The sequence below is a fragment of the Calidris pugnax genome, unplaced genomic scaffold (genome assembly GCF_001431845.1).
Source record: "Calidris pugnax isolate Ruff unplaced genomic scaffold, ASM143184v1 scaffold181, whole genome shotgun sequence".
NCBI lineage: Eukaryota > Metazoa > Chordata > Aves > Charadriiformes > Scolopacidae > Calidris > Calidris pugnax.
In genome coordinates, this window is record NW_015090976.1 from 1,234,626 (window position 1) to 1,306,714 (window position 72,089).

Genomic DNA, 72,089 nt, shown 5'->3' on the forward strand with positions numbered 1-72,089 from the left:
GCTACTCCTTTTGGGGGCAGGGTATAGGAAAAAACACCCGTTCCTTGCTCAGAGTCACTGGCAGAAGAAACTTGAGGGGCTTTTCTGACTGCTGTGCTGGCCTTGGGGACCCTGGCCACCAAAGCACCTCTGTGCCAGCTGGCCCCAGCCCCTCTCTGGCCATGTGGGGATGGGGAGCAGTCAGGTCACGCACAGCTTTCAGCTGCTCTTCCCTATCTGTCACTGCTCCAAGGCTGGTTTTCAAAACGGTGACATGTTTCGTGAAAATGACAGTAGATTTGGGCATTTGCTTTGCTTTGACATGACAAAGACAATTAGAAACTACAACCTTGCATTTAGTCTCTGAGAAGGTAAAAAAAACCAGTACACTAAGTTAGATTCTGCAAGAGATGAATGTACAAAAAATAAAACGGCTGTACAAAAAATGAACAGGGAATTTCTATGGATTTTTTTTAGCAGGCACTAGGTATCATGTACGGGTGTCTGTTTTTTTACTTTGTTCAGTAACTAATCTATTTTGGAGACAGTATGTATAACGTGACTTCTTATTGCCTCAACATATTAATGAGATACTTTTTTTTGCAAAACTTGGCTACAAAAGATTAAAACACTAATGACTGTGATTTGCATGCTTCTTTTTTGAAGTTTGTATTTGATAATGCACCTTGGCACGAAGCAAAAATTGTCAACGTTATGCATTAATAAACATTTCACATATTTGTTTAGAAGAAATCTGAAAGTTAACAGTATTGCAATAGGTTTATGTACAGAATATGCTTTTTCATTACAATAAGCCAGTGTTTCATGATAAGATGATGAGGGGAGAGCATTTTCCTGAGTCCTACCAGTTAGGAGTGTCTTTTTTTGTTCTGCATTGTCACAAGAAAAATGACATTTTTTTTTGTCTCTTAGATAACACATACGCAAAAAAGAGTTTCATAATAATACCATACCGAGTCCATGAAAACCTGTTGTGATATGTTACCAATTATTTATGAAGGCAATCTTGGAGAAATGCCCTGACTTTTCTATACTACCTATATTTTGTTAAATAACACAATTATCTTGATTTGAAGGTAAAAATCTCCTTTTCTGCCACACAAACATATGCACACAGGTAGAGTCACCTTTTCAGTAGATAATTGAAGGCTTTTTAATCTAGCAAACAGCACAAAATAAGCCAACTCCTGGAAGCTGTGGCTCATGAAATGCAAACTTTGAGTAAGTATTTTTAGTGCTTTCAGAGAACAAAGATAAGTACTGGTGCAGTCTCCCCAGAGAAGTGCTAGATTTTCCATTGAAGATCCCAATACAAAAAAATGTAATTACAAGTGTTGGACTTTATGTAGGAATTATGGAGGAACCAGAGAGACTCTCTATTATTACAGTGTTATGCCTACGGTTATGCAAAGAGACCAGGTGACAAATTACCGTGGCCATTTCTTTTGAATTCAAATCTATTAATTTATTCTGAGTACTCAAAGTGCCACAAAATCCTTGTGTTCTTTGGTTCTGCTCTGCATTCTTCTTTTGTTTGAGCTCTCTAAAGTTGTTATTTGGGCTTTCTGAATTTTCCAAGCCTTGGTATCCCCAGCAGAGCAATTGTCAACCTGGGAAATACTGTAAGGCAGCTGTTCTTCACGTGGTGGACTATATAGTATCCCCAGCAGAGCAATTGTCAGCCTGGGAAATACTGTAAGGCAGCTGTTCTTCAGTAGCAAGTGGATCTTCTCTTTGGTTTACTGCTTAATGCTCCTGTTTTGTATTCCATAGGAATAGGTCTACTCAAAGTTGAAGAACAGCTAGCTGTTTTTCTTTAAAGCAATCGAAATGCCATTCTCTAATGTGATCAGTGGCAGTCTGAGCTTCCCTGACTTGTTGCATTAGGGATGCCCAAGCATGAGCAGCAAGGCAAGAAAGCTGGTGGTGGCTCCTTTGAGCTTGTAAAATAAATGCACGTCAGGACAAACAAGTGCTAGTTGAGCAACTGGGATATCTAATGACTGGTTTGACATCCTTCACAGCTGGAGTTGGTGGCCAAAGAAATCTCTCTGGCCAAAGCGTGTGTGTGGCTTCTGGGTACACACCTAGGAGTCCCACACCAATTTTTCTAAGGAAAAATATCTCCTTTTTTTTTTTCTGGGGAAAAAAAAAAAAAAAAACTTCTCTTTTTCTAGCAGAAAACTTAAAAGGGACATGTAACAACAAGGTGTGAAACAAACCCTAAAGACAAAAATCTGTGACCGGTTCTAATGAATGGTCTATTAGAATGGCCTATTCGTTCTCTATTTTTTCACAAGGGGTACTTCCATGTTTTAAGATGTTTTAATAGCTATTTCAATAGATTAGTTCTTCTTTGTGTGATTCCTTTTCATGCCATTGTAGACCTTCCTCAAACTCTTTTATAAATCACCAAATGTATAGATTACTGTATTGTCAGTGCCTGGGATTTTATGGGTATGGAAATATCAGATTCATAAAATGCCCTGCTAAACTTGAATTAGTAAATCAATCACAAAGGAGTTTCAATAAGCTGAGCGTTAAGGGAAGGCAAAATCTTTAGAGGATCCACAAATAAAGTAAAAATAATTGGAAAATATTTGTATGAAGCGCAATTAAAAGTCACCAGTATGTCTTCACAACAACAGATTTGTAGAAAGCTGAGAAGTCCATAATTTCTTTTTATTTTTTTAAACCTCATCTAGAAAGCATCTAGTTCCCTTTGCAAGCAGGACTCTTCATTTGCCAGAGAGAGTTGTCTGGGATACTTCGTGGGACCGAAAGAATTCAGGATGAAAGTAGCATGGTGTTACCTAGATGGACATGGCTTTTGAAGTAAAAATATTTCATTCTCCATTCGTACCACCTGCAGAGCGAAGGGTACTGCAGAGCTATAGAGAGCACAGAGACACAGAGAATCATCTATGTGATCTGACAGATCACAGATGCGTGTGTGCTTGAGGATCTGCCAACCTGCCTGTCCTCTGGGATCACCCCAGGTTAATGTTCTCTTTTTTGCCAGTTCTTGTTGTGTCTGTGGGAATGGTGGGACCTTCCTGGTGATGGTCTCTGCATGAGCCTGTGGGGCTGCAGATGAGGTGTAGCTGCTTTGTGGTACCAGAGCCTTAAGCTGCTTTTCTCAGCTCTGCTGGGGGCTTTCCCCCCGCCCGGCATACTCAAGGCATTTGGATGAGTACCAACACCTCCTCATAAGCTGGATCCTCGGGAAAGCTGTCTCAGGGGCTGCTTTGGAACTGTTCCCATGCTGATCCAGTGAAGACTGTTCAGGAGCTTCTGCTCTCAGGCTGGAGAGGGCATTACTGGAGAGAGCCAGCACAGTTATGGCCCCGTGTCTGCGGTGCCTGATCAGCTACCCTCCACGTCACTTCCACCATGCACTGAGTTTGGCTGTGTAAAGGTCTCTTTCTATCTAACATATTTAATTTAGAGTAATGCATTATGATAGTTTTTGCAGCTGTTGGTGAATGGGTAAAGCCTGATAATGTAGATTTATAGTTAAAATGACGCAAGTTGTTCATGCTGCAGGATGTACTGGGTGCCACAGCCCTGCAGTGGGAAGAGACAGACTTGCTGACCTGATGCTTTGGGTCTCCTACACCTGAGTTACATGGTTCAGTTTTATTGCATCTAGGGGGTTGGTTAGGGTCAGATTGTTATCTTGGCCGTGCCATCTACCTTCAGTTACACAAAAGTAAGCAGACCTGAGAAATTATCTCCTGATACTATTATTCTATATTTTAAGGCATTTCACGGTAAGCAGCTCTGAGTGTAGCTGTAACCCCCTTTGCTGCCTTCAAAATGAAAGGTCTCTCAAGTCATAGGGGTGTTTTTTTTAAAGAAAAAAAATACAGAGCTGAAATGAAATTCCCTAAGCACAGCCAGCGTCTCCTGTTCTCCTTCGGACTATTTTCCATTTTGGGGGCAGACTAAAAAGTGTATCTTGGCTGTGTATAATTAATGTCACGGAACTGTGATCCTGGCATGGCACGAGCTGTATCACTGGGAGCAGAAGGTAAGAAGAACTCATGATTGCTCAGCAATTTACACGGGAGGATGAAGGGGAAAGGCATTTTAAATTAATGGTTCTGAGGCCTTGATGTAGCCCTGTCACATTTCATAAATCTTTTCTGAGCCACTTAGGGAATACCGAGCAGGTACCTTTTTCAGGAGGAAACTGTTTTTACATTTTGCTTCAAGATGGACCCCACGGAAGGAAGCAGCGTTTCAGCTTAGGTCTGCTGACTGCCAAGAAGAGTTCCTTCTCCTCAGAGCCATTTATCTTAGAAGCAACACCTTTGATAAAAGGCTGAGCTCTCCCCATCACGCCTGGGTGCTGCAGCGGGGGGCTGCCTGGAGGCTGGTCCCAGGCCAGCAAGGTGGAAATGCCCCCCAAGGCCTGCGAGCTGAGACCCCGGCCCTCTGTGACACCCCAGAGCTCTGCGGCCTGGTGTACCCTGTAAAATCAGTTACTTCAGGCAAGTACCACAGCACATCTCAGCTTTTCTTTAAAACAACTGGGGAGCAGGTTTGGACACTTCTGTAGTTTTGGGAACAGAGCAGTTGTGGGAATCACAGAATCCTCATGGTTGGAAGGGACCTTTGAAGTCCAACCATACAAAAAACCCAAACAAACTAAAAAAAAAACCAACCACTGCACAAACAACACACAAACCAAACACAAAACAAAACACCCAGACACAACAATCTCGAGCGCTGGAGCAGGCCCTGAAGTACCACATTTACACGTTTCTTAAGTCCCTCCAGGGATGGTGACTCCACCACCTCCCTGGGCAGGCTGTTCCAGTGCCTGACCACCCTCTCAGGAAAGTCATTCTTCCTCAGATCTCATCTAAACCTCCCCTGCCCCAACTTCAGACCATTTCCTCTGGTCCTGTCACTATTGACTGGGAAATCCCAGTGCACATGGGATTTGCAGGACTGGTCTTGCCTTTGGAGCCTTTCAGCCGCAGCACTGTTTGGCAGCAGGAGGTGCTTCTTCCAGACATTCTCCCCCTCACGAGGCTTTCTGCATCTTTTGGCAGAGTTGGCAACACGTGTCTTACAGTATGTGTCGTGGGTAGTGGTAACCTCATAGGTTATATATGTTCCTCTCAAAGACTTCAGTGATGGAGCAAATCAGCCTTCATGTGAACTGAGTGCATTAATTGGCATTTATAACGGAGTAGTTAGTACATAGTGAGGGAAGGATAGATGACCTGCCTTAATAAATTCAGTAGCTGTTTATATTCCTTGTAGTACTTCTTCCATTGCAGAAAAAGCTTTTACCTCACATTGCCTGCTCTTGGGCACTAAAAACACTTGAGCGATAGCACAAGTGACTCCCTTATGACAGTTATTTCCCAAAAATAATTCCTTATGCTTTCCCCTCAACTGTAATTTGCTATAAAATAATTTCCACTATGAGCTGTACAAAGCCACTAATGCATTTTGTGACTAAAAGCAACCGCTGCTTAGCACTAGAATCCTAAAAAGATTGCAGAGGAAAAGCAAACAGGAAAAAAAAATTGCAGCATGTGTCCTGATGCCATGAAAGACGAAATCAGGACTCAGTAGCCGGGATGACTATTAAGCAGGTACTCTTTATTGCAGCGCTGGACGCACAGGGGATCGCTCCTCCAAATGTGCGTGCCACCTGAGACATTTCTCTTGAACTTATACAATGAAGTATTCCCTATTCATAAGGCGCCTATACATATTCATAACCTGTCCCCGAAAGGGCAGTCTTTATTATAATGAGTCTCCGCCTTTAATTCCTCCCAGCTGCTCATGCGCAGTGCTTCCTGGTGGTCGTGGGCCGGGGTCTTGGGATGAAGGCCGTATGTCTTCCTCGCTGTGTACTTTTCACCTTGGGATGAAGGCCGTATGTCTTCCTCGCTGTGTACTTTTCACCTTTTGGGATAATTGCCTTCTCAAAACAGCTGGGTTCCTTCTTTGAATCCCCTATCTCCCAGCAAGGTCGACATGACAGTTTTACTGCTTCAAAACATCCTTCCTTGTTTAAACATCCTTCCAGTAATTCATTAACATACCTTTGGGCCCCCCATAAAATAACATTGTGCTGGTGTCAGGATTACTCCCTAGATGCCTGCCTTCCTGTTTTTGTCCCTTTATCGTAGCTCTGCAGGGGCTGCAGGCCCCTGTTCGTGCAGGCCCCTGTTTGTGGTCAGTCAGGCTACATTTGCTAAGTCATACCTGTCTTTATTCTTTAATTCAGTCCCCAGGCAAGGACACGGGGAAGGGATTGGAAGTGCAGGGAGAATTTTCCCCTGGGCTGGCTGCAACTGTGCCAGGGGGCTACTGTGTGAGGGCCAGCTGCCTCTGTGCCCTGATGGTCACAGCCAGACACAGCAGCCACGGCTCCTCAAGGTCCCACGCGGGAGGAGCAACGTTCTACACAGATAGGAGATGTGCCGGGATGCTGAGAGGTTAGATTAGTGTTTTCCTAATGAGACTGGGTGGAAATGGCACATATCTGGCCCTTTTGGGCGAGCACAGCCCTACGTGTTATTCAGTGCTGCCTCCGGACGTGCCCAGCAGCTCCATCTCACATTCCCATCCCACAGGCTGGGCAACTTGCCGTGGCCACCATGGTAGCACTGCCCCGGACAGCACCTCTGGTTTGTAGAAGTGTTGTGGTAAGCTGAACTTCTCGTTTTTAATGGATTTAAAGAGAGACAACACTTTCTACAGCACACAGAGAAGGTGCTGAGTTCAACTTTTACAAAGGCACAGGTGCAGGGATTATTCAGGAAACAGCCAATTAAGCAAAATACTGGAAAAAAAAACCCTTTCTGTTTATTTCATGCAATCCTAGAGTTTATCATGTTATAAGAATATATCGTGCCATAGAGACAGAAATGTAGTCTGCTAGACATATGACAGGCTCTTTCTCTCCCAGAGAACTTGAAAACATGACTTGGGAAGAAAAATTGAAAGAATGGGGCTTTGGTCTACAAGGGAAAGGAGACATGGTAAAAGCCCTTAAACACAGCTATGGAAAAAGGTTTCATAATCAGGGCAAGGGATAATCCATTGTCCATGCTAATGGTAGACAGACAGGAACTAATGCCCGAAAATGGCACTACGACTGGGATTAAATACTAGGAAAATCCTGATAGTGGTAAAGACACAGTGGTTTTGGAGGATGGGGAGGTTGTGGGGGGTCTCCATCACTGGCAGTCTTTGGTAACATTGTCAGGCTGGACTGGAATGATCGAAGTGGGGTTGATCCTGCCTTGAGATGGGGAACAAGGTGTACAGTCTCGTTAGGTCCCTTCCAACTGTAGCACTCCAAATGTGTTTGCAGACAAAATGGAAAAATGATTAATTCTCACTTTATTTAATTGCAGATAAATAAAGTATTTGCTGATATACTCATTATGGGTGGAAGTATATTATATGTATATTATATGTACTCATTATATGTGAAGTGCATTAAAATAGAATGAACTCCCAAATAAGATTTGGGCTATGTGTAAAAAAAAAAACCTCCTTCTAAAAAATTTGGAATGAGAAGCATGATTTTTACAATCATTTTATAGCAGGGCTAATTTCAGATGACTGATTGGGAAGGCACTTATGCCAGGAGAAGAAAAAATGCAAAAACATAATGCAGGGAATCCCAGGGAACCTTTATTTTTTGCTTAAGTGCAAGGGACATTTTGAACCTATGTTGTCTCCAGTAATAACTTCAATGACAACAGCTAAAAATAAAACCTATGCAAACACAACTGAATTCACTGGTGTGAAGAGGCATTTGACTGCAGCATGGTCATTGTGATTGGGATTCTGATCTGCTACCAAAATAACTCTCCTCTGTGGTTAGAAGGGCTGTCCCATAATGTAAAAGTCAAATACATCCAGGGGGGCAGTCACTGCCTTCTCTTGAATCTTAAGAAAAATGTTCTTAGCAACAAAAGGTCTACAAGGCTGTATCGTAAGATTTTACAATCCTGCATTGAGTATGTAGGCTTTTCCATCAGTGCAGAGTTAAGATTTAAAAATAACTCTTTTTTTGAAGATTCAAAATTGAATGTGATTCGGAGATAGTAAAAATGTAGAGCAAGACACATCTTGTGGGAAATGCTGTCCAAAATCCTAAGTATCTAGCTGAGAAAAGGTGAATGTGCCAAGGCTGTCACGCACTGATGGTTTTTAACTTGTGACGGCATTTTTGCAACAGGAAATTTTTAACAGAATTGCAATGAAGAGGCAACATGGGAATTACTCCACAAGTTGCTTTTGAAGGCCAAATCTGAATGAGAGTAGAGACTTGGCCTCTCTAATTCCAGTTCCTCCTTCCCCAGTCAGCATGGGGTTTGCTGTTCTGCATCACTCTTCTGAAGCCTCTTGCAGGTATGGGAAAATGGAATCTGACACATGCACCTTATTAGTAATTAGGAGATTGGGTTAGGTCTTAGATCTATCACTGTGTTATCTAAGAAACTGGCAATGATTGATTTTTAAGAGGTTTTTCTTTTACCTTCAGTAAAATAGGAACAATAATGTTCCTCTCATTCTTAGCTGGCTTTCTTCACTGCCCCTGCAAAAGTACATTTCTTAAGTAATTACTAGTACCAGAAGAATAGAAGCCCTCAGCACTATCACTGTGATAAAATAATTTATAAAAATAATAGATCAAATGCTTCCTAACTTGCATAAAGTGAGTTAGTGTAGTCTAACATGAAAAATAATAATGCTGAAAGGCAAGTCTGCAAAAAGAACTGGCTGAATAATTCATACTTAAATTGAATCTGATAAATTTGTCTCCTTTTCTCCATTGACAGAAAGCCTATATACAGTTGCTCTTTTCTGCAGATTTGTTCTATTATTCTATGATTCATGTGGTCTACAGATCTCTTTTTGAGTATTGTCTATATCATTTAACAGTGACTGGTTGTGTGAGGCGCATGGCGTTGTTTCTCTTTCTTGCTGGTGCTAATGCTAGCAACCAGGACTCTGATACTAATGCTTATGGAAAACAGACATAATATTCACTTGCTGTAAATATTTGAGCATAAAAACTTAGTACTTGTTTTACATGAATATTGATAATAGTAAAATATGGTGTCACAGGTTTTCCAAACGTTCATGGAAAGTCAAACAAGGTCAAAGGCACACTGTTGGAAAATGTGACTGAATATTCCTGCTGTTTTTTCATGGTTTCCAAGCTCTGACACAATTTGAAGTCATGCAGTTGCTAACGGGATCCTTTTCTTCTTTCCTCATCCTAATTTACGTGTCTTATATGTGAATCCCGACATGGCTTTACAAATGGAAGGCTCCACCTATTAGCACTGATTGTGTAAAGTGTGAGCTGAGGGCATCCAGGACACTACAGCATTAGTTTAGATCCGTAGATTTTATGGAGCTACGTGTGGTCCCTGATGGCAGCCTTGCTGGCACGCAGACTCCCAGCACGAGCCTGCTGGCAGGTCAGCTGGGAGGACACAACCCCACAACCTTATTCATTTTTTAACATAACCACTCAAACAGCTCTAGTGAGTCACTGGGAAGCACATTTTGTCTGAGTTCACTCTGTCTGTCAGAGTGCCAGGAAGCACAGCTAAGCTGTTTTTAAAATGCCACCATAGAACCAGATTTTTCTGTAGTCCCCAAATAGCAAAGCAATTTCAGGAATACAGCAAGATAAACAAGGAAAAAAAATATGAAAGCGTAAGAGTAAATGCAGGCTGGGTATTCTCTTGAAACATCAAGTGTTAATCACAGACTGCAGCAAAGAAAAGGAAACATGGGAAAACTACTGCCTAGTGACATCATTGCAAATGGTACGGTGAGTACCAATAATCTTCATCATACTCAAAAACTTTAGAGACACGGTCTGTGAGTGATGCTGGAGAAAACAAGAAAAAACTCTCTTGTCCAAGAGAGTTCTTCTCCCTCTTGGTACTCAGCTTCTGCATGAATAGGCTGATGGAGCAGAGGATGTCTTTTGTGATTGTATTTTAGCTGATATCATGGAGCAACGTGGTCCAGCTGGCAGCTCACAGGCTGAATCTCATGTGGGGGAATCTTTTTGCAAGTCTTGTCATCAGTGCACCCATGGACCATGGTTTTGTCGATGCTTTAACAACTGCCCCCACCACTTGTGCCCTCACCCGCAAAGAGATGGCGCTTAGAGCCTGAGCTGGTGCCTCTGTGGCTCTGTGTGTGTGTGTGTGTGGTACAAAGGACAGAGGAGTTTGAGGCACACATGTTCACACATATCTACCTGGCATCACAAGGGGAACCACCGGCCCTGCATGGGTCTGGCCTGCCTGGCTCCCAAAATTGGAGTGCAGTTCCTCTAGATGCCAAATTTAGAGCACGTGTCTTCACAAGCACTATTTCCCTGTAGAGACTTTTCTTAAGGAGAAAAAAAGTTGTCTCTAAGTACTTTTAAAAAAAAAAATAAAATTAAGCTCGTGCTTTATTTTTTGACCTATGGATCAGTGGGTTTTTTGAGAGGTTGTTTGTGGAAACAAGTAGAAAGTGGAGGAGCTGACATTTCAAGGATGTCTTCTGTACGCAAAGAAATTGAGTATAAATATATTTTGGATTCATGAATTTGTATGTTTGTACTGAGATATCTTTCTGATTGAAATACGAGGACTGTTTTTTGACTCAGTGGGTTTTTTGAGAGGTTGTTTGTGGAAACAAGTAGAAAGTGGAGGAGCTGACATTTCAAGGATGTCTTCTGTACGCAAAGAAATTGAGTATAAATATATTTTGGATTCATGAATTTGTATGTTTGTACTGAGATATCTTTCTGATTGAAATACGAGGACTGCAGCTAGACGGATTCTATGCTGAAACTCAAGATACACTTTCTGAAGAGCAGGTGCTTTTTCCTGGCAAAACACCTACAGCTTTAGTACGTGTAGAATTATTGCTCATATTCTGCTCTTAGGTTCCCGTGCAAAAGTAGTATGTATTTAAATTCCCTGTTAATAGTGTCAGGGTTATGAGCTCCCTTCTCTAGTTATAGAAATTCTTCCACATTCGAGCTAGGAGCTTTCCTCGTTGATATTAATACATCAATCTAATTATAACAGCCTTAGATTAATGGGCGAAACAAATGGATTTCATTCTGCCCTGCCTCACAGTCACATGAACATTTCAGTTCACACAGCTTTGCATTGCAGGTCATATATCTCATAAACTTTCAGAATAAAACCTGCTTATTACTAATTACATTTGCTCTCTGCGGTACCATCAAATTCATTTTGCACTATTACAAATATTCCATTTTGTTGCTAGCACTGGATATCCTTATGAAGTCTTTGTCAACTTGTTATTACAGTAACGTGGCTTATAACAAGATATTCTTTTATATTCATTTTAACATGTTTAAATATCAAGTTGCCTTTACTTTGCTCTATGTGATAAACTACTAAATGTGCAACAGAAGATTAATGTAATAGCCAAAATAAATCAATTTCAAGTTTCAACTAGTAGCCTTAATAGTTAGGCAAATCTCATCAAAGTTTTCTGTTTGAGGATAATTTGACAGTGAGCCTAACATCAAGAAACAATTACTGGCTTTAAAGTGGTTCTTATCTTTATCTCCCATTTTAAGACACATCAAATGAAAATGAGAAGACGCATGGGAGATCAAATGTTATAGTTAACATTAAAGTCCAGGGCATATGAGTTAAGGTCATTTTACTTGCATAGCTTGAAAGGTCAATGAAATGCAAGGGCGAGGACCTCTTTGCATTGTATTTTATAATTACGGCTTATGAGAATTCATGTGATTGTTTAGAGCAAGGATGCTGTTTGGTGTCTACGTGAGTGAGTTTCTTCGTACTTGTTCTGATGTTTTTCACTAAAGCCATAGCTGCCAGTTGTGTGTTCCTAGCTGGAGACACAAAGCAAGCAGCTTGTCTAAAGCAAGAAACAATCATATCACACTTCTGGCTCCATCAATAAGTTTGCTGGTGGTTGATGCTTCTTGCTGATGAGCATGATCACATGCTGGGCTTCAGTCCATGGATGCAGAGAAGATGAATTCAGAAATGAGCAGGATGCATGTGTAAGAGGTATTGATTTTACCCTGAGACCTGTGTCTCTTCAGACCAAGTCAGGTGAAGGTTCCGGGTCTTAGTGTTATGTATCCTCACTTTAATGGCTTTCCAACTTAGCATTAATTTTCTGCTAAAACAGGTTTTAGAAGTTGAATAATGCATAAACAGAAACATACACAGAGCTATTTCAGGATCCTCAAACTGGCATGCCTTCACTCAAATGATAAGTATCTAGCTGTGTCTGTGAAGCTAGGCACATCAAAATGTCCTTGTGCTGTAGTAATTTCATAACTTCAAACTAAGAGAATTCAAATATTTTATTCAAAAATTCAAAGACTGGCCTCAGTTTATGGACTACTTGTGTGCTGTATCATATCACTTGCCACACTCTGTGTAGGCAGCAAATACATCTACTTGCTGCAGATTTCAAAAAAGCATGTACCAATAGATTGGAACTTTCTTTGAATCCCAATATTTAGATTAATAGTCCATACAGGACTGTTCACAGAACATACGCATTTTCTGGCACCAATGAAGAATGTGATGTTATTGCAATAAATTTAACTTGACATATACAAAGTATTGAAATCTTTTACTTCTGGACAATGTCATGGCACATTATTTAACTTGAAGTGTTCCATAACTGATATGATGAGCCACTGACATTCTTTGGGAGATTTTGCAAAACATTTCATTCTTACCATCATAACCTGATTTGCCATCATAATAGCCTTACAATCTAAGTCCAAACTAGAGAGATACTAATTAAGACCCTAGAAAAAGCTGGAGGGATACAAATTAAAACGGGAATGCAACTGTTCGTCTTAAAAGCACAGAAAGATATAACATACCAAGTAGAAGAATCAAAATGAAAATTAGAATAATATAAGACAGATCAAAGCTGACTCGGAACCAGTAATATTCTGGTGACAAGCATAATCGGGTTTCTGTTGCTGTTGGTAAGTATTTCCTGCAGCAGGGAAGTGTTATTTACAGTTCCCATAGGAAAAGAACAGCATCAGGTACCACTGCCCATTTCTTTGGCCACCTTCTCTGGCATGGGTTAAGCACCAGATCACACTGGATGATGAACATAACACCTTTCTGGCCTTAAAATCTGCTGAAGGTCAAGAAAATACAGTTAGAAAAATAAAATTGAAGAAATATGAGTGGAATGATATTAATTCACAGTTTTAGCGATTGCTATCCAGTTCTGCATATATTTCTTCAATTTAATTTTTAATGGTCTCTATTTCACCTGCCTAACTGTCCCTCTAGGAGCATGAATCCAACATTTAGATAATTAAAATTCCCATCACTAAACCTTACAAGTGCCTAAAATGTGTAGTAGTCTATAGCCTAGTACCTCTACAGGACACACTGCAGAGAGATTGGTATGGAAGTTGCGTTGCACCTGAACTAATGCCGCAGGAGCTCTGGGGTTGGCGTTGTCAGTCCTGGCTCAAGGATTTCTGCACTATCTCTGCCACAGGTACTCGTGAAATAGGATTTACTTATTGCTGATTTGGCCATGCAGGTGTGTGTGACTAAATCAGAAAAAGTTTAAAAGCGAGTGAGAATATAGGTAGTTCCTATTTTTTTTTCTTTCAGCTATTGCTTGTGTTTTGTTTATTATCTGTATTCATGATGTACATCATCAAGGCCCATTTGTAAACTCTCAGCTTTAATTCTTACATCAAGTTTTCAAAAGAAGGACTTGAGAAATGAAAACATAAAAAATATTACACCAACAAAACCTGCTTTTTCCATTCAGCACATCTCAACAGTTGAGAACTATTAGAAATATGTTTATATATTCACATATTTTCTGGTTTTGGATAAACAGAGAAATCTGGCGCATATTTACAATAAGTTTGAAAGTTCAGTAATTATCACCAGAAGTCATCATTAAGCCTCCAGATAAACGATGGAATGTCATTTGGTTTGACAATGCAATAGGAATAATTTCTACTAATTATTCCTGTGATGAATTTGGCTCATTAGCTTTCAGTAGAGGAAAAGAAAACTGAAAAATCAATATTTCAGTTCACTTTTTTCCTGTCATCTGGGAATGCTGCTTATATATTTTGCACAGTAATAAAGGGAACCAGAGAGCAGTCAATGAGACAAAAAAATATTAAATTTAGAAACAATAGAGATTAACAATAGATGCAGATGTTATCAGAATGCAAAGAAATGTTGATTCAGACAAAAGTTCTGCCCTTTACAATCTTTCTTTATAGACTCAGCTTTTTTTGTTTTCCTTCAAACAATCATATTGATGGCTCTTTTGTAAAAATTATCTAGATTAATTTCTGTGTTGATTCAGCGTCACCTTTTTCTTCCTTTGCTCATATAATGTCTAACCATAACTCTTGTTTTTTTCCCATTTTTGCTTACTACGATGTTGTTTGCTACCCCTTTAGCTTTGCATTTAGTTTTGTCTTTTTTACTGTCTTCCCTCAATCCCACCGAAGCTGACCTTTCCTTACCTTTGCTTTCTGAACACAGCTGGAAAATGAATGGTCAAAGCTTTTTAAACCCAGGTATTTCAAGCTGGGGGATTGTTTTGGTTGGGAGCATTGGTCAGCCAGGCTTCCAGTTCATACTGCAATTTGATTAACTGTGATGCCAGAGATGCCAGGATGGTGGTGGGCCAGGAAAAAGCCACCAGCTTGTTTGCAATCTTTCTGGGATCTATAAGGCTCAATCAAAACATCTACTCAATCTAGGATGCATTGTATGCTGGCCACAACAATGGAAAATAGAATAGGTGTTGTTGAAGACTAGAACTGATCAGAAACTTTCCGACCAAAGGTTTTGTCCTTTGAAGATTCTATTCTGTCAGAGAGAAATGTTCCTATGGCGTGTGGCACCTGTGGGAAGCCCAGCTTGCTCTCCAACTCTGCACCTATCCTTGTCTCTACCACCTTAGCGCTGCCCAGAATCCCAACTTCCTGCACCTGAGGCTCTGAAACTTTGACAAAGAGAACCTCAGGAGTGATTAGAGAAAGTAAAGAATAGAATTGAACTTAAAGTATTTTGGTTGTTTAAAGAAAGATGACCACATCTAGGTTAAGTACAGCACTGTCTGTAGTCATTGCAGAAACTGAGTAAATCAGAGAATGTTCTCTTTTAAGGTGCTTCACTTCAGCTGAAAGGGATAATCCTCTGGGAATGCCTGCTTCCTTTCATTGGTCAGAAAGCCTAAATTCAATTTCTATGTAAAACTTTTAGACAGGAAAGCTGGGACAGAAGAATCCTTCACAAAATGACATGTAAACTCATATATTTGTTTCTAGTTACAGTTTATGTATATATATATCATAGAATCACAGAATCATAGAAAGGTTAGAGTTAGAAGGGACCTTAAAAGATCATAAAGTTTCAACACCTCCCACTAGACCAGTTTGCTCAAAGCACCATCCAGCCTGGTGGGGCATCCACAGCTTCTCTGGGTAACCTGTTCAAGCATCTCACCACTCACAGTAAAAAATTTCTTCCTAGTTCCTAGTCTGTCTCCCCTCTTCCAATTTAAAATCATTACCCCTTGTCCTATTGCTCCACTTATTCATAAGGAGTCCCTCCCCATCTCTCCTGTAGGCCCCCGTTGGGTACTGGAAGGCTGTTTATAAGGAGCTCTCCCTGGAGCCTTCTCTGCTCCAGGCTGAGCAATCCCAATTCTCTCAGCTTATCTTCATAGCAGAGGTGCTCCAGCCCTCCTTATCTTCACAGCAGAGGTGCTCCAGCCCTCTAATCATTTTCGTGGTCCTCCACTGGACCCGTTCCAACAGGTCCATGTCCTTCCTATTCTGAAGAATCCAGAGCTGGACACAGAGCTCCGGTTGGGGTCTCACCAGAGCAGAGCAGAGGGTTAGAATCACCTCCCATGACCTGCTGGCCACGCTTCTTTTGATGCAGCCAAGGATGTGGTTGGCTTTCTGGGCTGCCAGTGCACATTGCCACCTCAAGTTGAGCTTCTCATCCATGAGCACTCTCAAGTCCTTCTCCTCAGGGCTGCTCTCCAGCCATTCTCCACCCATCCTGTATTTTTGCCTGGGGTTGCCATGTCCCAGGTGCAGGACCTGGCACTTGGCTTGGTTGAAGTTGACGTTCACACAGCCCCACCTCTCAAGCCAGTCCAGGTCCCTCTGGATGGCATCCCTTCCCTCCAGTGTGTTGACTGCGCCACTGAGCTTGATGTCGTTGGCAAAGTTGCTGAGGCTGCACTCTATCCCACTGTCCACATCTCTGACAACAATGTTGAACAGCACTGGTCCCAGTACTGACCCCTGAGGAACACCACTTGTCACTGGCTTCCACTTGGACATTGAGCCATTGACCACAACCCTTTGAGTGCAGCCATCCAGCCAGTTTCTGATGGACCAAGACCATCCATCAAATCCATGTCTTTCCAATTTAGAGACCAGGATGTCATTGGGACAGTGCCAAATGCTTTGCAGAATCCAGGTAGATGACGCCTGTTGCTCTCCCCTTGTCTACCAATGCTGTGGCAGTATCATAAATAGCCACCAAATTTGTCAGGCATGACTTGCCCTTGGTGAAGCCATGTTGGCTGTCACCAATCACCTCCTTATTTTCCAGGTGCATTACCAGAGGTTCCAGGAGGATCTGCTCCCTGCCAGGCACAGAGGTGAGACTGACCAGCCAGTACTCCCCCACATCTTCCTTTTTTCCCTTTTTGAAAATGGGGTTGATGTTTCCCATTTTCCAATCAGTGGGAACTTCACCAGACTGCTATGACTTCTCAACTATAATGTAATGGACAGCGGCTTAGCAACTTACATATAAACATATATACAGATACATATAGATTAATTCAATTTTCACAAAAAAATTCAGTCATTTATTTTCCTTTTTTTAAAGGATATACTTTTGAAATCTAGGAATTTCTTAAGAAAGGCAGCTCGGGTTTTCATAGAATTCTGTGTATAATAAATATCTTGCTCTGTCATTTTTGTAGATGATGAAATCTGAAGTCTGCTAACCACAGATGCGAATGATGTAGCATTCTAGCAAAGTCTCAGAGAAAAAAGAGTATGAAATTCTGAGTATTCCTGCAGTTCTGATAGGAAAACAAAACCATTTTTTTCAATGTTGAAAAAGAATTTCTTTCAGGAATCAGATTTAGCTGGGTATATTCAAATACTTTTCATCAAAGGAGTGCACACACATAGAATAAAATGACCTAAATACAAGACGTATTTTTTAGTCTCTCAATATGGTTATCATATTATGAAAAGAGGTACGCTAATTTACCATTGCTCATTGAGCTGTTTCAGCATGGCAATGAGTAATTGGCCAATAGGTTCTGAAACAGATGTAAAGTGGCAGTGCAATATTTCCAGTGGGGTTATTACAAAACACTTGCTTTCTTTATTTCCAGTATAGAGTGCTTTGGGCCATATAATCCATCAAAGAAATTGGTAAGTAAATGAAATCCTTGCTCTATCTAGAAATAAAAATCCATTTATGGTATTTAGAGGGCCTTTTTACTGTGTTATCTGAACACCTCACAAGCCTTACAGTAGCTTCACTTATATATAAGTAGGAAACATAGACCTCCTGATTGACTTGTCCAAACGCATCAGAAAGGTCTGTGACAGAGTGGTGTTGGGCACTCAAGTCTCCCTACCTTCACGCTAACGGTTTAACCATCAGTTCCTTTGCCTTTTATCTCAGTGGAAAAAGTATAGCTGCATGAAACCTAATATTGTAAAGGGATTTGATATAGAAAACTGTAGGAGAGATGAAAGAATCGGTAAATTTAAAAATTGAGGTTATGCCTGGGCCGAACATCTTTTTGACTACAGAGAAAATAACTAGCTGCAAGTGGCTGAAGGGCGTTCAGCAGTTTTGGGGTATGTATGCTGCTCCCACTCCCATTCCCAAGGTTGTTTATTATTATGGCACCATGGCTTGTGATATCAAGTCATCTCATATAATGCTACTGACATTTCGGTGCATGTCAGATATGTTTTAGTGCTGCATGAAATCATGAGATTTGTAAAGAATGTATGTCACAGTGTATTCCATTGCATTTCAAACATCCAGCAAGAGCAGCATTGGAAATCTGTCTGATATTTTTTAAGAAACAGAAGGCTGAACTCCATGGTTACACCCCAGCATCTGAAGAGTTTTCTCTGCAACTTTGAGCAAAACTGGGAACAGAACATTTTAAACTATTTCTCCATAGCTGGACTATTGTAGGTGTTCGGTCTTGTTATTGCAGCATAAAGAATCTTTAACATCTGTGACTGACTTTGAATGCAAGCTATGTCTATTTCTGTGATTATGAGCATGGTGAAAAATATGGCTGAGTAGAAAAAAAGCATGTATATGGCTGGTGTTATTAGTTTTGTGCTTTTGTTGATTGCTTATTCACCCAGTTAGAATTTATGCAATACATAACAACAGAATGTGTATGAATGGCCCATAACTTCTTTAGATTATGATGATCAAGCAAATTAAGTTCTATTTTCAGTTACTCTCCCAGAATGTCTGAAGTAAAAATCTAGGTAAAAAAGATTATTTTGCTTTACCTCAAAACTGATATTTAAAGTGCTGAGAACAAAAAATATCTTCTTTTGTTGTAGTGGTGATGGAAAATCTCTTTGTTTTCAATTGTCTGAATTACATCCAGCATCAGCACTCACGAAAATGTACAGAATGCAAACCACTATTAGATTCCAAAGAGCATGTGGTACATATTTTATTTCAGAACGTCAGTTACGCTACTGAAGTAGGATACTGAAGTTACCAGCTTATTAGACAATTATGCATAATTCAAAATTTCTGGAGACTCGAGTCTCAGGCTTTCTAGTTAGTTGTTTAGTGACTAAATTTTTAGATCAATGCCCTGAGTTTGGTGCCTCATTTTGGTACAGTACTTCAGGAGACATAACTGTCTAATAATGACATTTGCAAACTGTGCTGAGCTGCTTAAGCTAGCCAGTAGGAACTGTTATGAACAGAGGTGGTCTTAAGCTGTCCTCCAGTACTTACAGCTTTACCCCCAGTGGGACTTGCAACACTGAAGCTCTACTGTGTAAGATGCTATTATTCATTTCTCACAAAATGTGTCTGGAGAAGCCAGTGACGATCCTTCCCTAACCTTTTATCCAATAACTCATGATTAAATTGCTCACCCAGGTTGCAGGAAAGGCAGATTCAATTGTCTCCTCTACTTAATGGGATTCAACCCACCCCCCAAGTCCCAGAAGAGCATCATAATGGCCAGACTATTGGCTATTCTGAGTAAAGGCTTTCTCAGTCCCATGAAAGCTGTCTGAAATAATTGAAACTACTAGTAGTGCTCTTGTAGCTCTAATGGTCTACGGATAATAAGAGAAGAAAAGCTTGGTGGGAAAAGGTAATGTCTCATATAAGAGCATCCGACATAGTTGAAAGAAAAGGACAAGCTCAGGGTCATCCCAGACATTCCCCAGATCTGCAGTAGAAATTTAATTTCACAATAATACATTGAATGTAAAAGATGTAGGGCCAAAAGAGAATTATTATGATACTTGGGAATACAGACTTTATCCCTACTCAGATGAGTACTTAAAATACATTACTTGATCTTGAGGTGAGGACATTTAGGTAGCTGTTAGATGGCTCTAGCTCCATTGTTGTTTTATCCATTCACCATGGATAAAAATGGTAAAAATGGATAAAACAGGAAATGCAGCTGGAGGTTGTAAAATTTCTTCTTCTTTTTTTTTTTTTTTAGCGCAATTTTTAAATACCATTCATCCACATCAGTACACATAGCTTTATGTCCTGGTACCTTAGGAAAGATATTCACATCAAAGGCAATATCTCAGTGAATTCAGTGTGTTATTTCAGTGAGTTATTTCAGACCATCCCACCTCCGCTTTATGTGGAACATGGTCTCTTCCATGAAATTCTTTACACCAAGTGTGTGCTTCCCACAGAAAATACATTTTTTTCATCAGACCTGCTTCAAAACAGGTTTCCATTCTGGTCTGGGTGCTCTGAGATCTGCCAGCTGGTCCCCTCCATGGTCGACACCTGCAGGGGTGTGCACAGAGAAACGTGCAGGCTGGGCACACACGGGGTCTCCACCAGTGTGCCTGCAAGGACAAGGAGTGATGCTCGTGGCCCTGTCTCCCAGCTTGGTTGGTTGAACTTCAGCTCAAAGTGACAGCCCTTACCTTCATCTTATCCTTTTTCTCCGTTGCTCATTTTCACAGAAACATTATACAAACTGTACTGTAAAGTCAGAGGCCATATATGTTCTCCATAAGAGAATAAGTCAGGAGGGATTAGCTGCAGTTTGGAGAATACATTGTTATTGCTTTTCACAAATGAAAAACAATGCCAGTTAAACAATGTCCAGCCAGGATAACATCCCAGAGGTGCAAGAGTACAGCTGTACTATTTTCTGGACCACAAATCCCTCATTTACTGTTACAATCTTGTCAACATTGCTAAAAAAATAACATTTTCTTCTCATTTATCTTGCACGATTGAGTACTGGCAGCTGTAGCCCTTAAGTGTTAGGATAATACATAAAAACAGAGAGCGAATTAATTACTTTAAAAAAAATATATTTTCTCTAGCATTCTTTTATATTTCAGCCTCACTTTTAGGTTGAGAATTTGAGTTACATTTGAATTATACTCTTCCTTCCTGACCTGTCCCCTTTTGTCTGTCATAAATAGGATCAGCTATACTATAGGAAAGATATAGGGTAGAGGGAATAAAATAGGATTAGGGTAAAAATTATATATGCTAATTGAGATTCTTTGGTTAATCAGGTACAAATGTTCAGTTAAAGAATTAAGTCACATAGGGAGTCTCTTGCGATGTATTTCACATTGTAGACCTTTAATAATACATAGAAAGTACACATTGTAGACCTTTAATAATACATAGAAAGCACAAAATTCAATCGTATCAAGGTTTAAATCTAATCTGAAGAGTCAGCCTTGGAGGTCTCAATTTTCTTGTTATTTGTGCACAAACATTTGTCATTAATAGTAAAGATTAAACTCCATGCATTGGTCAAAAGGTCAGGTAAGATATGTTTATGTAAAGTCCAAAGAAGCAAAGAATGCATTTCTTCTTGGCATTGCAATGTCATGAAGAAGGTCAAAATTTTGCACAGAGCCCTCTCACTGCTGCTACAGGAGTAACTCCTGCTGTAAAGGAGGAACTTGTTGATCTGCACTTAGCATTTTCTAAAGTTGGAAACACTTTTAGACCATTGGAAGTCTTGTACTACTCACTTCTCAAAATAACGATGTTTCATATGCAGAGTGTGATTTCCTGCTTACAGGGATGGCAGATGCAAAAGTATTGCAACAGCTTGTGGAAGCAGTTAGAGCTGAAACATGCACCAAATGGAGTTTTACTGAGGCAGTATCATTCCCCGAAGACTGGGTGGGAAGATGGCACAACAGCTGCAATCTACGCAACAAAGAGGCTTAATATGAGCTATAACCGAAACCTTTAGAAGAGAAACGGGGAAATTTTGTGCTAAAAAATACGGTCTTGTTTGAGTTTTCTTGATTTTGATAAAATTTTCAAACAAGTGTTGAAACTAATGCTCTCTTCAGACTGTGTAGTAGTGAAAAACTCATTTTGCTGTGACATGATTCTTTCAGTTAATTTGGTTTTATCCTAGTTGCTGCATCAGGAATACTACTCACATGGAGCTGTTTTCACATTGTCAGGCTGTAATGTTGATCTCTAAAATAAAATATTATTTTAATATTTTGTATCTTTCCAGTGCTATTGAAATGCCTTTAACTTTCTGAGACAACACATTTTTGACATTAGCAAAGTGTGACAATTCAACATTATCAAAAAATTCATACAGTTCTGAAACAGGCATTCTGGGGAGTTGGGGTAAATCATCCACTAGAGGTGACTGCTCCACTGTGCTGACTGGGAAATGTGTTTAGGCAACTAGTTTAAAGTTTGACAAAAAAATTAGACGCCTGAAGTGGGACAGGAGCCCTATCCAAAACAGACCCAAATTCAGAGATGATTTACCAATTAACGCTGCAAGTATGGGACTCTAAGTAGTTACAACTAATGCACCACCCATGACATAAGTTTAGATTTGAGTACCTTAACAGTTTCCAGGTAGGGTTTCTTTTTTTTTTGTTTCCTTGCTGTACTCTTTCTGTTGCAGTACTTTTGCAGGCTTGGAGCTTGTAAAATCTAAAAACACTGGTTCCCCTGAATCTGTGTTTGCATTGCTTCTGAATTTGGCCTAATGTCTTTAGCCACATGAGTAAACTAATTACTTCAATCCAATCAATTGCCTGACCTGCTGCAGACACAGAGTAAAGAATCCTGATTAGCAGCTGGCAGGGATGCTAGCTTTCCTTCTTGCAGGACTCTGTCTAAGAGTGGATTATGTTTTAAAGAGTAAACAAAGTCATAGGGAGACTAAGCTTTAGAAAAACACTCTTTCTGATCTGTTTCTCTCTTCCCAGGAGCCACATGCGATAGATACCATTTGCCTTGAGCTGTAAAACCTACAAATCAACAAAATACCCTCAGCTTTGTTCTGTGATTTCCTCTCTGACTCCATTCAGAAAACTGCTCTCTGAGTGTAATTGGGACCCCTGATGCCATGTTATACTCCAAAGAATTACAGCAAAAAGGAAACTTGAGATTTGTACTGTTCTACATACAGACTGCATTATGCAGTGCTATGGTCAGAATAAGAGCAAACTTGGGGTTTTTAGCAATTATTTCCTTTCCCTATTGAGACTCTTGAGTGATCTAAACTCTGCTGAATTAAATAAAAGCTTCCTGCTGGTGCCGGCCACTCGGTCTACGGAGAACAGTCCCTCCTGCCTTTTTGACATGAGCAAAACTTCACAGCTCCTCACAGAACTTTGAATGCTTACTTCAGGATGCCACTAAAATATTCTCCTTGACTCAGGCATGCTATCAGCAGTCTATGCTTCAGAAGCAGACTACATCCAAGATTTCATGTATTTCACCTCAGAACACCCAGGGAAAGCAGGAAACTTCTTTTATCTGTATTTTCACCAGTGTAAACTGAAACACAGAAAAGCTAAAGCTTCTCTATATAGTGAAAACAAACACACAGCCACCTTGCACCAAACCCAGTCCTGAGCCAGGTGCAGTGCCAAAGCCATACAGCTGCATTCAGGGAGGTGGGATCCATGTAGTAGGGCCCAGCTGAGAGGAGGACATATAACTGGGTGGTTTCCTGGCTTGCCAGACTGCAGCTGTGTCACGGTGCCCAGGGACAAAATAACGACAGAGAGAGGCCTTGGATGCCTGACCTTGTGTCAGCAGCATGTCACAGAATCACAGAATCACATGGGGTTGGAAGGGACCTCTGGAGATCACCTGGTCCAACCCCCTGCCAGAGCAGGTTGCACAGGAACGTGTCCAGGTGGGGTTTGAATGTCTCCAGAGAAGAAGACTCCACCACCTCCCTGGGCAGCCTCTGCCAGGGCTCTGCCACCCTCACAGGGAAGAAGTTCCTCCTCATGTTTAGGTGGAACTTCTTATATTCAAGTTTGTGCCCATTTCCTCTTGTCCTGTCCCTGGGCATCACTGAAAAAAGACCGGCCCCATCTCACCCTCCCTTTAAGTATTTATAGTGTTGATCAGATCCCCCCCTCAGCCTTCTCTTCTCCAGACTAAAAAGACCCAAGTCCAAGTGCCCCAGCCTTTCCTCGTAAGTGTGATGTCCATCTGGGATTTCCCAATCACCTTGGCAGTCTGCAGAGGGTTTGAGACTTGAGCAAGCCCTGTGTTTTGGAAGGTAGTAGTATGGCCATATATGTTTGCTGAAAGTCTAGGGAATGCGTTTTTATTAAATTAATTTTAAAAAGCGCTCAGCAACTGCTCAAGCTCTGTGAGTTATTTCAGCATTTATTTCTGAAAGATGTCCTATAAAATAGATATTCTGTAAGTGCCCTGATTCATTATGTAAAGCTATGAAGAGCCAGTAACGCCAGACATGAGTCAAAGCTTGTAACCATTATATAGTCTGTTAAAGAAAGGCTGAGGTTATCACGTGAACTAGGGTTATCACATGAACTATGCAGTACATGAGAAGTTCCATGTGAATTAGTGAAACTAAATTGGACTATTTAGTACTCCTCATCAGTGCAATCATCTGGTATAAAAAAGGCAATTGTGGGGTTTCTTCCTCAGTTTGTTTGCTTTTTTACCATTCCTGTAATAGTTTGCAAAATTTTTGCTTAAGCAACCAGTTTGCTTATTTTGTTTCTCAAGGTGTGTTTCTAAAATTGAGGATGTACCTGCAGAACTCTTGATTTCCTCCTGTGGAGAGCACAAGTTTCCCTGTGGTACTGGGTGCCTTGTTGGTTTGAAGAGCTGCAGTGGTTTGCCTTTTCTGGGTTTTGCATCAGAGACTCGCGTTACATGGGATTATAACTGAGCTTTTCATTGCAGTAGATTATAGGACTACTGTGTTGTGATGGGGTGTGTATAACCATGGCTACTACCATTTTTCAGTCCATTTTTCCTTGTATGTAGCTGCAGTCGTACTTTTGGGTTTACATTATTTGCATCTCAGTTTTGAACAGGACCCTTTGAATTGCAAGTCCTCTCTGGTACAGAGTTGTCCAATGTCTCCAGTCTTCCTGACTTTGTGAAAAGAGGGTAGAGTGAGATAGTTCAACTTAGACTTTGCAATTTGACCGAACCTGTTAAAAGCTGATCACTTCCAGGCAAGTCTGCGAGCTCATGCTTGCTGTTGTCAGGGAGAGCTGGTGTCCGTGATGCCCTTCAGGGAAAGCATCTTTCCTTGAGATAAAGCCCAGCAACTGCATACCTTTCATCACAGTGCACAGCGGGAGTAGGTCCAGAGCTAAAGGCTGGTGACATCAGTTGAATCTTTTCATTTACTTCAGTTTTATTGTTCAGACTCTAAAGTGAATCTTTTCCACTGCTAAGCAGCAAGCCGGAGGATCTGAGCTGTACTAATACAGGAGTGTGGGGACATAGCGCAGTGCTGTGAGCTCTGTCAGTATATTCAGAGGGGATGTCACTTGGGAGACCTTATCTGTAGAATGGGTCCTTTAAAACCTGTTTTTCTGCCTGAGATGTAAAAGATGCTGTCACTTATCTTCACCAAAAAAAAAAAAAATGAGGAATTTAAGCAAAAATAGATTTTGCAACTCAGCCAAGCAGCAAAACTCTCTGACCTCTGACAGAAAAATATTGAAAGCACTAAAGAAAACTCTGCTGGTATGATAACTGCCACCGTTGCCTTTAGATCATTTCAATCAGAAAGAGACCATGTAAACACCAGAGCAAAGCAGTATAAGCCCACAAAAACCAGTAGAGCTCTTCCAACTGTGAATCTGGCCTCAAAGGCACACTTTGAAACAAAGTGATAGCTAATTTTTTTCAGGGTGACTATTAAGAACAATCCATGGCAATAATGGCTAATGCAAACAGCCACCTCCAAAATGTGGAGCTAATGCATTATCTTCAAAAAAACCAGGGTTAATCAGTTATTGCCACTAGCTGCTCTGCTTAGGCACAGCTTCTGCTGGAATATGCTGTGTGTTTGGATTCATGGAGTGTATCCTGTAGACCAGAGCGCTAAGCAGATTTTAGCAATGGTTTTCATCCTGCTTTTGGAGGGGGTTACTTTTTAATTTTTATATACATATGTATATTTTATTGGTCCTTCCTTTAAACAGGAGAGGTGTCAGTCAGGATCTGACTGTTAAAAGAAAACATTACAATATTAGATTAGTACATGAGGAGAGGTGATAATGTAGCTTATATTGCCTAGCTCTTATACCAGCTTCCTGGCCAGGGAGTTGCAAGGATTTTTTGAAGACTAATAATTCTAAATTTGCCATACTCATGAGTGCAATTAACTGAGAAGAGACTTCAGGGAATAAGGAGTCTGCTGCTGCTGGCTAAGAAGTGATTAGTAAGTGGTGTAAAACTTCACTATTTGGGTAAATACAAAAATGAGACATTAAATATGCCAGAACCATCTAAGCTCTCCTTATCGCTGCTTAGGACTACTGACAACAGGCATGTTTGTGATATGACATGAAGCCAGAATTAACTTTACATATAGAATTTTCTATTCTGCTCACACTCTGTGGAGACAGCATTGCTGTCTGAGCGACTGGTTACGAGTGCAGCTTTTTCCTTTGCTGCGCTCTTCTCAAGTCACATTTGCTTTTCACACAGTCTGCTTTATCACAGCTCATGCCACTCTCATTAGTATTTTAATCAATGCTCAAAAAAAAGTGTGGAGGAAACTGCTGGTTAGCTAAAGCTAACATTCAATAGTGATTTTGCTTCTGCTGTCTCTTGAGACCTGCTCTGAGACCTGATTCCCCAACGGTACGGACCCCTCAGACAGCAGCCCAGCTGCCTGGTCCCACTGGGCAATGCCCCAGTGTGGCCAGTACACACTGCACACCTAGGCTAGGTCTCCCCGTGCCTTACCGCACCACATCTCCAGAGGCTGTTGGGGATGAAGGTGAAAGAGCACACTGTGCCCTCTCATAGCTCCAGACTACTTTTTAGCAATTCTGTGGACATAGCCAAGAAATCTTGCAACCTATGGGTCTGCGCCTCTCACTCCTCTCAGCCAAAACAATCCTTCGTTCCTCAACATGAGCCAGCAGTGTGCACTGGCAGCCCAGGAAACCAACCACAGCCTGGGCTGCATCAAAAGAAACATGGCCAGCAGGTCCAGGGAGGTGATTCTGCCCCTCTACTCCACTCTGGTGAGACCCCACCTGGAGCACTGTGTCCAGCTCTGGAGTCTTCAGAGTAGGAAGGACATGGACCTGTTGGAACAGATCCAGAGGAGGGCCACGAAAATGATCAGAGGGATGGAGCACCTCTCCTATGAGGACAGGCTGAGAGAGCTGGGGTTGTTCAGCCTGGAGAAGAGCAAGCTTGGGGGAGACCTTATAGCAGCCTTCCAGTACCCAACGGGGGCCTACAGGAGAGATCGGGAGGGACTCTTGATCAGGGAGCGGAGCAATAAGATGAGGTGTAATGGCTTTAAACTGAAAGAGGGGAGATTTAGATTAGACGTTAGGAAGAAATTGTTTCCTGTGAGGTGGTGAGACCAGGGTTAGTTTGCCAGGGTTAGTTGTGGATGTCCCATCCCTGGAAGTGTTCAAGACCAGGCTGGATGGGGTTTTGAGCAACCTGGTCTGGTGGGAGGTGTCCCTGCCCAGGGCAGGGGGGTTGGAACTCAATGACCTTTGAAGTCCCTTCCAACTCTAACCGTTCTTTTGCTTTGGAGACAATGTGTGATGTTTTTCTCCCAAAACTTTCTCCCCATTTGAGTCTGGCTTGATTTTGTAATCCAAGGAAAGAATGTTAAATGTTATAATATCAGGGAGTGGATTGTAGTCTAAATTTTGAGAAAGCTGTCTCTTCCAAGCCTAATCTGAGTGGACAAGAAAGTAAACACATTTGTGAATAAGCACAAAACTGCTGAAGTGCAACTGCAAAATGTTTCTGGCCGAGAATATGGAGAATATGCTTAAAGTTCTAACTGCCAAAGTTAGTTCATGGCATGATAAATTGCCATTTATGATAATGCAGGGAGAATAAGGTAGAAAAGTGGGGAGTTTAGGCAAGTGTAAGATCAGCCCACCATTACAAAGTGCAGCCAGCCTTTTGAATGTGACACTCTGCTTGCTTATACCATGTAAAAAGTTATGGATGATCCTAGCTAACTAATGTGGCCCTGCTGATCTTGAACTTGTGCCAAGTGCTTCCTTGCCATGGATTTGTAATTCAGCTTCTGACACTCCTCCTGACCCCTCCATCCCTGCTACCACACACACGTTTTATAACTAGAAAGTAGCCAGGTAGGGCTTGCAGTATTGAATGGGAGTGTTGAAAGAACCCATGCTTAAAGTTCTAACTGCCAAAGTTAGTTCATGGCATGATAAATTGCCATTTATGATAATGCAGGGAGAATAAGGTAGAAAAGTGGGGAGTTTAGGCAAGTGTAAGATCAGCCCACCATTACAAAGTGCAGCCAGCCTTTTGAATGTGACTCTCTGCTTGCTTATACCGTGTAAAAAGTTATGGATGATCCTAGCTAACTAATGTGGCCCTGCTGATCTTGAACTTGTGCCAAGTGCTTCCTTGCCATGGATTTGTAATTCAGCTTCTGACACTCCTCCTGACCCCTCCATCCCTGCTACCACACACACGTTTTATAACTAGAAAGTAGCCAGGTAGGGCTTGCAGTATTGAATGGGAGATTCATTTAGAGCATGACTAGTCTATGGATCTATGCAAAAGCTTTGGTGAGAAGCATAACTCATTCAGAGTCCTGGTGGGTTTAGATACTTGCCAGCTGCATAAATAAATCTGTGCCCATATGATTTAAGAGCATATCCCCTTCCCAGTCTCTTCCCCTGCCACCCTTATTCCCAGGCACAGCAAAGAAGTGATTTCCTAAGCTGCCAGGCTAAGTGCTGATTCAAAATATTTATTCAGGTCAAGCTGCCCCTCGACCTCAGACAAGTTCCACTTGCTGTATAGAAAATTTTCAGGAGGCTATCACTTCCTTTGGTAAACCAAGAGGGGGGGTCAGGCCCTAAGCTTTAATGGTAGTGGCAGCTCGGAAGACTTAGTCTGCCATTCACACCAGAGCATGTCCAGGGTGAGGCTGGGAAAGCAAGAAGAAGGTGGTCAGGGGATGGGGAGCTGTGCTAGGTCCTGCCCCCATGGGAGGTGGTGGCAGCTCAGAGGGAAAAAAGGTTCTGCAATGAAATAGCCTGGTGAACATCAGGCTCAGAGAGGGACAGTCCCACCCGTACAAACCAGAGCAAGCACTCCTGAAAAGTCTGTTGGCAGACTGCCCAGGCTTCAGGTATTTATCAGTGGCAAACATCTTTTTCTTTCCTAGTTTATTAATTATTTTGATGTTCTGTAGTTTGCTTAAAAAATCACTGGTTTCAAAACACTACAATTACATATGTCTTAAATATCAGTCAATGTCATTTAATCTCACATATTCATGGAAGTTGGAGAGCTAAAGATTTGAAATATTACAGTTCTTTCCCTAGAAGTCAACAGCTCTGTATTATTGTGAATCTATTAATTGCATTACTATCTTATTAATGGAATCCAAATATTTTTTTCTAATCTTCCACGCTTTTTAAAGGAAAAGGTCCACAGAAGATCAAAATCATTGGAGTTCCACTGAAATTAATAGAGCTGTACAAGCCATGGCCAGGGACAGAACTGCCTGCTCCTTTCAGTTCTACAGTATGTCATCAAATTTTAAACCTGTTGGGAATACCTGCAGGATGACAAAATGCTTTTATATAGGAAGACACAAAGTATGTACAAAGATATTTTCACACATAAGTCCAGCTGAAATCTCTGGGAGATGGGTGTCAAAGTCTTTTGTGGATCTTGGGTGTAGGCTCAGATCCTGAAATTGTTCCTGAGCTGTTTTCCTCTTATCTTAAGGTGCCTTATTTTCCCTGAGTAGAGCCTAAATAAGAGAAAAGAAAAAAGTTATAAATATTTGTACAAACTGGTGCATTGTTTTCATAACTCTTAAATTCAATTTAATTCTTACTTACTTTACGGGAGATTTGATAGGAAGGGATCTCTGTATTAAACCCTAACAAATATGTCTTTAGGTTTAGATATGTGGTAATTTTTGCTCTGCTGCACAGGTAAAAAACCTACCGAATTCTTCTGAATTTTAACTTTGTGTAACAAGTCACAATTTGGCAAGTAAATTTTAATAGTTGGTTTTCTTGAAGAAAACCCTAATTACTCATGGGAAAAAATTAAATGTGGAAATACACAAATTTTTCAAGTTAGTGTTTAAGTAGTTTGTTTTTTTTTATTAGGGTTTTTGGTTAATAGTCGTTCAAAAATGGACTAACAACACCTAAAGAAATTCAGGGTCTGACTCATATGATTGGAAGTGAGGGATTTTGTGCTATTTCTGCTTTTCCACATCAAGAATTACAGGAGAACAAACCGTTTCCATATCTGAAGGCTACTGCTGGACGATGCACGTACCACTGATGACCCACTCCTGTCATGTGCCTGCAAATCACCTCACGTGTGTTTATTCACTCAGCTGGTTAGTAGCAGAGTGATTTACCTTTCTTAAGGCCTAGGCACATATTCATTTAACAAACAGCCAGAGATTTTGAAGTTGGAGTGTTTATCAGTATATTGGTTTTGGCTAGGATACAGATACATTTCTTTGTAGTAGCTCGTATGGGGCTGTGGTTTGGATTTCTGCTGAAAACAGTGCTGACAATGCAGAGATGTTTTAGTTACAGCCAGATTTTCCTGCTTCTCACCCCACCCCACCAGTGAGTTAGCTGGGGGTGCACAAGAAGTTGGGAGGGGACACAACTGACCCCAACTGACCAAAGGGATATTCCCTACCATATGACATTGTGCTCAACAAGAAAAGCTGGGGGAAGAAGGAGGAAGGGGGGACGTTTGGAGGGATGGCATTTGTCTTCACAAGTAACCATTATGCACGATGGAGCCCTGCTTTCCTGGACATGGCTGAACACCCACCTCCTGATGGGAAGCAGTGAATGAATTCTTTGTTTTGTTTTCATTGTGCATGTGGGTTTTGCTTTACCTATTAAACTGTTTTCATCTAAACCAGTCAGTTTTTGCCCTTTTACCCTTTAGATTCTCTGTCCGATCTCACAGTGGAGGGAGTGAGCAGGCGGCTGAGGCCTTAAACCACCACAATCGGTTTCAGCACAAAGTTCCAGGCCTTGATTTCATCTGCTTTCAGGGAAGAGGTTTGCCCAAGGCCATACAATTTTGGAGCATTGTGGCTGGAGAGCAGTCAAGGGAAGAGGTTTGCCCAAGGCCATGCAATTTTGGAGCATTGTGGCTGGAGAGCAGTCAATACCTGTAAAGAGCTGGATGACTGGGGAGGAGATTCTTAGAAGTAAATGAGTTTAGCTCACCAACAGAAAATGCTGTTGAGAGAGACATGATTTGTGTCCTATCCTCTAGGGAGGCAGGGCTGTATCTGAGTGATATTATGGGGATATAATGACACCTTCCTCCATCTGTCCTCTTCCTTGTGTTAGGTGCCTAAGTAATTTCTTTTTAACGGAAACATACGGAAGCAAAGGAATTATTCCCATTTAACATGGTGATTGGTACCTTTCCTTAAGCAGGATACTTAGGACCAGGTCCTCACTCAGTGTGATTTAGAGAATGGTTTGACCCCAGGTGTCTCGTTTCCCATTGAGCGCTCTTCCCCATCTGCTGTCTTTTCCTCTATTATTTGAAGACAGATCTTCCCCGTTGTACGTCGTAAATGCACAGTTAAAACATGCAGGAATTGTTTGCACAGTCTCTGAGGCCTGTGTACCTCTTACTGGCTTGTGTAAATATTTCCCAGCTCCATGGATGTCCTGCTTAGAGTGTAAAGTGGGAGCAAAGTCTTTAATTTAGGACTAGTGAATTTTCTAATTAAGTTCATTTGTGAATCCAAGAGTCAGTCCTTGGCTCTAACAGGCTCAGAGTGCCTGTTTTTACATTCAGACCTCATATTAGTGAGAAACATACAATTAAACAACACTGAATTTGGTCTAACTATGCAAATGTCAATAAAGAAACCCTGCTTGTGGCTGGATCTGAACCTTCAGTTTCTGCCTTCACAAAAATTGGTCTTGAGTTCTCCTTGATTTTTTCTGCCTTTCAGACAGCTCAGAAGCAGTCCATTCTGTGAGCAGATTTTGAAGAAGGCTAAACTTAGTTCCTGCTAAAGATCTGAAACCTGATTTAGAAATAAATAAATAAAAGCTAACTGCCACTGTGTGCAAATTTATTCAATTTAGGAGATGATAATAGATATGGTCACAATAAGGAAATTGTGTCCTCCTATATTTTTAAATAAGAAACTTTTTGCTGTCTAGCACTTATGTTCCTTTTGCATGTGAAAACAAAGACAGCTTCTCCTTGCCATTTTTTTGACCACTAGCTGTTTTCTAAAGTATGGCACAGCATGCAAAGCAGCATCAAGTACTGTACAGTAGTTCTCCAGTTAATCCTCTATCATAAAAGGAATTCATCATTTCCTTCTCGCCAGTCTGTACTAATGTCAGATGGTTCTGAAGCACATGTTTCAGGTTCTGACGTGCAGACTACTAGGTCTAAGGAATATTTTGAATATTTTGAATAAGGAATAATCTGAATATTCTGCGGAGGACATGAAAAAGAAACAAACCTATTATTATCAGTTTTGTATTCTCTACTCATCAGTCTGTTTCTTTAATAGTCTTGGAAATGCATATAAAAAAAAATTTACAGGCCAGAATCCAATCACTTTATCTATGTGTACCTTCAAATCCAAAATACCTTATACCCATTTGCACAGGATCCCTGAGAAATATAAATCAGACACTTTGGCTGTGTTTATATCTGTACAGCAAATGGTGTCAGGAAACACCCACAGATGCTGGATCACAATCATCTCTGCTATTAAATGTTAGAATGATTCCTGGCACACATTTGGGCCCAGGCCAGATTTCATTTTCCTGTACAGTTCCTGAACAAGTTTGGAGAGTGATTTGAAGGAGGAGACTAGGTTGTCTTTATCTTGGAGAATAAGATAGCTAATAGTATGGGCAGGAGCTGTTTCAGGGCAGTTGGATTCAGTGCCAGAGAATGTTCCTACCACATTGAATGTAATATACGTAGGTAGTCCTTGTGCAGATGTCTTGCTTTACTCCAGTTTGAGTAAAGTGTCCAGTTCCCATCCTAACTTGTTTATGAGTGTTTACCTATGATTGAACACCTGCCTTGGTTTTGCCCAGACATGGCTCTGTCCAAAAGGTGGCAGAGATTACAGTTAGGAAACAGATGTAAATATCATTGATGTTTTTCGATTTCCATCTCCTTCAGCAAAAAGGTCTTGCTTACTTCAGTTTTCCTTATGTGTCGGTCAAATCTGAAATTTACATTGTACATGATATTTTGATTCAGGTTTTTGTTTTTTTTAGAGGACACTATTTTTCCCCATTCTTTCAGGAGTGAGTAATAAACAAATCTCAATCAACATCCCAATACATATGAGACTCTTTCATTTCAGCTTTTTGATAAGATTTTTCTCAATAGAAGATAACACGCAATATATTGCATGCGTTATGTTTTAGATGTTTGCGAGCAGTTTTGGGGTAGATAAAATGCAAATATGTTCATGCCCAAACCAAAACACAGTAGAATGCAGCTTGTGTGACTGAAGTTGTTACGGTTGGTGCCACAGAAAAGAGAGACATTAACTTTCATTTGAACAAGAAATAAAATTAATGTTATGAGTTAATAAAATTAATTTGGTGTGAAATTCAGCCCATGTGAAGGAGCTAAAATAAATCTTCCTTTAGTAGTGTGCAAGCAGTACTTGGAAATCCTGTAGAGAGCAATCTTCATGCCTTTGCAGAAGTCAAAGGACTTCATAAAGGTCAACATTATTCATTTTTATTGGTGTTACAAAGGGTGCTGAAATATGTAAGGACATTGTTGTGACAGATCTAAGAGAACCAACCAAAGAAACACCACTATGTGCCATCAGTAGCAAACCCTGTTGGTAAACAGTGAACATGCAGCTCAGAAAATGTTTGGACGAACTGCATTGTAGAATTTAATGTAATGAAAACATTTATAAAATCAGACCTGTTAAGTGTTCACAAATAATGCACACAAAAAAGAATTTTCTAAAATTGTTTAAAATTGATACTTTGCCTGAATTTATCAAAGAGAGTTTCCTCTGCAGCATTATAAACATGCCAGTGATCAATTCTTATGTTTTTAACTCTTCAGGGATGCACAATAGCTGTAAGGTATAAGATAGCAAAACTTTGTGTAGTGATTTTTAAAACACCTATTTTTGTATCCAAAAGGACAAGAAATATGTAGGTCCACAGAAAATAAACTCCAGGTGTACTTGCAGGCCATTCTTTGTATTTTGAATTTTTGATCAGTTTGTCTAGGAAAATGCAGTCTCCATCTAGAGAGTTTATTGCACACAGTTTAGATCTCTTTTAGTTCAAAGGTCTTCCTGGTTATATATCTGCATAGTGTTTCTGAAAGGAACATCTCATCTCCTCTTTTTTGTGCTGGGGAAATCTCCATTCTACAAACCCCTGGTTAAGAAGCGGTAAACCAGGTCCTCCTTGGCCTAGAAATTTCTTTAACATGTTTTTAGTTGTTCAAAGTGAAATCCTTAAATGCTGTCCATCTTTCTAGACTAGTGGGTAAATACAATTATTGACTGCAGAAGGAGATACAGAGAGATATTTCATGATACAGTCATTTTCAGAGCAGTAACTGCAGATTCCCCAAATTTTTAAAGCATAGATGTAAAAGTTTGCTAGCTACAAGAATAACTCGGTATCTTCTGTTTATATAGAAAAAAGAGTGCAACTTCTGTAAACACCTCAGCAGATAAGGTGACTTTGTTCTTCTGCTGCAGTACATGAAAAAACTTTGTTAAGTTTTGCGGGGAATTAATTTCATCTACAGCAGAAGAGACTTAGGACTTTCGGGTTTTGGTTCCCAAGTGCATATATGAAATGATCACTGCATTCCTCCTGTCCCCTTACGTAAAGAGTTCTGTGTGGAAAATCCGTGTTATGTGCCACACAAACAACAGTTGTATCTTTGTATTAGCAGAACTGGTTTAGCTGTGACAGTCTCAGGACATAAAGAAAAAGGCAAGTTTTGCAGGAAATGTTAGTCTTTTTTAAATATAAAGTTGGAAAAAACAGATTAGCTTTTGGATGCATGAGCCCTTCTTCCGGTATCCTCTGTGTTTCTACAGAGAATATATTAAGTCAACTTTTATGAAAGAGGGCACGTTATTCCACTTGTATTAGTAAAGCTTTTCTTGTCTTACACAAGTGCACACAATATGTGATGATTGATAACAATGTACTCTGTCATAAATTGTTATTATTAATTATTTCCATAGTGCCATAGGTGTGTGGGGAATGCAGAAGGCAAAGCTTACATGATTGTGAGAGATGCATTTCATTAGATACTTACCCTGTTTGTTCCTTTTTTAGTTTGCTCTCATTAAAATGAGTGTATGAGACACAGGAAAATGAACGGCAGCACGTTTAAGCCATTTGTGTTGGATTTGGAGGAAGAGACATGAGATGGTCTTCCCGGTAAAAAAGAGCAGATAACTTCTGTCCTATGTGTTCTGAGCTGCTCAGTGGACTGTTGTGTTCTGCATGTGTTTGCAACACCACCTCCACAAGGTTTCTTTTGCTTAAAAGCTGAGTTGCTCTGGTGCTAAGGGACAGGGATAGACCATGCACACCCAAGAACAATCAAGCAGAAACTCCAGCAAAGTTGCAGGGAGCCTGAAGATTCAAATAAGGAGTTCCTGACTAAACTGAAACATAAAAAGTCATACAAAGGTGGCAGTAGGATCAGATCATTCAGAAGAAAGATAGAGATGCTGTCCAACCATGCAGGAATGGGGTTAGGGAAGACAAAGCCCACATAGAGCTGAGTGTCAGCAAGAGATGTCAGAGGCAACAAGAAGATCTTCTTCAGTTATTGTAAGCAAAAGGAAGTTTAGTGAAAATATGGGCCTTCTGCTGAGTGGAAATCATGTTCTAGTAACAAAGGACATGGAAAAGCTGAGGTTCTCCATACCATGGATTCCTTCACTTTAGTCTTTACTGGTAAGACCAGCTCTAAGGAATCTGAGGCCCCTGAGGGCGATGGAAAAGCCTGGAACAACGAGGATTTGAAGGAGGGGGAGAACCAGGTTAGGGAACATTAAAACAAATTGAACATGCACAAGTCATCAACCTCATTAGGTTCAACAAAGGAAATTGCAAGGCCAACAAGCTGACTATGAGGCAGCAATATCCCCTTGTGGCCAAGAAGGTCAATGGTCTCCTGGGGAGCATTACCCCCTCTGTGCTGGTGAGGCCGCATCTGAAGTACTGTGTCCAGATTTGGGTCCCCCAGGTAAAGGACAGGGAGAGAGTCCAGCAGAGGACTACAAAGATGGAGCACCTCTCTTATGAGAAAAGGCTGAGAGACCTGGGTCTGTTTAGCCTGGAGTAGACTGAGAGGGGATCTTACCAATGCTTGTAAGTATCTAAAGGGTGGATGTCAAGATGATGGGGCCAGACTCTTTTCAGTGGTACCTGGCGACAAAACAAGGGGCAACAGGCGCAAGCTGGAACACAGGAATTTCCATTTCAACATGAGGAAAAAATTTGTTACTTTGAGGGTAACAGAGCACTAGAACAGGCTGCCCAGGGAGGTGGTGGAGCCTCCTTCTCTGGAGATATTCAAAACCCGCCTGGATGAGTTCCTGTCCAGCCTGCTCTAGGTGGACCTCCTTTGGCAGGGGGGTTGGACCAGATGATCGCCAAAGGTCCTTTCCAGCCCCTACAGTTCCTTGATTCGGTGATTCCGTGCAGTCTTGCATCATGGGAGGAACAGCCCCAGGCACCAATATATATACCAGAGGCCACTCAGCTGGAAAGCATCTTTGCAGAAAAAGACTTCTCCTTCCCCTCTACTCCGCACTGGTGAAGCCAAACTTGGAGTACTGTGCGCAGTTCTGGGCTCCCCAGTACAAAAGAGACATGGACATATGTCTCTTTTCTGACTCACAAAAGAGAGTCAAGGAAAGGGACATCAAGATGATTAAGGGACTGGAGCATCTCTTCTGTGAGGAAAGGCTAAGAGAGCTGGGGCTCTTCAGCCTGGAGAAAAGAAGGTTCGGGGGGATCTTATCAGTGTTTATAAATACCTGAAGGGAGGGTACGAAGAAGACAGAGCCGTGCTGTGGGGCTCTGTGACAGGACAAGAGGCAATGGGCACAAACTGAAACACAAGAGGTTCTGTCTGAACATTAGGAAACACTTTTTTTTACTGTGAGGGTAACTGAGTACTGGCACAGGATGCTCAGAGAAGTTGTGGAGCAGAGTCTCAAACTGGATGGTCTCCAGTGGAGTCTCCTGGTATCAGCGGTTCACTGATACACCAGGCCATTGCAAGGCAAACCCTGGCAGCTGTGCTGGGTTACTCTTTGCATCAAGTTGTTCACAAGCTGGGTTTCAGTGGCTTCTTCATTTTCATGTAGGAAAAATCACAGAGTTTTATTTTACATCGCTTTGGGAAAATACACACGTGTGAAGAAAAAACCCACAGCATAAGTATGATTACTGTTGTAATTATCCATAGAGATAAGATATTATATTATTTGCATAATTAATTTTATGTACAGATGCATCAACTGCAATTTAGTACGAAACATTTTATTAGGCTCAGTCAATAGCAATGAAGAGAGTTTTATTTCACTTCACTGTAGTTCAAAAATACTCCTAAGGGTACTGTTTCTAATTTCCTGTTTGGGAAGCCAGTTGTGCTATTAACAAAATAAAATCCTCCATTATTTTTAGCAGCAACATTCAGTTTTTGTAATGATTAGTTCTTGGGAGATATTTGCAGACATTGAAATGGAAGAGATAAGTCAAGTGACATATAAATCTTTAGAATTAAATCCTGAAAGCATGTTCAATGTGATGTTTACTGTGGCACATATTTTATTGGTGTTCCTAACCTTGTGACACCCTTTTAGTTACATTTATAATTAACTATGATTTCAGCCATATTTCTAGCAGTATTTTTTTAGAAAGTATCCAATGAAAATAGTACATTCTTGGAAAATCTAACCGCTCTTCTATCAAAATAGAGTAATACTGATATATAATATAATATAAATGTAATTATTTTTGTTAATTAAATGCTAAGCTTAAGAACGAGAATGACTTAAGACATTCTCAAGATTACTGTAGTTGCCTGGACCACAAAAGAATGGAATTGAATCAAACATTTCATCAAAGTGGAAAATTGTTTCATCTGTATATTTTCTACTGTGTAGATTAAATGAGTGTACTACAATAGCACATTAACATTTGTATGCAAGGTAAACAGGGTATATATGATATGTATGATGTAGTCAATTTAGCAGTGCAGATATCTATCTGATTAAATATTTAAATAATATTTGTTTTTATTTCTGATACAGTTCTTCTTGAGAGCTAAGTGCAGTCAATTGAGGTTTATTTGCTGCTTGAGTCTTTCTAAACAGAATAATTTCTTTGTGAGTGCCTTTGAGCTACCCATGCACAAAGGAAACATTAGTCAGTGTCAGAAAATATTACGTGGCAGAGTGTTATTTGTCTAACGACTATGTTGGTGTTTATCATGACTGTGTTGTTTGTATTTAGTTTATGTTTTGTGTCCTTGGTTTGCTTTATAATCTGCTAACACAAGAATCTTTCAATGACCTGTACAAAAGCTACCAGTTTAGTACAATACCGTTTCATTCATAAGAATTTCTTATTCTACACTGTCACTTGAGTATCTTCTAAAAGTTGCTGAATTTTTTACTGACCTCATGATTATACAAGCTATATATCCATTTGATTTTGTCCTAGTAGCTTTAGAAATTGCCCTTTTAAGTGGAGAAGAAATGAAGAGTAAATTCTCTCTCCTGCCTCTTGCCTCCTTTTTTTGTTCTTCTGCTCTGACTCTTCAGGACAGCAATGAAGCACATATTTAAGCATGAATATATTACAGGATCCTGTGGAATCCATGAGTTGTGTATGTGTCTGGGTGCTTGTCTAATTAAGCACAATTAATGCAAGTCAGGTCAAAAATAACCACCCAAAGATGATCTTACCAAAAAACACCCCTAAATATGATTGATAAATGGTCAACAATTGCAGCTATTCAAATACATGTCCTACCAACAGAATCATGGGCTTGATGTTCATAGCTGGCTAGCTGATCTGATCTAATGCTGCTGAACCATCTCAGAAAGATATCTCACTTTTGGAGGTTCTGTTTTTCCAAAGTCCTAATAGAACTAAGTAGAATTCCATAATACTTTGCACAAACGTGCTGACAATAACTTTTCTCCTTGCAGTGCTAATATTTCTCATTTGGGGATCATTTTTTCCCAAGGGAAAGTTACTTGAAAAAATGATTCTGCTTTGTGTTTCTGAAGATTTATGAGATCATGAAAGACATGACTGCAAAAAGTGAAAGTGTTTCAAGTTTCTTTCTCTTTTGTTATATTACACATCATATATTGCTGGCAGAGTGATTAACTTCACTCATAAGAGAGAAGTAGTTAAATATTTATATAAAACAGTGGTTTAAAAAAGTTTATAGTGAATACAACTGTGTTTTAGCAAGATTTGATGGCAAGGTACACTTGGTTATTTACTGCAGAGAGGACAGGGTGAGAGAAGCTGTCAGGGAGTCAGGAGGTTCAGAAAGGACCCCTTGGCTTCCTAAACCCCTTCTCAGAGAGGAGTCTGGGTGCGGCTGGATCCAGTCCAAGTCCCAGACTTGGCCAGCGGTTTCTGTCTAAAGGATCATATATGCACAATCCATCCTTTGTGTCACTTAGCTAAGATTTGGAAGTTCAGCATGCTACTAACCACTTACTGAGAATCTGTTGTGGCAAGGAATCTCTAAACCTCAAGGAGTAACGTCACCTTAAGCGAGTGTCCCTACTCCAGGGGAGATCCTGGCGTGCAGCCACAGAATATTCATGGTTGGAAGGGACCTTCGAGATCATTGAGCTGCTGCCATGCAGGAGAGCTCAAAGGGCTCTTGGGCTGTCCACTGTTCATAGAGTAAGATAATTGACCTATAGTCATATTCTCATGGGAACAAAATATCTAGGTCCCCACTACAGGCTGTTTGGCTGCGTTGCCAGCCGTCCCCCAAAGGTGCAGCTCATCACAGCTCCCACTGAGGGTTATGGCTGGAGCAGGAGCCACTGAGGGGCCCCGGGGGGAAACAGGAGAGCACACTGCCACACCGTGTATTAAAAAATGTGGTTGTGTGCATATGAAATTGTTTAGGACTACCACAGGAACCATCTCTTTTAGCACAATCTTCAGTCCCTGGGAAGAAAAGATAAAAAAGAAATTAAGTAAGATGTCAGGAGTATTCCCTGCCTACTCTGCCAAACAAAGATGGAGAGTAAGGAATTCTCTCTCACAAGACATACAGTGTTCAAAGGTCTAGTTTAACAGATGTGGAAGATTCCTAATGACAGCAGATAAAACCAGTTTCAAGGGGGCAATGACAAGCCTAAAGACCAAAGTAAAGAGTCAGAGCAAGAAACAATAATCTTGGGGTAAATATCTTACGGCAGGACCCGGAGGATGCTTATAGTAATAGAGACAGTCTAGACAGATCCTCAGCTGATGGATGTTGAAAGGGTCTTGCCTGTTGGGAAAACTCAGAGAAACAACCAAAATGAATTTCTCTGTTTCATATTCTGAAGTTGGAATTCACAGATCCTAACTCCCAGTCTTACAGTCTCCAAAGTCTCACATTATTTTTTAGTCCTGAGTCACACCGGCACAAGAACATAGGAGAAAAAAGTAGTAGAAATTGGAGTAATTGAGCAAAAGAGATGTGATCTCTCTCAGCTCATTTAGAGAAACAAATTATTTTAATTGCAAGTCTGACATGTCTTTATAGAGTGTATGAAAATATAGGCCTGGAGATTTTTTTTTAAGGTTGGCCTACAGGGGTTCATTCAAATCTTTACTGAACAGCTCACTGAAGCTCTAATTGAAACATTTAATTTGGTACTCCATAAAAATACCTCGAAATGCATTTTACCAGAGTAACAGAAAATATTAAATGTTACTTATTACGAAGAGGGAAAAATGATCTTGTGAAAAATTGATTTTTGCTTCAGAGGTGCCAGAAGGAACCTAATTAACCAAATGCACACTGATTACATGAAGTAAGTCAGTTTTGATTATACTGTGAGATTTTCAGTGGGAAAGGACAGTCTATTTTTTCATTGTTTTTTAATTCTCTTCCTAATTAGCATGTGGGAGGATCTGTACATATCTACGTGTACATAATATTGTACACTTTTCACATAGCAGGTATTCATTTAAAACACAAACAAAGGAATCAAGGACAACTGTATTGTAGATCAAGGACAGATTGAAGAAAACTGAAGCTATATAATTTTTTTTTCTTTTTGCATATGTCTAATAAGATGGCTTTTGAGGAAATTCTCAGTTATGTCTGACATTTTTAATGATGAATGCTGGTGTTCACTGGGGCATACTAATAGGGAAAACAAGGAACAATTGAGTGTCTTAAAGTAAAATGAGGGTCACTTTGAAGATATGCATAGAGGAGTCTTAGCCACTAATAAATGCAGCCTGTGTAATCCAAGGTTGATAAGAAGGTGGAGTGCCGTATGTCTATGAAAGAACCCACAGAAGTTAAATCCTTCTCCTGCATGAACATCTCTGGCTACTTTTCCTCTCTCATAAAATTGCCACAAGAAGTCAGGTAGTGTTCTTCTTTCTCAAACTGCTCTGCAGTTTGCTATGAGACTGAGAGAGAAATTCAAATAAGGCATGAGTCCTGAAAGGCAGTGGGAGTGTGGATCACTGTAAGTACATGGGTTACCACTTAAAGGTGGTACACAGGAAAGCCACCATCAAAGCTGTCAGGAATATATCTTGGAGATAGATCAGGAGGAATCAGCTCACTCAGCAGCTTACTCTATCAAACCACTTTATTGGCAGTGTTGCCTCGTGACACAGTGGTGGCTCAGTAACTCTTGAGGAATTCTTTTTTCATGATAGCAAATTATTAGTAGTCCTTTTTTAGAATCAAGAAGTAATTAATGGCGTAGAGATATTTTCATTCTGCTGTTGTATTTACAAATATTACTTAATCAAGCTTGAATTAACTATGGGGTTTAGCCAATTAAAAGAATAAATAACATTTGACCAATTGATTCAAGAAAAACAAGAATGGAATGTCATCCTGAATTGTTTGCTAAAAGTCGTCAACTTAAGCAGAAGGAAGCTGCAATCATATATTCTATCAGTATTACAAAACTGCTTGGTTTAAAATACAGCTAGCCAATCTGTTCAAAAGGTGAGTGTAAAAAAAATAAATAATCTATTCCAAATTGAAAATAACAAGCAAAATTTCAATTTTTCAGAAAATATTGACTTGGAACTATAGATTATTTTTGTGTAAATTGTTACGTAACTTTGATATGGTCAGGAATACTCCTAAGTCTTCAAAATTCATAATCTTAATATTATTATGCTAGAATTTATCTCAAGTTTTTCCAGTCAGAGCAATGTTTATTCTCTGCTTTAATATAAGAAATAAAATGAAGCCATAGAGGTGATTGTGATCAAAAGGCACATAATTAATTTATGCATTAAAACTTAAACATTAAGAATGGCAGAATTTTTTGTTATTTTTTATTAGTTTCTTTTAGTCAGCACCAAAGAAGTGACCATTAATCAGGCAAATTACTGGAGAAAGTACAGAAGGAAGGCCATTAGTTAAGTAAAGCTGTTCTGTGGGCAGGAGAATCATGGAAGTAAATATAGCCAAAGGTAGGTAGACAGACAGAGAGATAGATAAAGAGGGCCGAGACAAATAAAATCTGGGTGTTACATTATTTGTTCAATATGAAACTGAAATATCTCTTACACTGTTGTAAGTAATCCAGTCTTGAAAAAGTTGAAATAGATGCTAAAATTCAAACAGTAAAAGGAACCAGTAACACCACAGTAGCACAAGGCAGGGAAAGAAGTAGAAATTGTCAGGCATCTACAATATGAAGGATGGGGCTATTTTTAACAAAATAAAAGATCATCTAGTCTTTGAGAAGTTGCAGAGAGAAAGAAAAGAAGTACAACTGCCCGACCCTGGTCAGATTAAAGCCTGACCCTGGTCAGATGATACCATCTATTCTTTTGTGCCCAGCTCACGTCAAAATAATAGATCGAGATCAAGGCCCTTGAGGTTTTAAGACTGCCTTTTTAGAAGTCCTTTGACCTTTGAAGGTCTCCAGTATTAAAAGCCATTTCTATTTATACTGATGAAAATCTTTTACTGTACTCTAGAATTAGAAAGTTCCTAAAAGTGTAAATCAAAATGATGGAAAGAAGTCTCCACTGTAAATGGAAATATTTACAATTATTTTTTCAGTCAATCTCAAGATCACAGAGTGAGTCTATTTTCATAGGGAAACATTAACCTACAAAAAAATCCATTTCTAAGTACATTAAATGAGCAAATTTTAAATGACAAATTTTTAAATGACCTCAGATTTTCCTTTTAAGTTTGGTAAGAAAAAGATGTGCAGAGGACACTACAGAGAACCAGAGTCCACACAAAGTAAAAATGTGTGCCTCAGTAAGTTAATATAACAACTCAGAAAGAAATAATAAGTCCAGATTGATTAAAGGTTTCCTGAAAAAGGAAATCTCATGTTGGTAATGTTCAAATATAGAATCATAGAAACGACCATAGAATCACAGGATCATTTAGGTTGGAAAAGACCCTTAAGATCATCAAGTCCAACCATTAACCTAACACTGCCAAGTCCACCACTAAACCATGTCCCTAAGCACCACATCTACACATCTTTGGACTCCCGGGATGGTGACTCAACCACTTCTCTGGGCAGCCTGTTCCAATGCTTAACAAACCTTTCTGTGAAGAAATTTTTCCTAATATCCAATCTAAACCTCCCCTGGTGCAACTTTAGGCTGTTTCCTTGCTACTTGGGAGAAGAGACAGACACATACCTCATGGAGAAGATGAATAGACTACCTGGAGTTTAACAAAGCATTTGACACTGTCCTGCATGACATCCTTGTCTCTAAATTGGAGAGACATGGGTTTGGCTGATGGACGACTCAGTGGATAAGGAACTGCTTGGATGGCCACACTCAAAGTGTTGTTGTCAACAACTCGATGTCCAAGTGGTGAGCAGCAATGATTGGTGTTCCTTAGGGGTCAGTACTGGGACCAGTACTATTTAACATCTTTGTTGGTGAAGCCTTAGCAAGTTTGCCAACGACACCAAGCTGTGTGGAGCAGTCGACACGCTGGAGGGAAGGGACCTGGTCAGGCTTGAGAGGTGGCCCGTGCAAATCTCATGAAATTCAACCAAGCCAACTGCAGGGTCATGTGTGTGGGTCAGGCCAATCCCATACACAAATACAGATTATGCAGAGAAAGGATTGAGAGCAGCCCTGAGGAGAAGGACTTGGGGGCGTTGGTGGATGAGAAGCTCAAATTGAGCTAGTAATGTGATCTTGCAGCCCAGAAAACCAACCACATCCTGGGCTGCATCAAAAGAAGCATGGCCAGCAGGTTGAGGGTGGTTATTCTCCCCCTCTACTCCACTCTGGTGAGACCCCACCTGGAGTACTGTGTCCAGCTCTGGAGCCCCCAACTTAAGAAGAACATGGACCTGTTGGAGCACCATGTGGCAGAGGAGGCCCAAGAAAATGATCAGAGGGCTGAAGCACGTCTCCTATGAGGACAGGCTGAGAGAGCTGGGCTTGTTAAGCCTGGAGAAGAGAAGGCTCTGGGGACACCTTATAGCAGCCTCCCAGTATCTGAAGGGGGCCTAAAAGAAAGCTGGAGACAGACTTTTTACAAGGGCATGTAGTGATAAGATGAGGGCTAATGGCTTAAAACTGGAAGAGGATTGATTTAGATCAGATATTAGGAAGAATTTTTAACTATGGGGGTGGTGAGACCAGAGTTAGTTTGCCAGGGTTAGTTGTGGATGTCCCATCCTTGGAAGTGTTCAAGGCCAGGCTGGATGGGGCTTTGAGCAAGTGGGAGGTGTCCCTGGCTATGGCAGGAGGGTTGGAACCAGATGATCTTTAAGGTCCCTTCCAACCTAAACCATTCTGTGATTCTCAATTCTTTATGCTGTTCTGGTCCACATCTTACAGCTTCTTGATGGGACATCTAATATATTCCAAACTTCCAGGGTAATTTAACTATACTAATGACCCCTTTCATGAAAGGCATAATTTCTTCAACAATGTTACTCCGATTTTATTTTTCACATGTATTTCTTTTAACACTGATGCCAACTGATTTGAGAGTTCTTAAAACTTCTAAGGCAGCCAGCATGTAAAAACATTGTGTTTTGGTATTATTTTCTATTATGTCAATTTTTATGTTAGACGACTTAAAATCTGGGGGAAACAGTAGAACATTTATAACATTCCAAAGAGCTTCTAATGTTTGTTTTAAAAACATAGATAGAAACTTCAAGGTATGAAAATATTGTTGTACTAGCATTCAGTTGCATGGATACCATACATCATCTTATTTCTTAGAGATTCATAGATTCAAAAGCTGAACAATCACCCATCTGTTCATTTTTTTTAAAGGCAGTATATTTCTTTGTGGAAAATGCACATAGGTGTTTCCTCTTATCTAAAAATTGGCAAGTGAAGGTACTTCTGCCCAACTTAACTGTTCCAACATAATACTTTTAAGTGTTTCTTAAAGAAGGATACAGTTTCAATTTTCTCACTTCAAATTCCAGTTTTTGAACCTCATTGTTTTTGGGGTGGGGTTAATATCTCCTAACTCAGCCTTCCTAAAAGATATGTGTTTGGTGTTTATGATTTGTGTAGTTTCCCTCTGCCGTCAGTGAGAAAGAGAACCGTAGAGACCAATTCAGCCCACCTGAAGTTACGTGCCTAGAACAGACAGAATGAATTGATATTTGGAATAAAGAAGGAGTCTAAATGAGTGGCTTAGGTTTGATACGGAGTTTTAGATGTCCAAAGGAAAGAGAGATACATCCTTCCTTTAATTTCTTCCTGTAATTAGAAATGTTGAAGTGCCTAACATATTCGGCTTGTTTTCTAGACCATGGACTTTTGGTAAATTGTTGTACCACATTCAGTATCTTCACACTCTGAAGTTCGGATAATGCACTGTTGCTACTTGGGAGAAGAGACAGACACATACCTCATGGAGAAGATGAATAGACTACCTGGAGTTTAACAAAGCATTTGACACTGTCCTGCATGACATCCTTGTCTCTAAATTGGAGAGACATGGGTTTGGCTGATGGACGACTCAGTGGATAAGGAACTGCTTGGATGGCCACACTCAAAGTGTTGTTGTCAACAACTCGATGTCCAAGTGGTGAGCAGCAATGATTGGTGTTCCTTAGGGGTCAGTACTGGGACCAGTACTATTTAACATCTTTGTTGGTGAAGCCTTAGCAAGTTTGCCAACGACACCAAGCTGTGTGGAGCAGTCGACACGCTGGAGGGAAGGGACCTGGTCAGGCTTGAGAGGTGGCCCGTGCAAATCTCATGAAATTCAACCAAGCCAACTGCAGGGTCATGTGTGTGGGTCAGGCCAATCCCATACACAAATACAGATTATGCAGAGAAAGGATTGAGAGCAGCCCTGAGGAGAAGGACTTGGGGGCGTTGGTGGATGAGAAGCTCAAATTGAGCTAGTAATGTGATCTTGCAGCCCAGAAAACCAACCACATCCTGGGCTGCATCAAAAGAAGCATGGCCAGCAGGTCGAGGGTGGTTATTCTCCCCCTCTACTCCGCTCTGGTGAGACCCCACCTGGATTACTGTGTCCAGCTCTGGAGCCTCCAACTTAAGAAGAACATGGACCTGTTGGAGCACCATGTGGCAGAGGAGGCCCAAGAAGATGATCAGAGGGCTGAAGCATGTCTCCTATGAGGACAGGCTGAGAGAGCTGGGCTTGTTAAGCCTGGAGAAGAGAAGGCTCTGGGGACACCTTATAGCAGCCTCCCAGTATCTGAAGGGGGCCTAAAAGAAAGCTGGAGACAGACTTTTTACAAGGGCATGTAGTGATAAGATGAGGGCTAATGGCTTAAAACTGGAAGAGGATTGATTTAGATCAGATATTAGGAAGAATTTTTAACTATGGGGGTGGTGAGACCAGAGTTAGTTTGCCAGGGTTAGTTGTGGATGTCCCATCCTTGGAAGTGTTCAAGGCCAGGCTGGATGGGGCTTTGAGCAAGTGGGAGGTGTCCCTGGCTATGGCAGGAGGGTTGGAACCAGATGATCTTTAAGGTCCCTTCCAACCTAAACCATTCTGTGATTCTCAATTCTTTATGCTGTTCTGGTCCACATCTTACAGCTTCTTGATGGGACATCTAATATATTCCAAACTTCCAGGGTAATTTAACTATACTAATGACCCCTTTCATGAAAGGCATAATTTCTTCAACAATGTTACTCCGATTTTATTTTTCACATGTATTTCTTTTAACACTGATGCCAACTGATTTGAGAGTTCTTAAAACTTCTAAGGCAGCCAGCATGTAAAAACATTGTGTTTTGGTATTATTTTCTATTATGTCAATTTTTATGTTAGACGACTTAAAATCTGGGGGAAACAGTAGAACATTTATAACATTCCAAAGAGCTTCTAATGTTTGTTTTAAAAACATAGATAGAAACTTCAAGGTATGAAAATATTGTTGTACTAGCATTCAGTTGCATGGATACCATACATCATCTTATTTCTTAGAGATTCATAGATTCAAAAGCTGAACAATCACCCATCTGTTCATTTTTTTTAAAGGCAGTATATTTCTTTGTGGAAAATGCACATAGGTGTTTCCTCTTATCTAAAAATTGGCAAGTGAAGGTACTTCTGCCCAACTTAACTGTTCCAACATAATACTTTTAAGTGTTTCTTAAAGAAGGATACAGTTTCAATTTTCTCACTTCAAATTCCAGTTTTTGAACCTCATTGTTTTTGGGGTGGGGTTAATATCTCCTAACTCAGCCTTCCTAAAAGATATGTGTTTGGTGTTTATGATTTGTGTAGTTTCCCTCTGCCGTCAGTGAGAAAGAGAACCGTAGAGACCAATTCAGCCCACCTGAAGTTACGTGCCTAGAACAGACAGAATGAATTGATATTTGGAATAAAGAAGGAGTCTAAATGAGTGGCTTAGGTTTGATACGGAGTTTTAGATGTCCAAAGGAAAGAGAGATACATCCTTCCTTTAATTTCTTCCTGTAATTAGAAATGTTGAAGTGCCTAACATATTCGGCTTGTTTTCTAGACCATGGACTTTTGGTAAATTGTTGTACCACATTCAGTATCTTCACACTCTGAAGTTCGGATAATGCACTGTGCTTGGGGGGCCTTAACAGCGCTGTAGAAGAGATTTCTTATTCCTTCTTCTTATTGCCCTGTGGCAACAAAGGGCACGGACTCTGCCAAGTGGTGGAACGAAGAAGAAGACCTTTAATGTTTCATTTTTACAGCATATATAGTTTCTATCCTTTGATCATGACCCATGCTCTCAACAGAGATAGGTTGTGGGTGAATGTCCACGCACCGTTGTGAGCAATACAATTGAATACATACAAGTGTTTACGCTCCTAGGCTAACCAGTCATTACTATCTACTTCAATATACTGTTACCTGCTTTTCTGCCTTGTTATCTGTTTTCACACTGCCTTGCTAGATTTCATACCACACAAATAATACCATATAAAGACATTCTTTTACTGTTCCCAAGGCTTCCTTCCCATCAGTGCAGGAACACCTGCCGAGCTCTTGCTCAGCAACGCGTCTCCAACTTCCTCATTCTCCACATTGCCTTGTTTCATATATCTGAGAGTTGTACAAAATCTTTTCACATCAGCATTGCTCTCGTAACTCCTGAAGAGGTGATCATGCACAGCAGCCCTGTGTCACAGGATGGTGTAGAACTGGATGGACCTTCTCAAACACTGTCTTCTCACTGAAATGCTTTGTTCTCCCAGAGCCTGCGTCAATGTTGTGTAACCTAGCCCATAAACCCCTCCAATTTAAGAAAGAGTTGAGTTTTGTTCTCCCACTGCTGTTAGTTGATTGCTCCATCATTTTTTCTATTCTAAACTACGGTTTCTTAGCATCAGTATATAATGTTTTTTTTTTCTACAACCAGTTCATACCCACTTAATAGTCTTCTAGCATTGTCCTTCAGTTAAAATAGTTCTTGCTTTCCTTGGTGATATAGAGAGAAGTCATAATGACTCTCAGCTATCACTTTGGAATGCAGTGCTAACTACCTTCTGAGAACTGAAGTTTAATTCTGTCCTTCCAGCAAGATGCCTCGAGGCCAGCAGTGCCTAGCTTCAGGTCTGGGTGGACTCACCAGTGTGCAGTGACACAAGACTTGACTAGGTCAGCTGAAAATTGTTGCCCGGTCCCTTTTTTGAATCCTATCCAAACTGGTGACTCAAACAAAATTTCTGACTATTATTAAACTCAGGCCTTTGTCTTTCCCAAGCTGTTATGGTTTTTTCCACCCCGTTTCCAGTCCTCCCATCCTCAGGATGTTCCAACTGTACCATTCTGATATATTTTGCATATTACATACGTATAAGTTTGTACCCATTACATATGAATAATAGTCTTCCAAATTTCCTTAGCACGTTGCTGCCATTTGTGCCAAATGTCTAAGAAGATCAGCTATTCAACTGGTCCTACCTGTCCAGGCCCTGAGGTCACCAATAGCCCTGATGTCCCAGCTGGGCCTGCCCCCACCTGCCATGGCCATAGACTCCATTTCAGACCCCTGAGGCCATCAGTCCCTGCCCCAGTAGCACCACAGGGTCTGAAGCTCCCCACAGCCCTGTCCTGGCTCCTGCACCCATGGGTCCACATGGCAGCACATCCCCAAATTTGCCCCATCCCCTGCTCGGTGCCTGATGCCTGGGGGATACCCTGCTGCCCTCCAGCCGCCCTGCTCCTGTCCCGGGGCGGTGGGACAGGCACAGTCTGTGAGGGCCTGCTCTGCCCCATGGGGAGTCCCCAGCCTGTGTGGCACCTTGACACTCCCTGATGCCCGCTTTGTAGTCATGTTATTGTTTCCAGGACAACCATCATGGCCAATTTCCCACTCGCTCATCTCTCTTTCAGCTAATAATTTCTGTAAGCATCTGCAAAGGTATGATTTTCATAATGCAGTTTGGTTTGAAGTTCACTTTGGTATAAAATGGTGTTCTACAAATTTATTGTCCCCGGAGAATTAATGCTACCAGCCTGTTTTACCCTGGCTAGCTACTAGCTACAGAGAAGAAGCTGCTGCAAATGAACTTTCAGGAAGACATCACGACTGAAGCTTTTTGTGCCAAAGAGCTGCCAGAATCATTTCTGTCAACAAAACAATAAGACAACATCATGTTAGTCAAAAATATGCTCTTGATGTATTTAACTCCTGAGTCTCTCTGTAAGTGCAGTTCAAAATTGCTGATGAGATTGGCATTTGACAGACCATTGCTGATCTTTTTGTTATTTCTTGCCACCCTTCTTTTCTGGATTGTACTACGGAGGCTGGCGGGAGCTGAGGGAACTGAGTTCTTTGCTGTGAAATAACATTTGATATCAGATATCCAGCAAGAATATTCAGGGTTTGTGCATTTCAGGGACTTGCCAGCAGTTCTGTGTGTGCAGTTGAAAAAATGCAAGAAGAGACATAAAAGTCAGTGTTGGAGTATTCACATGTAACAGTGGCTGTTCCAGTTTTAAAAGTTCACTGTTTTTAAAACAGTTCACTGTTTTAAAAGTTGATAAAATTGTTACTAGAAAGTTCAGAGAGACAGTTCAATAAGCACTGTCAAGCTAAGTAAAAAAGTGACCTGTGAAAGGCCAGCAAAATGGAGTTGGAATAGCAGGAACATGCTTCCTGCCAGCTTAAAAATTACTTACTTTTCCCAATACGTTCTCTTATCAGTACACCTAAAGTAATTCATGGGCCATGAGAAAATGTGTGGCAGCACAATTTTATTGATAACATTCAAATGTGAGGTGAAAGTCCTTCCAGTGCAAGGTCTATGTCTCGAGATGTTCATGCACTCATTTATAGGAGGATATTTAATCTGGCTTTAGCCATCTAAAAGTTTTCCTTAAGCGTCTCATCTACCATAACTATATTTAATGGTGAGAGAGCACTCAAGGGAGTCTTCTTACCAATCATATTAAAAATCTGGCTTAGCACTCAAATCAGTGTTTTTTGATAACTGTAATGGAGACCAAACGAATAATAGCTTGGGTATCTCCACCTTTGTGGGGCAAAATTAGGTAAAAAAAGCCATGCACCTTACCAAATACGAAGATGTTTCTTGTTGCCTGTTCTGTGCTGACCCTTTCACCACTATCACGGTTTGTCTAAGACTATGGTGGTGACAGTAGTGTAACTGTGGTTGATGGAAAGGAACATAAAGAATGTCTAAATTACACAAAATCTATAAATGAAGATATGCAGACCTTTAATAATCCATGACAGAACTGAAATGGGGTGCAAAACATTTCATTTTCTTGAGCATGACTCATCTTTCCAAAAAATTGCATCGTAAGAGAGAAAAATCACAACCCCAAAGGATATATTGCAAAGCTTTAGCTTTTACAGAATGTTATGGACCATATATATGATGAACACATCACTATGTTTGGAACCTCAGTCACCTCAGCCTCAACAGACTTCTACAATACCAGGGCTATAGTTCAGCAAGGAACTTGGATGAACTGAAGCATTTTTCTCTTAAAAGTTTTGTGCTAAAATTAAATGTATATTTTGCTACATGTTGCATCGAGGCTTTTAGGCAGACAGTATTTCAGACTTTCAGGGCAAACTAGAATAGTTCATTTTGTCTGTGCCTGTGAGTTTGTTCCTGTCTTGTGTTTGGGATATGGGGGCTGCATTTCAACATTATCTTGAAGTGTTTTCAAGTAAAGTCATAAACACCATGGGAATAGTAATATTAAAGAATGGAAAAGGAAGTGCAGGTGACAATTCAGTTTCTGCAAGAATAAATTCTCTCTCACAGGCTGTTCTTGTTTTATGTGAAGGTTAAGACATTTATAAATATTATGGGCATGCTTCAGTCACCTAGCTAGATATGGGATAGGTATGCAGCCTTTAAAGATATTTGCTTCTCTGTCAGCGATGTGTGGAACTTGGACACTTACTTTAGGAGATGTGATTCATTAACAATAAAGGAAAGCGTATGCTGTCATGACTAATTCAGGCAGAGTACATTAGCCTGAGTTCTTTTTGAGCTTGTTTCGTCTTTTTTCCTATGCCCAACACTCCCACAATTTTCTCCTGAAAAGTTCATTAAAAAGATTCATTTTAAAAGAAAATAAATGCATTGTTCCTAGGGCTTGACTGCTTTGCATTAAAAGTCTGATTCACTTTCTATTGCGTAGGTTAACAGGGAGCTGAGATACACTGGTGAGCAGGAAAGCCAGGTTATACCAGTTATAGGAGGTGAACCATGTGGCTGAGTTACGGAGGCAACCTGGCCACTGGGGCATAGAGAGCACAGCACAGAGAAAATGGCATGGCTCCACAAGAATCAAATCAGGCACAGCAGAGCAGCACTGAGCCACAGTTGGCAAGCTTTGCTCCACTTCAGTGCAATACATACCTGATGTCTTCGGTGTCTCTGTAAATGGGCTCCCTACCATTTTCTGTACAGAAAAGTGCACTAAATTGAAATAGCACCACCTCAGTGCACACCCTATGCCACAGAAAATTGGACTTACTCTTTCTGGGATAAAGCTGGACCTTGATGAAATATAGCCAAGTTTTTGCAATACTGCACCTGAACAGTGCATGATCTTGCACATCAAATGTATGTAGAGCTAGCTCCAATGTCCTTCTGTAATATAAACAATAACATTTCACTAGTATTCCTCTCACATTTACATAGCTGCCCACTGCTAAGAAATTTGCCTTGCTCATTATTCTAACAATGCAGCCATACAAATTCCACCATACAAACAATTCCCACCCTAGAGAGCTAACAAACAAGTAGAGAAGCTATTTGAAAGACACCAAAGACATATCATCCTCTCCAAAAAAACTTTAGATTCACAAGTGACCATTATTTCACTGATGAATGTTTTTAAAATGTTTTGCCTAATTTGTTTCTAATTTGTTTTGGAACTGTGGTGAAGCACCAGAAAAAAAATAATAAATCACTTTTCAAGAAAAATTGGACAATTCCAGAATTTGTGAAAAACAGATATAAGGTTTCACTTTCTTGTCTTGTGAGCAGAAAAAATGACACCTCAGAAGAAAAGGGTCTGAGCTGTGAATGAAAATTAGCATTGTGTCAGATTATTTGGCAGAAGGCAGTAACGGTGCTCCAAGTGAAGGATCCCATTCCGACATCCGTGCAGTCCAGTCATCCACCGTCAGCTTCATCTGTGTGATGAAGTGCTGCCTGCAGGGTCCTCATTACTTGGAAGGGAACAGATTCTGAGGCATCTAGTAAACTTGTCTAGTTTGTTGAAATCACATAATAGCCTGACTTCTGCCTGTGAGCTTAGACAATGTCCCCATCTCCTTTCTGAATGGCAGGTAACTGAAGGTGGGTAAGAGAGAAGTCCCAGTTCAGAGAAGTCCTCCTTTATAATGCAAAATGTTTCTTGCATGCATATACCTATAGACCAGGTACAATCTGATTCTTCTTTGTTTGAGATAAACCCACTTCAACAATTTATATCCAGATTATTCTGTAGATTGCCTTGCTGATCAGAATAAAATGGTTCATCTTTGTATTTAAAATATATTGGAATCGCTGAAGCAAGATAATTTCTCTTTTCATTTTATTTTGCAAATCTATAAGGAATGGACAATCACAATGGGATAAATAAGTATTGAACCAGATTTTCAGTCTAAATTTAAACCTTTGTTTAGATTTACAAACAATCAGGTAAATGCTGAGCTTTCTTCCACATCATTGCATGCCCTCAGTTTTTCCTGTTATAGACAGGGAAAATGTGCTGAAGTACATCAAGAAAGGCCACCCACTAAATATAATGTGACAGTGCATGCAGACATTTTGTGTTGCATTGGCCCAAATGTGTCCTTAAGAGCCCAGGTTTCTCACAAAGTTCAGTTAGGATTGACTAAGCATCTGACCTACTGAATGGCACCCAACCGGTAAGAAAAAGCACAATCTAAAAAAGCCCCTGTACAAATAGAATCTTTAATCCTTTTGAGGTAAAACAAAGACAGGGAGCAAATTGTCTGTCAAAAAAACAGCTGGCATGATAAATCTAAAAAGATCTCTCACTGACACTAGTCAAATCTTTGTAGGGGAAATAATGCCATGCATCTCTGTATCAAAACAACGAAGTACATTTTGGTGCATGAAAACTGACGTGACAGGAGCTCTAGAAATCCATCTATACTGGGCGATGGTTATTGATAGCATTCCAAAGAAACAAAATCAAAAACAAAGACAATGGAAAAAAATAAAAATACAAAAATACCCAGGACTTTTCCAGACACGTCCACATCATTGAACCCTTCCCTGTCCCATTTGCAGTCATTCCCAATTCTTCAGGGAAGACGAAGTTTGTTCAGCAAAGTCTGGTGTGTCACCAACAGCTGTGATACTTACCATATGTCTATCACTAATACAACTATGGTTGGCTTCTCTTTGAGGAGCACAACATGCCACTATGCTCTGGTAAGGCTTTCTTCCTGAGGGTTGACCCTGCAACCCTGTCTGAAACAGGTGAGGAATATCGCCTCCTGGAATGCCCCTCCTCTCTACAGGCTGTAGATAAAACTCAAAAGACTTTGTGCAGCTAAAATTTCATGAGGTGAATGCTACCCTACATGCAAAGTAAAGCAGCATTACCATTTATGTTCTTAAAGGCAAGCACGTCCTGAACTGCTTTACTTATAGGCAACTGCTCCCACTAGGAATGCAAGTCATTAGGACTGGTTCAGCTGGGGCTCATCAGGAGGGCTCCAGTATGCCATTAAAACACATTAAACAATGGCAGCATAATAAGGCTCACCATTAAAATACATTAAACAATGGCAGCATAATAAGGCTCATGTTTTAGCATGGAAATCAAAATCACCATGACCACAGAAAATAATGTGAAGATATAGCCTTATCTTGCTGTCAACGTAATCACAGAAAACAATTCACAACTATGGCTTGATTTTGTGGATTTTTGATTGAGATTGTGGCAAAAGACCCAATAACTTCCCATACTGATAGACTGGAATGGTAAATCCTCTTTGGTCTCAGCTCTTAGATATTCCTCTTGTGCAGATTCAGTTTCCTATGATTTCTATTGAATATATCACTGTTAAAGTCATAAGTATGATCAGACATCATTTGAAAAGAGCTTAAAGACTTGAGATGTTTTAAAATGAACTTCTGAAGCACGGTATTGCTTAAAACTTCATTTCCTGTTCATAAATATTATTTTCAGTTCAGTATTATATTTTCAGTTTTATACACTTACAGCTTTTTAATTGTTTAAAGATCATAAAACATAAGAATGTCTATTATAAAAAAGGAGGCAGCAGCTCTTTTATAACATTACTTAACAACACAACATAATATAATTTTACTGTTGGTGTTATTAACTTAAAAGGACATATTAAAACATTTTTTAAAACTGTTACAATCTTCCATGACAGTAACCAATTTTATATTCCTTTAGTTTTCTGTTCTCTGCATCTCTTTTATTATATCATCTATACTTTTAACTTAAACGACTTCCCCCTTTGACAAGAGGAAAAATCCTATCCATTTCATTTTTTGAATTAAATCTTCATTTACTCTCATGAAGGAACTTTGTCATGTGCCAAAGTGTTAATGTGTGAGTAGGAAGTTAGATTATTTTTACGTATATAATATTTTTTCATAATTTCAGGCTAAAACATCCTAGAAATGTTACTCACAGTTCAAGTAAATTATCTTAATTCATTGGTTTTCCCCCTTTGACAGGAGGAAAAATCCTATCCATTTCATTTTTTGAATTAAATCTTCATATACTCTCATGAAGGAACTTTGTCATGTGCCAAAGTGTTAATGTGTGAGTAGGAAGTTAGATTATTTTTACGTATATAATATTTTTTCATAATTTCAGGCTAAAACATCCTAGAAATGTTACTCACAGTTCAAGTAAATTATCTTAATTCATTGGTTTGAGAAAAAGATGTTCCAGCATGTGGAATAGTAAGGGATTTGAGTAAGAAGGAGAAAGGGTCAATATCTCCTTTTTGGAGCAGAGAGAAGTAGCTATCACTTACAGTACTAAGCGGTGGAATACAAGACAATTGCAGTATGCCAAAAGACCGGTGTTGCTTACTGATTCCATGACATCGAATATTCAGAGGAATTGTGTACTTAAATTACCAAGTATGTCTTACGAGGATATTTTATAGGCTCTCTTTTAGAATTAGGAATGAGAAATTGCAGATGGAGTAGTGTAAAATGTTTTGATATGAATAGCTTTGTAACTGGTTAGCAAAGCCATGGCTAAAAAAATGAAAGGTAATAATAAATATTATATATAAATATTTTGCAGGAATTATGCATAGCTAAATTTTGCTGACATCCACATTATTCACTTTCCCACCTTATATCAGACAGTTTTATCACTGATAGAGAACAGCTTATCCTTGCCATTGTTTTGAAAGAAAGTGGGAGATGCTAGGGAAAGTTGACATATGTCGATATAAACTACAAAGACTTTTCATTCTACAAAAGTATCTCCAGAAGCTACTGAAACACGCATCTTTGATACTGTCCTATCTACTTGTTCTATGAAGTGTATGTAAAAATTCTGTAATGTTTGTCTGTTAAACATCACGTCCCTCAGCTGAGGGATGTGTTTCTTGCCAGAACTGTGCTGGCTGAGTTTGTCTCCAGAGATTTGAATGCTGATGAACAAGGTCCTCTGGGCAGTCTGAAAAGATATGAACAGACTTTAGTAAAGCAGCTGTGGGAATAGACTCAAAGGGAAAATAAAAAAAAACAAACCTGTCCAAAAGTCATGGCATTATACAGTGGAATCAGTGAGCCACAGAAAATAACTCCTACCCAAGAACAGAGCAAGCAGAACATTTTGAATGACTCTGGGAATGGAGAATTTGGGAGATAATGCATAGGAAAACATTTAAAAGTTTAACATTGCTACTGATAGTATCAGACACAGATGATGTGATTAAAGTGACAATAAAAGACAGAATTCCCTCAGGAATCTTTCTTGAATATACATCATTCCTTCATTCCCTTCGCTCCTTAGGTGAAGCGGGAGAAAATAATTCATAGAAATGCCAGATACTATTTTTTTTTGGTTGCTGGGAGACTGTAAGGATCAAAACAGCTTTTTTGTTCTTATGATATTATAGAAAGCATTTTATTAAGTCTTTTAGCAAAAATAAATTTATTATTTGTAGTATCTTGCAGATTCTTTTTCTAAAATGCTCGGCTGACAAATCCCCACCCTGCATTTAAATACAATGTAAAGAAGCGGGATCCTGTCACTTGTTTCAATGCAATAAACAGTTCTTTCCATTAGTTCCTTAAATATAAATATACTGGGAGTTGTTTACATTATAGAAATACAGGGCAGGTGGACCATTTTAACTATTGATATACCTAAAATTTAATGTTGTGAACAACTGACAAACTGCAACATATTCATAGGATTGAGTTAGAAGCTATTAGGTTCTTGTCTGTACTGGGTCTCAGAAACATAGGTTTTTGCACAAGAAAAATACAGTATTACTTAGACAGTGCTGTTTGACAAAAAATCCCTGGATGGTGTAAACGGCTTTGCTATCTTCCTTTTAGTAAGCTAATTTGCACCAAATGTAAATATTTGCTCTTTTAGATGTCTCTCACAGTGGTAACTATCAATCTTGCGATTGATGTGATTATGCATAATTTTGAACGCAGTCTATCAGACCTTGAGAAAATTATGCTGTTTGTCTTTTCCAGGGGTAAATCCAAATTAGTTAATGCTTTCCAAATGAAAATATTTCTGCCTATTATTTTACTGATATATGCAAATTTTTGCATTAAAAGTAATTATTTAATTTGCAAGGGTGGACTAAAGACCACTGTAGATTCTAAGGTGTCTTGCAATAATATTAGTTCAAGAAGAATGAACATTTCTCATTTATTTAAAAAAGATCATGCATCCTTACCAATTTCTTAACAGATGTTTTTATGGGATAGTTTTACTTTGGTAGCTATTTATGTACCTTATAGTTTACTTTTACACAGGTGGTTAATAAGAAACACATTCACAGCAAGTGTGGAAAGAGATAAACAATTCTTGCGGTATGCAAACAACTTTGCAGTGATCATTTTAAGTCTGTCAACTAACCCTTCAGCTAACTTCTTACAAATGCTGATGTAGGATTGGTTTGATATTTTTTACCTTTGCCTCAGATTTAGAACAATATATAATACTTTGTGTCTTGACTACATTAGATATACTCTTGATTTGTAATAATATTTTATATATTGGAATCTTTCTCTACATTCTCAGGATTTTTTGAAAGATCTCTCCAAATCCAGCAATCTATCACAATTTATTCTTCTCAAGACCTTTGTTCATCTCTTGCAGTAAATATGGAATTTTGACAGTTTGATATATTTTAACCTACTTGTTCTTGGGCTTTATTTTCATGATGTATGCATCTGGTTGCTAATGAGCTGTTGGGCTGTATACATACTGCTTCATATCCCTAAGGACTAGACTTTGATTTTACAAAGCTCTGTATCTCATGGATTTGTGGTGGCAAAGACTAAGGGGCAGTTATGAAAATTTGTGTTATGGTTGTTTCTGTCACTCTCTGCTGATTAAATTCTGCATGAGAATGTAACCCAAACTTTTAGAATGCTATAATTAACAATTATGAATTCTCTCAGCTATGATATTCACCACACAATAATACTAAAATAGCATAGAGTTTCATAAGATGTATCACTTGACATCATGATTTAGTTGGTTAGCTTATGTTTTGGTCATAGATTCTGATAAAAGCATATATTTATTGATTTTTTAGAAGGATGAGCTTGTTTCCATAGAAGAGTTTCTCAAAAATAAGAGGTACTAATGCCTTCAAAATGTTATTCATGTATCTCACAATGGAACACAGAAATCTGTCAAATTTCAGTATTTTCATGCCAGATCTGTTGGCTGTCTGAAAGAACCTAAAAAAACCCAACTTTGTAAAGCACTTAAAGATAGAATTTTTTCTTCTATCCTAGAGTCTGGCTAAGGGTACTGACCTGTGGAACTGCCTGATGTATTATCCCATTCATCATAAAGGACTTGTGGAAGTTTCTAGGTACATCTGGAGAATTCTCATTTGCTTATGAACCTGTTGGGCCGAAAGATCCTTTCCTGGTCATGTTAAACAGCAAAACAGCAATACTTGATAGTGAACTATTGGCCTTATTGTGATCAGGGAAATATTTAACAAGTGAAAGTTGACTGTCTGCTTTGTCAAAGAAACTGGCAACACACACACTCACTAACAGAACACTCCAGTCTTTCTTGAATTTCTTTCTATATTTATACCTTTGATGGCCCATCCATCTTTTCCACACTTTCAAATATCTCGTAAATGAATACATTCTCTACCTGAGAGTGTAGAGATATTTTTTTTAACATGCAAGGCCAGATTAAGTTCTAGTTGGGCTTTGGCCTTTTTAGTCTTCCCTGCATAGCCTTACAACACCTTTGTAATCTTCCTGAGTGGCCTGCTCCTTTTTCCAAATGCCATAAACTCTCCTTTTTTCCAAGTTGTGACCATACCTCTTTGTTCAGTCTTTTCCCCCGACAGCTTGCTTTACAGCGCGCAGGGACAGCCTGCTCCTGTGCTTTTAAGACAAGTTGTTACCATACCTCTTTGTTCAGCCAGGCTGGTCTTTTTCCCCATTGGCTTGCTTTACAGTGCACAGGGACAGCCTGCTCCTGTGCTTTTAAGACTTCCTCCTTGACTTCCAGCCTTCCTGGACTCCTTTTCCCTTCTGGGCTGCCTCCCAAGGGACTCTGTCAAGCAGACTCTTGAAAAGACCGAAGTCTGCCCTCTGGAAGTCCATGGTGGCAGTCCTGTTGGCTCCCCTCCTTGCTTCCCTGAGAATTCCCCCTCAATTAGTTCTTGACATTCATAAACCTCCCTAACATACAGGGATGATAAGTACTGGGAGAACAAAGTGTCCTGACATTTATTAAGATAGCACAGATGTGGATTTGGGTGATGTTTTGCTTGTGATTACTCTTGTTTTATCCAGGTAAGTAGAAATGGATGCATTTGACATGTTATTGCATCTGAATTTTGACTCTTAGTCTGTGCAGAATAGTACAGACTATTTTCCTTGTTTCAGAAATGCAGCATTAGTAGAAGTTTAAGCATCTCAGCTGTTCATCTAATTACAGGTGTGGTGCTGTAATGTTAGCTGGTTTCTAATGTTAGACACAAGTTAAAGGCATTGATTAATACTCTGGCAATTTGTAATTATTTTCTCCAGTAAGACTGTTTGAAGAGCAATAATAGCACAAAACACTGGTTAATTGTGTGCGTTACGCCTTCTAAAGTTTTGTACATGATTTATTTAGGTGTCTTGCAACGTACTTGCACAAGCCAAATAAATTAAAAATAAAGGCCTCTTACTAATAATTTTTTGACACTTGTCATAGTCTTTTGTGTTGCATGAAAAAATAAACACACAGCTGTTAATTGACAAGGTAAGCAATAATCCTTTGATTACAGTAGCTAAAGGCTGTCCTTTAATGGATTTTAGTTGTCACTTTTAATTTTTTTTAATCTTTGCCTGCATTTCATTAGAACAGCTTTATCATTCTGATGGCCCTCCTGTCTTTATTTTGATTGAGGTAATGGGTTGTCATCACACAGCTCCAGTAAAAAATATAATAGTGTTATATTTATAGTCTTCAGGGACATTTCTAAGATGATTGCTTTGCCAATCAGCTTTTCTGGTTTTACATAATAAATTATTGTAAATGGAGTGCTGTATTTTGCTTTCTCTTGCCTGGCTTCTGTCTTAATCTTCCACGACTTAATCTACCTAGAAAATTCAACAGCCAGTTGGTGAGGGAGCCAGAAAAATGTCTGTTATACCTTTCTGTCCTGCTCTTCAGCTGTGATTTTTACTTTCTGTTTAAAGGCTACATGCCTGCACCGCAGTTTTCCTAACAGATGATACAGGTACTTGAATATGATTCAAAACCTTACCTGAGATCTCATAATTCAGCTCTTAAAGTGGATTTGATACTGTCTTGTGCTCTCAACTACAGCTGTACAGCTGAAGGATGCTTAATATTTAGGTCTTTATGCTTCATTTATTTATTTTTGGAAAAAAAGGTGTTCAAGGTACTGTTATTTTTCTACATGTTATTGAGAAGTCCAATAAATTGCTAATAATTTTAAAGATAATACCATTTAACTGAAGGAAACATTGCTAAATAATTGTTGAACGTGTGTGGGGTGGATCCTAATTACTTTTTCAATGATATTCTTTAAAAATTATGCTGGTTGCACATAAAAAAAATGCTTGAGTGGACAAGAATACTTGTCTTTCTATGTTGAAGCAATATACTATACAATAAATTATTATTGAGAATCCTTTAACACAGTATTGATGATTTTATCTGTGATTCAAGTCCACCTGTGACACCAAACCATGCTGTTGTATTGAACTAGATAATACTCTACTGCAGAATACATGTCATAATGACAACAGGCAACCTGTTATGATGTGTTCTCAGAAAGTTTTCTAAAGGATCACTTACCTAACAATGAGTTAACCTTTCCTATTAGCTAGAAATTAGGAAGGTATGTGGAAAATAGCTACCTAAAATAACACATTTCTATTTTAAAAATCATTTCCGTTTCATTTAAAATCATTTCATTTCTTGCTTTTCTGTAGAGATTTGCTAAAATGGGGTGCAGTTTGCAGAGAACATTAGTACTTACCTTTATTGTCTAAAAATTGTTGATGAAGAAGTAGACATATGCTGATAATGTATTATGTCAGTAGGTAAGGTTTTCAGGACTGTAAATGGAAATGCAGGGGATTTTAAAATATATTTTTCTATAACTAAAAGTATCTGTAATATTTGGGGTAGTCTGAGTTGGTAGTGTTGAACAACATTTTCACAAAGAGGGCTAGTTATATACCTTGTGTTACTTAAATCTTTTATGACGTTAAGTAGTGCAGAAGACAGATGCTGTGCCTGTCACACAATATATACATATAAATATATATATTTATGCGTACATGAGCTTATGCTCACTGTTCTTGCAATTAATTATTTAATTGACCAAGGGGGAATTAAATATTTGTCTTATTTTAGTCAATGAAACTTTTCTTTGAGACACACTGTCATATGCTACATTATTAGCAGACTTTAAGCGTGAAACAGATCCCTGAGTATGACCTTTGTTCTTACCAGTTCCACTGTATTAAATCACAGAAGTTAGAGCCTGGTGAACCGTGTCCTGTTGCTGCTGCAGCAGAATAGTAAAAGAAATTCTGCTGCAAAAGAATAGTGTTTTGTTGCATCTATGTTTAAGTGTTCTAATCGGAGATAGAGGCTTCAGAATAATAACCTCTGATTTTCCCCTGGAACCACCAGAGAACATCCTTTGGGCTGTCTAGCTTTTATATAACTACTACTATTATTATTATTATTATTATTATTATTATTATTATTATTATTTGCATTCTTATACTGCCCAGGAACCCCAGCTGTTAATGAATTCCACCCAAGTCCTCCTATACTGTTTCTGCATAAGGACAATCCAGTATGAACAGTACAAACCCAGCTCACTTTACAAATTCTGTCCCATGCAAATCATTGAGTCCAAGGTTTTTTTGATATTAGCAACCTGTCCACTTATTGAGAACCTTTCAAATATGAATATTTTCCAAACACTCTACTTAGTGCCCAAACTCTTGTCATCTGCTTTCCCTTTTTGGGTAGCTACAGGAAAATGGCTCACATCAGCACTAGTAGATTGCACAGAAGTCCATATAGCAGCACTCTGAGCAATGGAGAGATTTAACTGTAATTTTTAATGATTTCTAATACTGTACCTACCATCTAAGCTGTTTTGCAATTCCAATATGTCAGCAGTTATATAGATTACTGCTTGACTTGGATGGAAGTTTCTATGCTTACTTAGTTCAGCATAATTGTCTTGATAGCTTGCTTTAAGATTGGTGAATAGGTCTGTATTGATTCATGTTTCTTTCTCTCCTTTGTGAATTTGGATTTGTGGATGTTGCCAAACAAATTCAGCAAATTTATCATGACATTTTTCTTGCCTGAGTTAAAGATTAGGCAAGAGCAGATGATAGTTTCATGTGGGACCTATTAAAATACAGTGGTCATAGAACTGTAAATATTTACCAGAAACCTATGAGGAAATAAAATGGCTCCTAGAAATGTTTTAGTGTAGATTTACTCCACTGAGCTGAAACAGCAGAGAAAAATTTATAAATTTAGAAGTGTGTTATGAAGGAATCATTCACTCTCAAGAGATCTGCTGGACTACCCTTATTCTATACCAATAAATGAGCTGGTTGACAGAGGTAAACTAGTGGCAAAGTACAAAAGAGACAGGAAAGACAGAATGGACATTTAAAAAACAATGGGTAGAGAAATGGAGGCAAAAAATGATAGAAAGAAGGGAGGCAGGAGAAAAAAGTAGACAGAGGCTAAACCAAAAGAACTTAGAAGCAGTAATAAGAGAGAATATATGCAAGTTGAAAACAGCAGGATTTTAAATTCAGCTTAGACTGATGATATTTAATGCCCTAAGTCTCTAGATATCCTAGCAATAGTTGGGCTTATCTTTTTCATCTCTCTTTGCTTCAGCGCTGTACTGCAGGTTATAATTAAAGCTGGTCTAAGATAGTAACAAAATTGAATAAATTATTCATTGAAAATAGCAACATTTTCTAAAAAATATTTTTGACGAATAATATTCAACTAAAAATAGGTAGAATATACACAGTATTCTGTGGACACTCAGTGTTCATCCTTGGACCACATTTTATTATGAGTAGGTTGATTTATTTTATTTTTAGGGAGGCAAGCAAGAAATGCTGCTTTTCTTTCTAGCCTTACAAAATAGGATATGAGTGCATTTCACTGTTACATTCTTAAAGTTCATTTTGGTATAGTGCTCTCATAAGTAAAAATTAATTAATTCCTTCACTGGAACTTAGTAGTGGCCTAGACACTGGTGATATGATTATGCTCAGAAGAGGAAAATAAGGATAGTTCCAACCAGATAGATGTATATTTAGTGCTTCAGAAAAGCCAATGTGTAAAACTCAAAGAAAATTAAGAGAAAATTCTGAGTAACAGCAAAAATGTACACAGAAAATTTTGAATAGAAGTGGATATGAGAAAGCATGTATGGAATACATAGAAAGCTGCATTGCCTTAATGAAAAGGACATATTTTCCTAAAAGTCTATTGCAGCTCAGTGGCAATATAGAGGACAGCTATTGTCAGTGAAAAGCAATGGGGAGAAAGTGGAAGAAAGGGTACATAAAAATTAACCAATAAACATGGGAGTATAAAATACAGAGTAATAAAAGGAAGATAAAAAACAGGGTAAAAGGCCATCGAAGGCCTATGATGTTCAAACAATACATACAGGGTAAAAGGCCATCTGTTGATCGAAGGCCTATGATGTTCAAACAATACATTTTGAATGAAATATATTTTTTCAAAGTTATATATCCTGTAAGTATCAAAAATCACATTTTGATTATATTTAAAATACAGTCAACATGTATTTCCCTTAAACATACATTTTGATTATATTTAAAATTTATATATATAGTGATGCAGAGAAGCCAAATACAGTCAACATGTATTTCCCTTAAACAAATATGATGACCATGAATTTAACGGAAGTGAGATTAGAAAATACTATCTGTTCCTTTATCAATCCTTAATCTAAACACTAAACTGTAATCTATGTGTCCTTTTTAAACCACCAGGCCTAGCCCATTTATTGCTAAAAGTCTTTGGTCTTAGCTGGAAGGAGGGCTGGTGTGGTCCTCCTATCAATATGTTTGTGGTGGGAACCCATCGTGCTTCCCTTGCTACAGCTCTGATTAGAGGAAATGATAAATTTAATATAGTGGCTTTGTTGATCAAACTTTTGTCAAGATTATTAGGAAAGCATGTCAACGAAACATTTCTTAGCTAAAGACAATTTTTTACATACATGGACGCGGAAAACATAAAAAGGAAAAGTATTATCTATTCTTTCTTGATAGCTTTCTCCCTTTCATACTAAAAAAAAAATGTTTTTTTTTTCTTTACCACATAGAAACTCATGTAGAGGTATTTGTCAGCTCTGAACCCTCAATGTAATTTGCAGTTGAGATACATTAAGTAATGTTTCATATTATATTCTAATAAATTAGAAGTGTTCAAAATACAAACCCAAATGTTATATGGATTTAGAACTGTCCCTCTTCCTCTGTTTCCTAAGAAGTTGAACCTGTTGTATCTAGTTTTACATTAACATTTACAGTTACTTTACATCTCATAAAGTTAGTTTTACATTACATGAATACATATTTTTAAAGCCACTTTCAAAATAATCTTGCTGAAAAGTGAGATCATGAAGGAAGAGTTATTGACAGAATACTGAATTTTATTTTCAGTTGAGATAAATTGAATAAATTGTTTGTGGCTTTATCACACAAAAGCATAGAGATAACTTCTGTACAAAAGTCATTACCACCCTTCTTGTCAGGACTTTCTAAACAAAAATCTATTAAAAACAGGAACACAGAAATCCATTTAGGAGAAAACATCTGTGTTTTGGCTCATTCAGACTGCTCTTGTTAAAGCATTTGAATAAATAGAATCTTCCGAAAGTTTCTTGTTCTACCACAATCACTGCAATCTGTGATCATTACCGTACCGTGCACTGTACTCCTTTGACAGCAGCGCTGAGCAGCCAATGATCTCCTTTTTAGCAGTCTCTGCTGTACCAGACTCATAAGGTTTACAGCTGAGACAGATGCCATGTGTAAGAATTTCACAATCGTACCCAATGCGTGTTGGCCTCTTGCAGCCTTCTGTTAGGCAGCAAATGCTTAAACCAATACCAACAAAATGACTTCTTACTTCTCTTTGAAAATAATAGAAGAGCTAAAATCCATATATTAAAACTAGAAGGAAAAGGGATATTTAAATAGAAGAGCTAAAATACATATATTAAAACTAGAAGGAAAAGGGATATAGGAATGTAGTTTAAATTACATACAAACAAATTATTATATAACACCAGCAGTTAAAAAATCTAAAATGTCAGTATATGCAAATACACAACTAAGACACCCACACAAACTTAACTTTATGTAGGCCATAAAGAAGACAAAGATCCATATTATCCATACAGCCCATGCTTCTAAGTGATATAAGCTTTCTTTTATTTACCCCATATATGTCTACCTACATTTGCTCCTCTTGTAAATAATTTCCTTTGAAGTTTAATCATCTTTTGTATTTAGAATAATGTCTCATTGAACATATAAAAGTGCCAGATAATATTAAAGTGTACATAATGCTTAATGCTGCAGCTGTTAGGCAAAGAAAAAAAGCCCAAGATACCCTGAAGTGGCAGCTAAGCAAGTCTAAGCATGATATATAGGATCCAGTTATTCAGATGAGTTTTGAGGAGTTTTATATTGGATAAGTATCATATTGTTTCTAATTTGTGCATATGAAGTCTGACATCACAGGATCAGAAGACCACAGGATAATTCAAGACAGAAGAGACCTCAGGAGGTCTCTAGCCCAACCCCTGCTCAATCAGGGTCAGCTGTGACCTCAGACCAGGTTGTTCAGAGTTTGTTGAGCCTGGTATTGAAAACCTCAAAGACTCAGAACCAGATCTTGACCATCCTAGAGACCCTCATAAGACAAGGAAATCTCCTGTAAGTAGGTAGTGCAAATCTCTTGAATTGCCCAGATAGTACATCAGGTTCCTGATGCCACAATGTTAAGTTGCTTTAGTTTTTTTGCAGGAGGACATTTCCAGAACATTAGCAGTTCTTCTTTCGCTTCTTGTCCCTATCCACTGGGTGATGGTTCTTACCTCTGATCTTACGTTTCATTTTCAAAACCTGAGATTCCATGCACAAAAAACCACCCAGTTGGACTGCTTTTGGCAATGACTGGAAAAGAAATGAGGAAATTTTCAGTTCATATTGTGGGTTAAAGAAATCATTACGGGTCTTATGAATTCTGTAGAGGCATGAAAAATGTGATGTTACATGTGTATTAAATAGTAAATTTTTATGACAAGTGCAATGTACAATTAATGCTGGGTTGCTTAGTGTACTCTGCTAATCACTCTTCATATGCTAGTGACAGTTAATACAGGAATTTTTATGCCAAAAAAAAAAACTTAGATAAGAGTGTTTAATGTTTTGTTACAATTTGGGGTTTTTTTTGTAAATTCTTTGTATTTTTACATAATTAAGTATTTATTATTTTGGTACACACTCAATCATGAACTAATTATATTTTTAATAATTACAGTAATACTATATTTTCAGTTATTATTAATTCCCCAGTATGCAAATTAATACGTTTAACTTTTACAGGCAATGTAACATAAACATATTGTTTCTAATAGTATCATCAACTAAGGTTTCACAGGAACTGAGCAGTATGACAGGAAATTAATGAGTCCATTTATATATTTCTTTTCTTGCCCTGTATGCTTTGACCTTTCAGTAATATATTTTGGTCACTCCTTGCATAATTCTTTGGGAGGGAGACTTTTTATTTCTTTTTTGATATTTTGAAGTCTCACTTGTCACTAGTTGAAAAACCAGTTATAAACAGAGTATTGGATCCACTCACAAATTTTACCCTCAATGAAAAAGAAACTTTTGCTATATGTCCTGAGTTTGAACTTTAACCTTAAACTAAAATGATAACCTATTAAAATCATGGTTTGTGGTCTAACAGTACAATCAGTTTCTTCGTTATATAGGTGAGACAAGATCAGCCTTTTCACTTCAACTCAGAGAAGAATGCATTTGAATTCAATCATAGAGTGATCAGCAATATCAGATGAGAGAGTATATATGGTGTATCCTTAGAATTAATACACGTCTAATATTAAAGAAGTGGAGTAATGACCATGTCCCCTAAACAAAAAAGTTTAGTAAACTAAAAAGCTGAAGAGTCTTCTAAATGGGGAATATCTTCTTTTTCTATTTCAGAAATACTTCACACTGTGTTCTTAGCTGCTATTTTGATTCTTTCTTCTTCATGCATGTATTATACCTACAATTACAGTTTTGCACATGTTAAGTTTTGTGAGCAAGAGGGAACTGTGATTTGTGAAATGCTTATATGCTCTGTGCCAAAAAATGACAGCATCTGGCTATCAGACGCAATCTTAGTCTATGGCTATGAAGTTGCAACAATATGTTTGTTTCTCCCACAGTTACTGGAAGGACTGTATAAAATTAATGGGAAGGTCTCTTTTCCAAGGGATCTTCCTAACTTGGATAACTTTTTCACTTTTTCTTTGGTGATGTCTTTAAAAAATGGCATTATAGAATTAGCATTGAAAAAGCTAATGAAATCTATTCTTTTTCTTTTAGAATAATTCAGTGAAGATAGTAATAATTATCATATCACATGTCTGTTATGGCAAATTGCACTGAAATTTACTCTATGCATGGACCAAATAAACCTTCACTTACTTATTCCTGAAAATGTTCTTTGCCAACAAAAACATTTTCCATCTGCCACATAATCCAAATTTTTAAAGGCTTTTCAGTTTAATGTAGATATTTGCAATTATAATTTTAATCCAAGACATGCCAATGGTAGTCTTTGCAAAAAAAAAAAAAAAAGGAAGACTGATAGGCTGGACTGAACTTTAGCTGACAGCATTTGGGCACAAATTTGTGACTAGAGAAAGACCTAAAAAGTCACTGTATGTCATTGTAAAAAGTACAGGAACAAGTTTCTATAGTCATTATTCAACCAGACCTCACCTGGAGTACTGTGTCCAGCTATGGAGTCCTCAACACAAGGAACAGGTCCAGCGGAGGACCATGAAGATGATCAGGGGGATGGAGCACCTCTCCTGTGAGCACAGGCTGAGAGAGCTGGGGTCATTCAGCCTGGAGAAGAGAAGGCTCCAGGGAGACCTTAGAGCAGCCATCCAGTATCTGAAAGGAGCTACAGGAGAGATGGGGAGGGACTCTTTTTCAGGGATTGGAGCAATAGGACGAGGGGGAACAGTTTTAAATTGATAGAGGCTAGAGTTAGACTAGAAATTTGGAAGCAATTCTTTACTGTGAGGGTGGTGAGACCCTGGAACAGGTTGCCCAGAGAAGCTGTGGCTGCCCCATCCCTGGAGGGGTTCAAGGCCAGGCTGGATGGGGCTTGGAGCAACCTGGTCTGGTGGGAGGTGTCCCTGCCCAGGGCAGGGGGGTTGGAACTCAATGATCTTTAAGGTCCCTTCCAACGTCAATCACTCTATGATTCTATGATTATTCATTCTTCACAAAACTTACCGAAGTTTCCTATGAAATAACACTCTGTTTATCTGTGTTTATGCCAGATTTTGATTAGGAATCTTGGGTACTACTGCAATATAAATAATTAATAATTAGAATTATGCTAATAGTAGAAGGTTTGAATGCACAGGGAAGGCAACTTTGATATTCAATTTAATGTTGATCTGATTAGCAATCATGCTTTCTGGAAACAACAGTCCAATGATAATTAAAATCAATATTGTTCTTTTTTGCAAAAGAATTTCTGATTTTTCATTATTCTTGCCGTCATTTGGAAAATAACTCTCAAAGTACATGTTCCTTATAAGGCTGGTATGGCAGCTTCATGCCGGATGAGCAATGAATTTATGATGTCACTACAGACTGGCAAAAAGTGCCTATTTTTATTTATTATTTAACTTACTCTTCAATTGATACTTACAACCAAAATATTTGTTTGTGTAATTTGATTTGGCAGTTGCATACAGTACAGGTTATATAAGGAAACAGAAAGTTAGAATGTTGCCAGTTTGGTAAACGCTTCTCATGAGAAGTTTCAAAACCTTAATAAGGTAATAATGTCAGACATACGAAACACTGCTAAAAGAAAAACCACAAAATTGAAACATTGGGCTATAGCAACAGACAAACTACATGTGGTAATAAATAAAAGAATCAGTGCAGAGTTTTTCTCTGTTGAGAATTCCTACAGAGAAAAAAGGTCTGCAGTTATTGACAAGGATTAAATATTTATTTAAAACAGTGTCGTGGAATCAGTCTCTTTTTAAATTCTCCTAAAACCGCTGAGTACAGTGAGCTACTAAAAAATTGTTACAGTGCATTTTAGTTTGCTTCAGAGAAGACATTCATTCTGCTAGAGAATTTATTTCTTTGCTATTATATTGTAGCTATGTTTTCGGCCAACCTGCTCATTAATTTCCAAGCTTTCATGCATCTTGTTCTTAAATATGCAAATATTGATTTGAATTTTCAATGGAAAATGAGCTTTTATATGTAATTGGTGCAGAAAAGCCTGATGGCAAGCTCATTCCAGCTCATTATTAGTGGAAATAAACATTCCTGGAATTTTAGAGGTTGCAAATGAGTTTGTCACTGTAATCATCTTCCATTTGCTCCAGCATGGTAAGGGATGACCAAACAGCCAGTTATGAACAATTTCAAGAAAAGCAAACAATAAGCTATATAGCTCTCCACTTATCAATAATATTTTTCCTAACACACAGATTGTTTTAAGGAATATCTTTGTCATAATACTGCAATTTCATAGTTTTTATCAATGTTTTGTTTACCATTTAATCAAAGAACCATTGCTTATAGACCTGCCTTCCAAAAAAATGGCTCTTTCTTTCTGATTAATTTTACAATAAATTATTTCACAGAAAAGTTAAATTCTCTAATGCAGGATGGTGCACATTCAACCTGCTTGATATCCAGCTCCAAAGCCATATTGTCCTTAATGACTTTTACCTCCTTGCTTAGTACTGCAGCCTGTGAATTCATCTATGAAGACACTGGCAATATACCAGAATAAATGAGGACATTCTGTGTGCTTTGTCTCAGTCTCTACCTACAAAGACCATTAAGTTACGAAATGATGTGTTTAAATCTGTTATCACCAAGCAAAGAAGTATTAAATTATTATCCATTATGAACATTTTTACAGTCCTGATATTCAACATTTATAGATATTAAACTGTGGGCAGAAATGTTGAGGTGACCTATGTTTTCTAGTATAACCATCCAGAAAAATCAGTATAAAACTTTGGGAAAAAAAACTTTACAGTTGTTTTCACATAGAAAGAAGGTGACATAATTCTTTACAAGGGATCAAAATTAAGTACTTGTTAGATTGTTGAACTTGTTGTAAGAGTATTAGGGATATGAAGGTTTACTGAGCTCCAGGGATAACATATAATTAAAAGACTCTGCCAGGATTAAAAAAATAAAGTAAACTGACTGAGAAGGCAGGTTTGATAACAATCTATAAAGCTTAGCCATGGAGTGGTAAACAAAAAGTCACAATCTCCCCACAGGCAACCCTCACACCATGACATTCAGGAACGGTACTGAAATACTGGCACAGAATCTCATACATCTTTAGTGGCGAGAAAAAACGAGGCTAACAATAATCCCAGAAATGGTTAATCTCAATGGTCAATCATTTAACTTTATTCATCTAAAATGAGGTGTCTAATCTTTTTCAACGGAGGCCCTCGGCATTAAGAACAGTTTATCTCATCTGTTTTAGGACCCCTATTTTACAATGGCTGTTGTTCAGGTGAGAACTATTTCTCCATTGGCTGTAAAGGAAGCCGAAAGTGAGTAGTCCTGTCTAAGACCAAATCTAATTTTTCAATGGGTGAATAAGGGTGACTAAATCTATCCATGCAAGATTAGTCACAATTTACTGTTAGTAAAGCAATATGTTGAATGGATTTTCACCATGGATGTAGAGGTGTACCGTTGAGGGCTAGTTTCAGGACTCAGCAGTTTCCATTCATAGAATCATAGAATTGCCCAGGCCGGAAGGGACCTCCAAAGGCCATCTAGTCCGACCCCCCCGCAGTCAGCAGGGACACCCCCAACTAGACCAGGTTGCCCAGGGCCTCGTCGAGCCTCTCCTTGAATATCTCCAGGGAAGGGGCCTCAACCACCTCCCTGGGCAACCTGTTCCAGTGCTCCACCACCCTCACAGTGAAGAACCCTCTCC